Below are 72089 nucleotides of genomic sequence, written 5' to 3' on the forward strand. Positions count from 1 at the left end.
TGTAAATCAACTATTTTTCTTTTCTCACTTGAAGCTCCTAAGAGTGGCAAGAAGTGAAGATAGGTGACAAGACAGGGAAATGATATTCTTTTTAATAAATACAAAAAGGACCAGTCTTAAACAGGAACCAGGAAGCAACTAACAAAACAGTTAAGCTTCCCTCCATTTAAATACTAAGTTACAAGGTTTGAGTGACCTGAAAGAAGCTAGCTATCTAAAACTGCCCTCTCCTGTGAAATGGAAAAAACAAAACAAAACAAAACAAAATTTAGCAATTCTCTGTGAATGTGTACAGATGGTAAGATAAGAAGCTTATCTGGGAAAAGGAAACCCTAAAGCCTACCTATTGTCCAGGTAGGCCCAGAGACTTGTCCATATTTTAGAATGCTAAAATATGGCCCATCTTGGGCACCCAGAACCAGTACATAATTTCAGTATCTCCCAGCTCAGAAGGAATAGAGGCAGCAGGTAACAACTGCCATTTAAAGGTTGTTTTTTCTTTTTTAATTGTGTCTTTCCTGGGGCTTGAACTCAGGGCCTAGGCACTGTTCCTGAGCTTTTGTGCTCAAAGTTAGTGCTCTACCCCTTGAGCCACAGCTCCACTCCTGGCTTTTTTGGTAGTTAGTTGGAGAGAAGAGTCTCATGGACTTTCTTGCCTTAGCTGGTTTTGAACCACAATCCTAACATCTCAGCCTCCTGAGTAGCTAGGATTACAGATGTGATCCATCAGCACCCAGCCATTTAAAGTTTGTTTGTTTTTTAACTGCAGGAAATGTTTTGCTCTCTTTTTCCTCTTTTAACCTGTTATAACAAAATAAATTATTGCTAAAACTTTTACCTTGTGAGAACCTCCTTTTTGTGAGACACCCCAAAATGACTTTCAGGTGTGGATCTCAAGGACCTGTGATTTCCTATGGAATCTGGGCATCTGCAAGAAGCCTTTATCCATTCTCTGTGACATGGGTGGAAAGTGGAGAGAAATACATACACACCTTTGATAATCATGAGGAGAAGTCAATTTCATGAAGAACCACTTGAAACAAAATGATAAATGCAGGAGCCATCTTGCCTGACACTTTTCTTTGCAATCTCTCATCAAATGATTCTTTAGCTAAAGTGTAACTCATTAAGAAAGTTTATATTACATTTCCCAAAGTGCATCCTGTATGACAATTCATCCATGAATGCTATTTTGTTAAATTAAAGAAAATAAAAGCTGGGTGGCTCACACTTGTAATCCTAACTCACAAGGATATTTATAGTTTAAAGCTAGCCCAGGCAGGAAAATCCCTGAGACTCTTATGTCCAATTAATTAGAGAAAAATCTGTAAGTGGCACTGTGGCTCAAGTGGTAGAGTGCTAGCTGTGAGCTAAAGGGGACCAGGGATAAGGCCCAGGCCCAGAATTTAAGCTCCAGGTCTGGCAAAAATAAATAAATAAATTACTTTAAAAAGCCATGTGGTGAAATAAGTATCTGAAATGCTGAGTTAAATGAAGGTAAAAATTTTCTCTGCTGCACTACTTCTCAGACTTTGTAGTAGACTTTAGGTTTTTTTTTAAGCTATTAAAGCTATGCTAAGGTTTGAGCAGAGTCTTGAGAGGCTCCTAAGAATTCAATTTGATTAAAGATTTGGTCTGCTGGGTGGTGTTTGGTACAGAGTAACAGTGTTGGGGGCACAGGTGGAGTCTAGGTCTTTAGGTCCCTGGAAGCAGTTCTCACAAGAGTTGCTACAAAAGGCTGGTGCTGATGGCTCATGCCTAGCTGATGGTCATCCTAGCTGTTCAGAGTGCTGAGATATGAGTATTGTGGTTTGAAACTAGCCTGGGAAGACAAATCAGAGACTCTTCTCTCCAATTAACCAGCAAAAAGCTGGAAGTGGAGCTGTGGTTCAAGTGGAAGAGCATTAACTTTGAGTGAGAAAGGGTCAGTGCCCAGGTCCTGAGTTCAAAACCAAGTACCAGCACATACACACACACACACACACACACACATACACACACACAAGTTGTTACAAAAGATTGAGTTTGGTCCCCTCAGTTCTCTTTGATTGCTAGCTCAAGATGTAACCGCTTGCCCTGGCACATTCACACCATTGGCAGGTCCACACCAGTACTAAGCTGATATAGGCACTATGCCTGTGGATCACCAGAAAAGATAAGCTAAATAAAGTTTTCCTTTTTATGAAGAGGCCACTGAAGTGGATAGATAGATTAGACATCTGAAATCATACATATGAGTTGTACCAATGCAGTTACCCTCCCTCATGCTATCTGGCCATCTGCCTTTCAAATCCACGCTCAAAGCTCTCTAGTGTAATCAGGTGCAATCTGTGGATGATGTCACAGAAGTCAGTTTCATGAATAAATTGCTTAAAATTGCACTGCAAAGTCTCTAGATCAAGACCTTTTCAATATCATGCAAATATATTAGATGCAACTGTCAAGTAACTAAATGTAGTTCTGTCTTCCAATGAATATATTTGCTAGTTAATTGGAGGTAAGAACATATGGGCTTTCATATGTTTTATAGGCTGGCTTTAAAACTTGATCCTCAGATCTCAGCCTCCTTAGTAGCGAGGATTACAGGTGTGAGCCACTGCTGTCTGGCTAATTAACACATTCTTTCTTCCTTAAAGGCTCCTTCCTGAAAGGCTGCCAACTTGTTTATTATTTTGTTGTGATTCAGAAATTGGGAAACCAGCAAATCTCAATTTAGATCTCACTAATATCACTTACTACTATGGTGCTGTTGGACAAACCACTAAGCTTCTCTGAACCTCAGTTTATCCTTCATTAGAATAAAGCTAACAAACCCTAACTGACAGGTTGTTTGGGCAAAATATTAAGTTAAATATAACATAGTATGTGATTCCAGGAAGGCACTCTGTCACTTTGCTGGGGCACAAACATCTCCCAAATCATTCCTAGTTTTTTTTTCCATTGCTTGTTTGTTGTGTTTGTTATGATTTTTTCCATGAAGTGCGTGCTCTCTATGCTCACTAATTTATTTATCAGAAACAATTATGAAATGATTTTCTCCATATGTAGAACTTAAAAATGTTGATATTGTAGAAGTAGCAAGTAGAATGGTGACTACCAAGGCCTTGGGTGATTGCAATGGGAGAAAAAATTGTTAGATAGGGATAAAAAGTGGTGGGTGTAACACATGGTGGATAACGTAGTATTTTGTGACATTTCTTGTTCTCACAGTGCTATGGGCTCCTGCTCAAATGTTATTTTTTCCCATAATGCCCTGAGTGCCCTCTCAATCAATGAAAGAACCAGGAGGGAACATGCACAAGCATCAAACAATCAGTACAAAATCAAGGGAAAGAGATGTGGAGGGAGTCCTGTACTATGAAAACTTCCCTCATAAAGACTCCATTGGACTCTCTTTTGGGCTCCTCTCTAAATGAAGAGTTTCTGCTACTTTCTTTCTCAGCTTTTCTTTCATTTTCAAATAAACTTACTCTGTTTACCTAAACAATTTCCTGCCTTTGAATTCTTTAATGGGCAGAGCAAAGAATCTGTTCCCTTAGATGGTATCAGGGAGATTGTTTAGATGTTGGTCAGAGAACCAAATTTTGACTACATAGGAAAAATAAATTCAAGAATTCCATTTCATAACATGATGACTATAGACTAGTCTTAAAAAGTTGCTAAGAGTAGAAATTAAATATTCTTGCCATCAAAATTAGTATGTAGGACAATAAATATGTTAATTAGCTCACTTTAGTCATTCCCATGTTGTATTTAATTTCAAAATTTGTACATTTGTACACAATAAATATATATAATTTTTACTTATCATTTAAAAATACAAAGAAGTAAAACCCATTTTCAGAAGATCAGTATTTGCTAGTGACTGGGGTTTCTTTTTGGTATCAGTACTGGGGCTTGAACTCAGGACCTCACCCCCTTGCTTGGCTTTTTCACTCAATGCTGGTGCTCTACCACTTGAGCCACAACTCCACTTCAAGCTTTTGGAAGTAGGCCAGCTTTGAACTGTGATCACCTGAGTAGCTATGATTATAGAACTGAGCTGCTGGTGACTCTTAAGTGATATAAACCAGACTCTCAAAGACAAGCATGAAATATTTTTTTCTCAGGATAAAAAGGACATGAAAACAAAAGAGAGACTATTAGAGGTGCAGAAAGAGGAAGGATGAAAAGGAATTGAAATATATATTAGATAGGGTGAATATTATCAAACTGTAGTATATGCATTACAGAAATGTCACAGTGAAATCTATTGATTGCACTTTAGACAATTAATAGAAACTAAAATATCTTTTTTTTTTGTCGGTTGTGGGGCCTGAACTCTGGGCCTGGGCACTGCCTATGAGCTCTTCAGCTCTACCACTTGAACCACAGTGCCACTTCCGGCTTTTTCTGCTAATGTGGTGGTGAGGAATGGAACCCAAGAGCCTCATGCATGCAAGGCAAACATTCTACCACTGAGTCACCTTCCAAGCCCATAAACTAAAAATCTTAAGCCCTAATTTTTAAAAATAAACCAGTCTGGGTCCAGAGCATCTGCTTTTAACTAGCAAACTGAGCAACCTCTGTTATAGAAGCCTTTGATGAATATATCTTCCCTCTAGGTCTTAGCACCCACTTCCTAAAAAAGTAGACTATATTTCACATGGCATGTTCCCAAGGTATGTTAGATCTTGTGAGAAATTAATATATGAATTAACTTAAACAACTAGAACACATACACACACACACACACACACACACACCGAAGTAGATACAAGACAGGTCCTATGGCCAGAATCCATTCTCTGTCTTGGGCCTCTTTGCTCTTCTCTCTTTCAAAGCCAGCAAGTTGAAAATTAATTTGTATTAAACGAAGTAAACTAAAACTATCCACATGAAAATATAGCCACAAAGTTTATAGCATCACTGAACTATAAATCAATCCTTAATGTTATCCTCTCTGTTGTCTCCTTCCCCTCACCTATAAATGAGATAATCTAAGTAGTGCCTGGCACATAGGAAATGCCAAGTAAGTTATTATCATCAACACTACCACCATCATCATCATCATGAATAGAATCCTATCATCATTATGTTCTAGGTCAACTCCATTATACAAAGAAAGAAACTGAGATAGAGAGAGAAAGAAACTATCCAAGACTATACAGACAATGGTGAACTCCAAATAACTTAAAGTAATGGTCATTGTAGTCACTCAAATCTAACACATACAAGTCTGCTGTCCAAGTATCTTTTCCTGGAATGCACTGGAAATTTTGAAATTCCAATATGATTGTGCAATTCAGTAATACATTTTCATTCTGAGTTTTTAAAAAATTATTAATCAAAGAAGACAGAGCTACTGAAATCAAATGTTTATTTTTAGGAACACTAAAAAGGACTAGCGGCCTTTTGAAATATTTGCAACTGAGCACTGTTAGGCTTAGAAGAAATCATCTCATTTTTAACCATTGGATCTCTGGCTAAGAGCTGAGACAACTTCCATCTCCCCACCCAAAGCTAGCTAATAACTGTGGATACAATGATCTCAACCTTGGCACAGCTCAGAAGAAATCCAATGTTAAGTCCAATGTTAAGGTCCTTACAAATGGTCCAAGACAGACGCTCTCATTTTTCAAATGGTGTCAACAGCCTGGAAAGGGAAAGGGGTAGGACTAAGATCATGAAAAGCAGAGCTAGGATTTGGACCTAGGACTTCTCAATAGAAACAGTACATTTCCTAAACTAGCAGGTATAAAGAATCAGGAAAATAAAGTGACTATGAAATGTTCCAGAATAAACTACTGACAAATATTCACCATTAATAGAAATGTCAAGGAGGCCAAAGCCAAAATGGAACTCAGACTAGTGGTATAAAGATTTCAAAATAAGACAAGGAGTAGGTAATGGAAGGATCAGCATCAACAGAGATTTGCAGACAAAATCTTGGCACTGTACAAGAAAGAAAAAATTTACAGAAAAAAGAACAGGTATCAGTTAAGTGCTTCACCATATGCTAGGATCTACCCTATGTAGCTTTACTTGATTTATCAATCCTGGAATTGGTACCGTATTTACCAAAGCTCAGAGGAGTTAAATAACTTGCCAAAGTTGATAGCATGGTATGGGAGAAGCTAGGGTTAAGTAGCCCCTGTCATTCCACTACAAATCCTACACCCTATTCATAACAACATAGCCATATGATAAGAATATAGTAATAATGACAGTAATAATATAGTAATATCAGTATGCAAATAATAAACATGTAAATTACAATATATAATGTGGCAAATAGTAATGATAGTGATTACTATTACTATTAGACAGTAATAGTAATAATGTGATAGTGATTAATATTTTTAAATTGTAATAATATAACAAATAGTAATTAATATTACTATTAATATGATACTATTATTATCACATTATTATCACATTATCATTATTACTATTTGGGCAATAAGCAAGAACTTAGCATCTTGGCCTTGGAGCCAGGCAATCTGAATAACACTTTGACCTATTCAGGCTTTACTTTCTTCATCTGTAATATAGGTCTGGGAAATTGTACTGAATTGAGGAAACAATTCTAATGCCCTCAGTGATCAAATATCACTAATAAATATGTCTATGGTATTTACAGTATGCCAGACAATTTTCTAAGAATTTCACTAATGTTAACATCTTTAAAACTTCAAATAGCTCTATGATGTACATGGTATTATTAACTTTATTTTGCACTAATTCATGAACTGAAGCACAGAACAGTAAGTGTACCCCAAATCACATAGCTAATAACTTGAACCATGCAGTTTGGCTCCAAATGCGTCCTTCATCATCATTCAATTCCACCTCTCAGGCACTTGAGAAAATGTATGAAGACACCAGAGAGTGATAGGTACTGTGCCAAAATGCTGTGCGCTGGTGGATCACAACAATAATCCTACCTACTCAGGAGGCTGAGATCTGAAGATTACAGGTAAAAGCTAGCCTGGGCAGGAAAGTGTAGGAGACTCTTATCTGCAATTAACCACCAAAAAGGTGGAAGTGGAAAAATGGCTCATGTGGCAGAATACTAGTCTTGAGTGAAAAAGCCAAGTGAGAGCTTGAGGTCCTGAGTTCAAGTCCAAGAACCAGTTTTTAAAAAAGCAAACTATGTCCTATTTAAAGGCTTTTAAATTCCAAGATTTTTAAAGAAAATACTGAGCTTGCCAAACAAAACACATCCATGGACCTAATTTCACTCTAAAAAACACAAGTGTGCAAAGCCAGCATTAAGTGTCTTATAGCCTTGATATTCTGTGATTCTGTGAGAATCTAACTCACACACATGACTCTTGTGTCTTCTTTTAAAACAGAGTATAAAGTCAGGCAGATTTGGCATTTTAAACACAATTTCCTCCCCAGCTCCTCCCAAGCACTTGAGAGTTCCATTGCTCATTGGAGAAGGGGGAAAACAGGAGTGCAGTGTTTCAATTACTGGAAAAGGAGACAGGAAACGTTCATTTAGACCCAGAGGAATTTTACCTCCTTTTTTTAAAGTTACGGTTCTGCTGGGATTGAATGAAAGAAAACAAGTATGACTTCTATTTTCCCAAGGAATCTGCCCTTGCTAAACTGATATCAATAAATTCACTGGTGTCCCTACTGTGTCTTGAGTGTGGGAAGATCAGACGAACGTTCCATAAAAGCTCCATATCTTTTGTTCTGGTAGATGTAAAGGAAAACATGGATTAAACAAAACAAAAGCAAAATTCAGTGTGCTTGCAAAAGCACAGTTTGCTTTAATGACCTCAGTGAAAAGACTTCAAAAGCAATGTCAGCTAAATTTTTACCAGACTAGAAGAACTGTTCCATAAAAATAAAAAAGCAAGTAAAAATTTCAAACTACTTCATGAAGCTAGTATTACTTAAAACTGATAAGGTTTTATGGACCAATATCCCTGATCAACAGACATACTAAAATCCTCAATAAAATACTTGCAAGCCAAATACAAGAACTTATTAAAAAGATCATGTGTCATGATCAAGTTGACTTGGTTTTGTTACAGAAATTCAAGGATGATTAAACGTATGCAACTCAATAAACAATGAAGCACATAAATAAAATCAAAGAGAAAATTATGCAACAATATTAATAGAAGCAGTAAAAGTTGTTGACAAAATTCAGCATCCCTTCATAAAAGACCTGGAGAAACTAGAAATGAAAAGATCACACTCCAACATAGTAAAGGCAATATATGAAAACCTATAATCAACGTTATTTTAAATGGTGAAAACCTTAAAACAATTCTTTTATAGTCATGATGAGATGTGTGTGGCCACTCTTCCTCTGTGTGTGTGTGTGTGTGTGTGTGTGTGAGAGAGAGAGAGAGAGAGAGAGAGAGAGGAGAGAGAGAGGAGAGAGAGAGGAGAGAGAGAGAGAAAGAGAGAGAGAGAGAGAAAGGAAGAGAGAGAAAGAGAGAGAGAGAGAGTGTTCTAGGGCTTGAACTCAGGGCCTAGATACTGTCCCTTAGATTTTTCGCTCAAGGCTAACATTCTACCACTCCACTTGAGCTACTGCTCCATTTCTGGTTTTTTAGGTGGTTAATTGGAGGTAAGAGTCTCACAGACTTTCTTGCTTGGGCTGGATTCAAACTTTGACCCTCAGATATTAGCCTCCTGAGTAGCTAGGATTATAAGCATGAGCTACCAGTGTCAAGCTCACCAATCTTTTTACCATTCTTTTTTTTAATTTTATTTGTGAAGATACTGTACAGAGGGGTTACAGTTACATGGGCAGGATAATGCGTACATTTCTTACCAAGCATTGCAGCCTCCTCCTTTTGTTTACCCTTATCCAGCGTAGTGATTGAAATCTTTTCCAGAGCATTAAGACAAGGAAATCAAAACTTGCACACAGGAAAAAAAATAAGTCAATTGATCCCAGTTTGAAGATGATAAGATCCTATATTTAAAAGAGTCTAAAACTCTTGAATGTTATAGAAACTTCTAGCTAAATAGTAAGATATAAAAACTACATACAAAAATCAGTATTTTTTCTATACGAACAAAAATGTATGGCAATAAAGAAATTAGGAAAACCATCCAATTTACAAAAGTCTCAAAAATAACCAAGTATAAATCTAACCAAAGAGAAAGACCTGTACAGTAAAAAAAAAAAAAACACTGAAAAAATTTGAAGAAGACACTAGAAGATGGAAAGACCCTCCCCCCTCAAGTGCCTAGATAAGGAGAACTAATGTTGTTAACAAGACCATACTACTGAAAACAATTAGATTCAATATAATCTGCCACTAAAGTACCAATGGCATTCACAGAACTTTGTCTCTGAGACAGTAGATCAGGTGAGGTTAGCTAACTTCTTCACAGACCACTTTTTTGTGCCAGTCCTGGGGCTTGCACTCAGGACCTGGGCACTGTCCCTGAGCTGCTTTTACTCAATGCTAGCGCTCTACCACTTGAGCCACAGCTCCACTTCTGGCTTTCTCTGTACTGAGGAATTGAACCCAGGGCTTCATGCCAGCTAAGCAAGCACTCTACCACTAAGCCACATTCCTAGCTCCACAGACCAATTCTCATGTAAAATAAGAATGGCTCAGAGGATAGAACCGGTTCTTAAGACTTTCTTTCACATATTTCCGTGAAGAAATAGTTTCCCTCTTCAACATGTGTGTGTCCAGTTTTCCCAGCATAATTTGTTAGAGTCTTTCTTTTCTCCACCTTGCATTTTTGGCTTCTTTTCAAGAATCAGTTGGCTGTTTTTGCATGGTTTATTTCAGTAGCCTTTGTTCTATTCCAGTGGTCTCTGTGTTTGTTTTCATATTAAAATTGTGCCGTCTGCCAGGGGCTGGTCACACTTGTAATCCTAGCTACTCAGGAGGCTGAGATCTGAGCATCTCAGTTTGAAGCTAGCCCAGGTAGAAAAAAAAATCTGTGAGACTCATTTCCATTTAACCACCAAAAAGCCCAAAGTGGATTTGTGGCTCAATTGGTAGAGTGCCAGTGTTGAGAAAAAAAAAAACTGAGACAGTGCCCAAGTCCTGAGTTCAAGCCCCTGTAACAACATAAAAAATGCTATTTTGTTACTATGGCACTGTAGTATGGCACAATGCAGGCATTGTGATAACTTCAGCATTGCTCTTTGTGCTCAGGATTATTTTGGCTATATGGGGGTCATCTGTATGAATTTTTTTATTTTTATTTTTACAGTTCTGGGGCATTGCTCAAGTGCCAGAGCATCTGCCTAGGTAGTGTAAGACCCTGGGCTCAAACCCCAGTACTGCCAAAAATTAATACTAATAAGATGCCATATACAGAAAACAGTACATAGCATACAAGAAGCATCGTGTGAAATATTATTTGTCCTTTTACTGATAATTAGAATACAGACTAGAGTGAAAAAGCATGCTTGCCTATCATTGGTTGGGGCCTGATTCAGTCACTTATCTGGGCCTATCTGTAAAATACAGAAACACTAAATGCTCTATGAGGTTGTTTCAAGTACTCTTTCTTGCTCCAGTGATTCTGTCTCTCTTCTACTTTGAAACTGGGGTAGAAGTAAAATAACTGGAGAAAGGCATGCCTTGTTAGAAACTCTATCCTACCAAGGGCTGCATTGATGAAACCTGGCCACTAGAGGGAGGTCAAAACACACAAAGTACTATTATAATGGTCGCAGTGAAGGAATTGGCCCAGGAGGCAGCGTTGCCAGAAAAGGTCTAATAGGAGACTGCTGTTATAGATTGGTGGGGGCTGTCCCCGAATCAGTGCCCCTGGATTTCAGTGTACCTGGAAAGGAATGATATTGGGCAGAGGTATAGATAAAGGCTTTTCCTCCCTAATGGGGTTTGAAGGTGAGTGGGGAGAGGAAAGTAAATAACACTAAGACATACAGGTAGGTACTCAAAAGATCACTAGTTCCTAGACTGGGTTAAGTGACTACAGAACCTTCTGGAAAGGAACCTGAGCCAGTGAGGCTAATGTGAGTTCATGTGGCAAAGAAAGGATAAATGTTAGATGGGCTTTATAATCCTAAGTGAGGAGGCTGAAATCTGAGGATTACTGTTTGAAGTCATCCCAGACAGGAAACTCCAGAAGTGGAGCTGTGACTCAATAGAGTGCCAGCCTTGAGCAAACTAACTAAATAAATAAAAAAAAATAAAAGCTAAAGAACAGCTCCAAGGCTCTGAGTTCAAGCCCCAGTACTGGCACAAAAAAGGTAAATGTTGCCAGACAGAGAGTGGCTTACACCTGTAATCCTAGCTACACAAGAGGCTGATATATGTATGTGCATTGCGCTTTGAAGCCAGCCAAGGAAGGAAAATCTATGAGACTTATTTTCAATAAACTACCAAGAATTTTGGAAGTGGTGCTGTGGCTCAAGTGGTAGAGCGCTAGCCTTGAGCAAAAGCAGCTCAGGGACAGTACTCAGGCTCTGAGTTCAAGCCCTAGGACTGGCACATTAAAAAGTTAAATCTTATTGAAATGAATTCCAAGACATGGAAACATGTTTTTTTCTGTTACAAAAAGGATAAATCTTTAAAGCCTTTAGTAAGAGCAGTGAAAGTTACAAGTATCTGGTTTTAGAGTACAAAATCTAGTTTTCCTTTTCCTAGCCTAGCAGGCCTCGTTCCTGCTACCAGCATCTCTGACACCAAAATGAGGCAATTCCCATAAAAATATTCTATATCCTGATGATTGCTAGCTTATGTGAAATATACAATCTTAGTGTTACTGGATTTGCTGGGTTTGTCCGCTCATGTTGGCTGGAACTCTCTCCTTATGACCTTCTTCTTCCCTACCAAATTGAATTCAAAAATACCCAGGGAGAAGAGATTTCTATTGGCTATCCTCTCTCAGATATGGTGTTTTTTCTTGTCTTGTGTTTATCTCAGAACTATTTCTAACTGCATATAAATCTCAAGAAAGAAGACTTTGAAGAAATCTTACTGGGCCTGTTTCCTTCTGTTGAAATAAAGAGGGTCTATAATGGTGTTAAAACCTTTTCTGGAATGTTAAAGACTGCTAGTTAATCTTCTCCTGAGAAACACCGAGAAAGGAAGATCTCATGAGAAAGTTGTATGGGTCTTTTACTGCTGGAGATAGTGAGTAGGGATAGGCTCAGGCAGCAAAGCAGACACTGTTCTTTTGGGCCTGTTTCCCAGGCTACATCTGGTTTTCCCAGGAGCTCATCCTCTGCATAACAATCTACTGTGATAACATGTACTGGACTGTGCTTTGATCATCTAGGAGGACTTTATTCAAGTTAATTAAAAATTTGTATGTGTGCTGGTACTGGGCCTTGAACTCAGTGCCTAGGCTCTGTCCTTACATTTTTAGCTTAAGAATGGCACTCTACAATTGAGCCACATCTCTGCTTCTAGCTTTTTGCTGGTTAATTGGAAATTAGAGTCTCATGGACATTTCTGCCCAGGCTGGATTTGAATCTCAGTCGTCAAAATCTCAGCCTCCTGAATAACTAAGCTTACAGGCATGAGCCACTGACACAAGGCTAAACTATTTTTCAGGGTAACGATATTTTAGCGTGGACATAAGCTTGAGCATCAGATAGCTTTCTGTTTGAACCTAAGCTGTCCCTTAGTTTTTTTTACTCAAGGCTTCCACTCTACCATTTGAAGCCACACCTCCACTTTGGGCCCTTTGCTGATTAATTGAAGATATAGTCTCACAAGCATTTCCACTCATGCTAGCTTTGAACCATGATCCTCAGATCTCAGTGTCCTGAGTAGCTAGAATTATAGGTGTGAGCCACTGGCACCTGGCCAGGCTGTATTTTTAAAACTTGAGACATATCTCTGTGTAGGCTCCAGGGACCTATAAAATGGTCCTTTCTAACTGCTTTCTCTGAAAGGAGCCTCTTTCCATGGTCCCCATATCTCAATCTGCTTACTTCTCTCCTATTCTTTGACCTATTCTGACTTGGTAATCTAGCTCAGAAGTCCTAAGACTTCTAATTAAAAAATCAGAGTCATCCTAAGACTCCTGTCCTAACACCCAGTCCAGATTTACATTTTTCTTTGTCCTGAAGTGACTTAAAAGAGAGGACACTATGCTCTTTAGGCAGGCCAGAGGCTTGTCTCTTGCTCTCCTAATCAGAGTCATTGGTTAGTCCTTTAATGTAGCTGCAGCTGAACACACTGTAGCAGACCACAGATCTCCCTGGCCAAGCTTCTCTTGCCAAAACGTGCATCTAAGTATAGTGAAGTGACAACACTAGCAAGGATTAAAGACAAAATAGAGCACAGGAATGAACACCTGGATAAATTTCATGCCATTAACTTGAGTTCGTTCTGCTGCCATGATGAACCCCAAGAAGACAATATCAGGCTCCTGTCCATTCTGAGTTCCTATTTTACAGGGCAAGATTTTAAAAAATTATTTTTCCTTTCTGATTATTGTAACCTATTTGTGTGCCCTCCAACATGATATGTTTGATATATGATTAGATGATGTTGTGATTTGGTATAATAGTATAAGATAGGATATATATTATGATAGGATATTATATATAATATAGGATATGATATGATATGATGCCCATGTGTAATAACAGCAGAACTCCATTTATATAAAGTTTACTCTGGATTGTGTGCTTTACAAACAAGTAACTTGTGTTATCCTGACACTAACCTTATGAGTTAGAAGCTATCAGTTTACAGACAAGGAAACTTAGACATAGAGAGGTTATGTGGCTTGGACAGGGTCACACACATAGCAAGTGGTAAAGCTGGGACTGGGAACCAAGCAGTGGGTTTCTTTTAGACATGATCTTACTCCTCTACCTCATACAGTCTCTCACTGTTGGCCTCATATCAAGTGAAGGAAGCTTCATAAACTATGTACCATGATAAACAAATTTTCTGCACCTATAAGCAAAAGCTTTGCCAAGCAGATGTACCCTAAACACAGAAATAACATGTTTGAGAAAAAAATACACAGTGGACTTAAATGTGTGTGTCTACTAGATGCATTTGCACAGGCTTAATTTACCAGAAGGTAGGCACACACTATGTTACTAGCTAATTCATACTGTTGCAAGTACTATCACATGTAATATCACGTTATATTATTCCCCTGAGTTCCAACAGATGACTTTTGTTCCAAATTAGTTACAGTTTGTATGGCATGCTCTATCTTGTCTAACTAAACACCTACGATGGGCGCTGGTGGCCCATGCCTGTAATCCTAGCTACTTAGGAAGCTGAGATCCAAGGACTGTGGTTTGAAGCCAGCCTAAAATTTTTCAAAATGTATAAAACTCTTACCTCCAGTAGAGCATCAGCTTTGAGCAAAACATATCAAATGGACAGCACTCAGTACCTGAGTTCAAGCCTCAGTGGTTAGGTTTATAGGTGTGAGCCATTGGTAGCCTGCTAACATTGTTTTCATTTTTTGTTTGTTGATTGGTTGGTTCTGGTCTTGGGGCTTGAACTCAGGGTTTACACACAGTCCCTGAGCTTGTTTGCTCAAGGCAAACACTACCACTTGAGCCACAGCTCCACTTCTGGCCTTTTGGGGTAGTTTATTAGAAATAAGAGCCTTCTGGACTTTCCTGCAGCCTTAATCCTCAGATTTTATAGTAGCTAGAATTACAGGCACCTGGCCACTGGTACCAGGCTTAATATTGAATTTTTATTATCCACACCTCGTACTAAATCTTAATATAAGCCATTTGTAACAGGCTTGAATTCTCCCAGTTTGTATACAAAATCCTCTCGCATTCAAAAATGTTCTTTTTAAATAGCCTCCTGTACATCTAATCTCCTACTTACTATTTTTTTCTTTCACATATACAAATTTATTGCTGTTTACATTTTTTAAAGTGTGCCTTTACACATTTTTTTCTTGTTTTAACATGAGTCTGGGAATCTACATTCCACTAGGAATACTGAAGATAACAAACTTCCAAATAACCTTGAATAGAGTACAAGAAGAACACAGTGAAATCTTTGTGCTTGAACCTTGCAATTACAGTTTCAGAATTACAAGCATATATTTTTCTTTCTTTCTAGTTTAAACAATCTAAAAATATTTTCTAATATCAAGAATAAGGACTTTCTGTCTCCATAAAGTAGCAACATTAGAACTTAACAAGAACATTAATCCACACAACAGCAGGGCTGGAGGCAGGGATCAGAAAGACCTTGTATCTTTATGTTCTGCCTGCAGAATCTGGTGGTTTGGAGTTGGTTTTTATTTTTTATTCTAATATAATTTTAGTGTAATTATTAAGGTGGTGTATAGAGGGGTTACAACTTTATAAATCAGGTAATGAGTACAATTCTTTTTTTTTTGGACAATGGCACCCCTTCCTTTTCCCTGTTCCCCACACCTGTCGCTGCCCACAAGTTGCACAGTTCATTTTCCATATAGTGTATATACTGAATGCAATGATTGCATTTGTTCACCTTTCCCCCTTCCCTTTCTGCACCTCTGTTTGTCCCACTCCCTAAAAAGACAACATAAAAAGCAAAAGCAAACAACACCATCTCTACCACCTGGTGATTTGATCTTTATCCCAGAAGAAAGAGAAGTTTGAGGCTTAGCAGGGAAAGCAAAGGAACGGACTTTAGTACGTTGGGATCTCAGAGGGTTCAGCTAGTCTAACAGATGAAATTTACAGTGGAGAATTGCTTGGACCAAAAGACTACATGTTCTTTAATCCACAAAAGAAAATGGTGGCAAAGCTAAGCCAACATTTTCTGTACCTTGAGGTGGAAAGGATCAGACAAAACTCATCCCTGCAAGCTACTCACTCATGCCTATTCATCTTTTTTTTTTTCATGTTGCGACAGTACTGGGGCTTGAATTCTAGGTTTCAACTCGCTTGACTTTTTCACTCAAGACTGGTATTCTACCACTTAAGCAATACCTCAACTAATGGCTTTTTGCTGATAACTTGGAGATAGTTCCATGGACTTTTCTGCCCAGGCTGGCTTCAAACCATGATCCTCCAATTTCATTCTTCTGAGTAGCTAAGATTACAGGAGTGAGCCACCAGCATCTGGCTGCTATTTGCTTTTAACTGGCCTTCAGGTGCCTGGTGTTTTGATAATAGTTTTATCTTTTTTCTGTGCTGGTCTTCAGCTTAAACTCAGGGGATGAGTTTTGTCCCTGAACTTTTTTACTCAAGGCTAACACTCTACCACTTGAGGCAGAACCACACTTCCCACTTTTTGATAGTAATTGTAGATAAGTCTTTATATGGACTTCCCTGCTCCTGTTGGCTTTGAATTACAATCCTCAGATCTCAGTCTCCTGAGTAGCAAAGATTGCAGGTATGAGCCACTGGTGCCGGGCAGTTTTATCTTTTAATAGTGAAAGGAAAGAGCTTCTGAAGAAAAAAAATGCAGCAGGAAAAGATAGCTTGTTCATTTTACTTACACCTTCCAAATATCCTGGAGAGAGCCCCAAGTGTGATACCTCAGAACAGCAATGTTTGGATTAGGTCTTCTTTCTCTCTCCTCTCAAAGAATGAGTCCATGGACAAAGAAGAAAGAGTAACAAGATTCAAAGATTCACTGAAGAAAAAGAAAAAGCAGAGCTCCTGCTAGATGAGAGGTGTCCCAAGGGAGTGCCCCCCACCCCATCCCACTCAGAGTGTGTTGTGTAGGAGTTAATAAGGAAAGAATTACATGATTCTCAATATCATAGGACAGCCTGCAGGCCTTATCAGTCCTCACACCCAATCAGAGGCACCACATATTCTACCCATCATTTCTCTCTGATGTTCATTCTGGTACACAGTTCTAGGACTCAATAACCCATTGTTCATGTGCAAGTCTTCTAGGGACAATGGATACCCAGGGGCAACTGGTCAAGGATATAGATATGGGATATCTAGGAGCCTGAATGTGTGATTGATCAAAGCTATGATGATATTATATGTAGAGGCCTGCCATGTGTAGAATGTCTATGAGAGGGTATCCTAGGCCTGGTTGCCTACTCATGCTCTTTTTTTCTGCTCTCAAATTTGCAGCTTAAAAATGTTTTAATTCTTGCAAATAGTAGCATTTGCCTTTTTGATATACAGTCCTATATGAGTTCCAATACATATGTTTACTTATTTTTAATTTTTGGTGTTATCAGGGGCTTGAACTCAAGGCCTCATGCTTACCTAATTTGTTTACTTGGCTGGCACTCTACCACTTGAGCCATGCCTATAAAACTGATTTTTGCTGGTTGATTTGGAGATGGAGCCTAGAAAACTTTTATGACTGGGAGGGCCTCAAACTGCAACAGATCTCTACCTCCTGAATAACTACAATTACAAGTGTGAGTCACTGGTACCCTTCTAAACACATTTATTTATGTAACCACCACCCCAATTAGGATATAGAACATCATATAGGATATCATCCTCTTAAAACTCTCTCATGCTGCCTCATAGGAGCAACATTCTACCCACCCTTAGCCCCTACTTTTCTCTTTTCACAATTGTCAAACTAATCATTAGTAATAATAGCAACTGTAATACTAGCAACTTGGAAGCCTAAGATCTGATGATCTAAGTTCAAAGCCAGCCTGGGCATCAAAGTCTGTGAGACTCTTATCTCAAATTAACTGGTAAAAAGCCAGAAGTAGAGGCATGGTTCAAGTGGTAGAGGACCAACAGTGAATTAAAGAGCTGAGCACAAGGTATGAGGTTCAAACTCTAATACCACCTCCTTCCAAAAAAATGGAGCCATACAGTATGTAATATATTATGTATAATATGTAAAATAATACATGAGTTATAAATGTAAATGTAGTGTGTATATAATATTTTACATGTTGAAATAATATGTTTAAAAGTCTCACATAAAATCAATAAGACAGGCTGGGAACCTGTGGCTTGTGCCTTTAATCCTACCTACTCAGGAGGCTGAGATCTAAAGATCACAATTTGAAGCCAGCTTGGCAGGAAAATCCATGAGACTCATCTCCAATTAACCACTAGAAAATTGAAGTGGAGCTGTGGCTCAAAGTGGCCAAGTAGTACCCTTGAGCATCAAGAGCTCCAGGCCCTGAGTTTAAGCCCCATGACCAACAAAAAGAAGAAGAAAAGAAAATAAACAAGAAATACAAGTGAAAATTTAGGGCAAAGAATCCTTATACACTGTTAGTAGTAATGTAAATTAGTAACCAAACCACTATGAACATCAGTCTAGAGGTTTGTCAAACTGAAAATAGAACTTCCTGCATGATCCTGTTCATACTACTGCTGACCCAAAGGAATGGAAAACATCTTATAAAACAGACACCTGTACAGCCTGTTTACAGCAGCATTAATCACAATGGCTAAACTATGGAATCAGCATAAGTGCCTATCATGCTAAATGGATAAATAAAATGTGGCATATAGACACTATGGAGTGTTATTCAATCATAATGGAGAAAGAAATTACATTGTTTGCAAAAAATGTGTGAAACTACAGATCATCATATTAAGTGAAATAAGCCAGACTCTGAAAGACAAATAGCATATTTTTTCTCATATGCAAAATCTAGATCTGAAACAAAGAAAAAAAGTTGACATCAGTATAAAATGTGGAATATTTAGGAGGGAACAATGGGAAGTAAGAGGAGAAAGAGGGGGATAATGGAGGATGAATATGATCCCAGTACAATGTATGCACAAATAAAAATGTCATATGGACAGTTAAAAAATTTTAATTAACAAAAAATTATACTATTGTATTATTGACTGTCCAAATTAGCAAAATAGACATAGTTTCAGCCATATTAACTAAGGATAGGAAGACAGACTTACTCAGAAATGAAAGTACAGATGTGCTATCAATTCTACAAAAATTAAAAAGAGCATTATTTATAATAATATAAATTATAAAGTATATTATTAAGGATTAGTATAAACAGTTTTATGCAATACATTGGTTTAACCTAGATGAAATAGACAAATTTCTATAAACCTAAAATCTACCAAGACTGAATTATGGAGAAATAAAAAGACTAAAATGAACATTGAGATGGATTAGATATGGTTTGAGTGTGAGTATAGAGAGGTACACATGTTGGGAGTTTGGTACCTAGTGCATCAGGATAGAGGTGATTGAATCTTTAAGATGTGGAGCTTAATGTGAAGTGCTTAGCTCATGAGAAGCACTGCCTTTAGAAGAAAGAACTAGTAATGAGATTTAGTTCATTCTTTTTTGTTGTTGGTGCTTGGGGGCTTGCACTCAGGGGCACTGTCCCAGAGCTCTTTTACTCAAGGATAACACCCTATCATTTTGAGCCAGAGTGCCACTTCCAGTTTTCTGGTGGTTAACTGGCATTAAGAGTCTCATGGACTTTTCTGACTGGCTGGTTTTGAAACACAATCCTTATATCTCATCCTCCTGAGTAGCTAGGATTACACGCATAAGCCACAAGTCCCTGGCTTGTCAAGTGCTCTAGGTGTGAGCCACTTGCTACACTGTGACCTACCCAAGGGTCCCTTTACCAGCAGCCAAACCAATGGAACCAAATGGTACATATAGAGAGTGAGAGAAGATGGCAGAACAAGAACAGGGAACAAACTAAGCTCCCTCCAAAGTAGCAGAGTTTTAAAGTCCCATCATGATTTCTACATCTAGAGACGCACACCAAGTAAGTTATAATTATACAGATAAATACCAAATGGTACATGTATATGTATATGTATATATGTATATATTTACATATATACACTGGTATATCATCAAGTTATAACAAAATATTTATGCAACTTGTAAGTTTATGGAGTTCTTCATGTAGCATTATTTCTGCTATGATGTTTTCTAAGTGAATAAAATGCTTCTAAGATTAATAAAAAAGGAGTAAAAGCCACCAATTAGAAAGGAAAGAGTAAGTTGTTTCTGTTTACAGATGGCATAGTCTTACATTTTTAAAACACTAAAGTTAGTCAAAGTAGATCAAAGACCTAAATGGGTCAAATACTATAAAACTCTTGCAAAGGAACCTTCAAGAGACTGGATTTGGAAATAATCCTTCTGGATATAACATCAAAAGCATAGGGGTTTCATCAAGTGTATTTCATCAACTATATCTATCAAATAACACAGGCAAGGAAATAAAAGACAAGCCAGAAAATGTGAGCAAATATTTCCAGATCATATATCTGATAAAGATTAATATTTAGAAAATATGTAGAATTCTTATAATTTAATTACTGGAATGGGAAATTTTAATTTAAAAATAAGCAAAGTGGGGGCTGGGAAGATGGCTCAGTGGTAGAGCACTTGCCTTACATGCCTGAGGCCCTGGGTTCGATTCCTCAGCACCACATAAGCAGGAAAAAAAAGCCGAAAGTGGAGCTGTGGCTCAAGTGGAAAAGTGCTAGCCTTGAGCTGAAGAGCTGAGGGACAGCGCCCAGGCCCAGAGTTCAGGCCCCACTACTGGACCCCCCCCCCAAAAAAAAATAAGCAAAGTGGCCAGGTGTGGTGGTTCATGCCTATAATCCCAGCTACACGAAAGTTAAAGATTAGAAGGATCACAGTTTGACGCCAGCCCAATTGAAAATTTACTGAGACTGTATCTCAGTAAACAAGGTTGACATGATGGTATATTCCTGTTATTCTAGCTATGTGGGAAAGGTAGGTAAGATGATTATGGTCTGAAACTGGCTTTGGGCAAAAAAGTAGAGACATGCAAAAAAATAAACTAAAGCAAAAAGACTAAAGGTTTGACTTGAATGATAGAGACCTCACTAGCAAGCATGAGGTCCTGAGTCCAAACTCCAGTATTGCCAAAAAATAAAAATAAAAGGCGCAAAAGACCTGGTGTGGTGTTGCATGCTTGTAATCCCAATATTCTGGAGGCAAAGGGAGAAGGACTGTGGGTTTGAAACCAGTCTGTGCTTCACAGTGAGTTCTCAGCCAGCTTGTGCTACTTAGTCTCAATAAAAAAAATAGAGGAAATGACTTGAATAGACATTTCTCCAAGAAGACACACAAATGAATATGGAAAGATACTCAATGGCACCAGTCACTAGAGAAATGCCAAATCAAACATGCAATAAGATACCACTCCAAACCCATTAGGATGCTAATTATTTTTTATGCTGACTGTGGGGCTTGAACTCAGGACCTAGGTGCTGTCCCTGAGCTTTTGTGCTCAAGGCTTGTGCTCTACCACTTGAGCCAAATCTCTCCTTCTGTTTTTTTTAATTTCCTGGAGATTAGAATCTCATGGACTTTCCTATCCAGGCTGGCTTCAAACCATGATCCTCAGATCTCAGCCTCCTGAGTAGCTAGGAATACAGATATGCGTCACCAGCACTTGGCAGTATATTAATTATTTTTACAATGTAAGCTAACATTTGTTGGTGAGAATGTAAAGAAATGAAAACCCCGATGGGTTGCTGGTAAGAATGTAAAATGGTGAAGACACTGTAGAGAACAGTTTGGCAGACCCTCAAATAATTAAGCAAAGGCTATAAGAGGAGAGAGCCAAGTTGGAGAAATAGACTCTGGGGACAGGTGAAAGGGTTGTGCTTTCAAGAAGAATGAAAAAAATTGAATCTGATGGAAATAGATTATACATAACTACAAAAATAAAACAATGAATCCTGTTGAAATTATTTGGGGACAGGAGGAATAGGGCAGGGAGATTGATAGAGGAGCTGATATTGATCAGAATATATTACATGTGTGGAAAGGTAATGTAAGCTAATTTTTTTAAAGTTAAGCAAAGAATTACTATACATAAGCATCATTATGTAACCCAGCAATTCCACTGTGTATGGGATACACCTAAATTCTAGGTGAATTCCTGAAAGAATTGAAAGCAGAGATTCAATCAGATTAGTATATGCATAATGTTCATGGCAGCACTATATGGGGTAAACAAAAGTATATAAAACCCAAATGTCCATTACCAGAGTAACAATAGATAACCAAAAAGTGATAAATATATGTAGCAGGATACTATTCAGCCTCAAAATGATTGATCTTCTGATACATGCTGTAACAGAGAAAAACCTTGAATAAATTATAGCAAATGAAATAAACCAGACAGAAAAGTCTAAACATAACATGATTCAAGTCCTGTGGGGGTACCTAGAATAGAAAAAAAAATCATAAAGTCAGGAAGTATAAGGCAGGTTGCCAAGGGCTTTTTTGATTGATTTGTAGTTTCTGATTGCAATGTTCATGAAAATATTTTGGAAATATATAGTGGTGATAGTTGCATAACATTGGGAATGTACTAGATGTCATTAAAATCACACACCACTTAAAATGTGTAAAATGATACATTTTATGTTCTGTATACTGCTTCTAAAAACATTTCATGCACACCCAGAAAATGTGTGAACTTTTCCATAAGGAAAGATTTTTTATTTCTTAAAAACTAAAAGATGCTAAGCTCAGTTAAAGTGCCATCAAATACCACTGGAGATGTCCAGCAGGAGGCTGGCTGTGTAGGTAGGTCTCAAAATATTGGGCTGGGCTAGATACATGGAGGAATCTTGGACAAATAGAGGGTATTTGAAACCATGTGTTTGACTGATTCAGAGAAAGAAAGCAGAATTAGGAAGAAAAGACTTATGATTTTCTTTACAGAATTAGAAAAACCATCCTAAAAATGCACAAGCACAAACAAACCCTTTATAGCAAAAACAATATTGAGCAGCAATAAGAAAGATAGAGGCATTCAAATACTTCATTTTGAAGGCGTCCTTCAGAACCATAATAATCAGAACAATATGGTCATAGTATGCAAACACACACATAAACCAATGGAACAGGACAGAGAACCCTCAATTAACTTGCACATCTGTAGCCAACTGATTATCAACAAAAGTACCAAAGATATACATTAGGAACAAAGGTGGAATTTGATCAGTGCAATCAATATGTATGTATGGAAATATTTGCACTGAAGTCCATTAACATGTGCAGTTAACACATGTTAAAAAGAAAAGCAAAAGGAGTAGAAGCAACAAGGGAGAGACAGAGATCAGATAGGAAAGAGAAGTCCACTTTTATTAACCTTTGCCCCTTTTGTTCAGTACTGGAGTTTGAACTGAGGGCCTTGCAATTATAAGCCAGAAGCCTTACCACTGGAGCTATGTCCCCAGCTACTTAATTTTTTTGAATAGTCTTATATTTATGTCCAGGGAAGACTTGGACTATGATCCTCCTATTTATGCTTCCTGCACAGCTGGGATGACAAACCATGCCTGGTTTTTGTTGATTGAGGTGGGGTCTTTTGAAATCTTTGTTCAGGCTGGCCTCAAGCCTGAAGACCCTCCTGATCTTTGCCTCCCAAGTAGCAAAGGAAGCTCATTTTCCTTTTAAAGTTTTTTCCTGAAGGGATAATAACCTTCCTGTTTTAGTGGAGAATTTGATTCTAGAGACCTTTTATCTTGACCCATCCATTCACCTAGGGGAAGAAGGTCAATGCTCATATGCATAAAATAAAAGAGATGTTTCTTTCTGAAAGGAACTGAAGGGGGTATTAGTGGTAGGCACTGTATTTGTGAAAGAAGGCAAAGCAAAGAAGTGGCACACAAGTACCCAAGAGCAATATCTCCCATTTAGCCTGTCATCACAAGAAGCAGTCCGATTTTTGTCCTGGGATTTTTTTTCTCTACAATATTTGTGAAAGAAACATGAAATATGTTTTCTTCCCTGATAAGCTTCTGAACTAGTGCTGAAACCAAAAACACCCTCTCTCTCTACTGGATACCTTCCTCGACCAACGATTCCCCACCCAAAGTCAGATGGGGGTTAAATTCTTTCTGTATGTGACTACCAGTTTCTGGGAAGTTCTGTTTCATTACCTTCCTTTCTCTTTCAAATAAACTTGCTCTATCTACTCTAAAATAGACAGCCTTGGCACCTGTGGCTCATGCCTGTAATCTTAGCTAGTCAGGAGGCTGAAATCTGAGGATCAAGGTTCAAAGCCAGCCCAAGCAGGAAAGTTTATGAGGTTCTTATCACTAACCATTAAAAAAAACAGAAGGGAAGATGTGACTCATGTGGAAGATCACCAGCCCTTGAGCAAAATAACTCAGGGACAGCACCCAGTTGAAGCCCCAGAACTCGCACAATCTATAGATAGGTAGGAAGGTAGGTAGGTAGATAGATATTCCCCGTGGTGTATTAAATTTGTCCTAGGAAGCTAGTACACCTCTTTTTTCTCATTTAAAAAATAGCAAGATATTACCTATCTTCTTATGTTGTGGCAGAGTAATGTAAATAAAAGAATAGAAATTGTTTTTAGTGATGGTTCATATATCTGTGGAGTGAGTTTTAAAAAAAGACACCAAGAGCTAGTGGTTCATGACTGTAATCATAGCTACTCAGGAGGCTGAGACTTGAGGATCACAGTTTGAAGCCAACCCAGGTGGGAAAGTCTTTAAGACTCAATTGACCAGCAAAAAGCCAGAAGTGGAGGTGGGGCTTAAGCAGTAGAGGACCAGCCTTGAGTGGAAAAGCCAAGTGAAAGTACAAGGCTCTGAGTTTAAGCCCCAGTACACACTCTTCCTCTCTCTCTGTCTCTGTCTCTCTCTGTCTCTCTGTCTCTATCTCTCTGTCTCTCTGTCTCTCTCTCTCACACACACACACACATACAAATAATACAAAGTAAAAATTTGACAAAACAAATAACCATATGAACATATTGCTAGATCACTTCCAAAGGTGGTGAAGGCCTGAGTAGTAATGACACATTAAGACTTGATTTCTACTAGCTCCAGTGTAAAGAAACCTCATGTTATCTTACTGTATGCGGGGGCAAGTAATGCTTCCTCTTTATCTCTCTCTCTTTGACACATATATTTGCTATTCCTTCGTAAATATTCAGTTATCAACAAATTTTAAAGTTTATAAAGCTTCACCAAAATTCCAACTAAAATTTCAATTAAATTTTATTCAATTTATGCACTAATGGCAAGAATTCACTTCTTAATATTGTCTCCCCATTCAAGAGGACAAAATAGTTCTTCATTTATTCAGATCATTATGGAGGTTGTAAAGCTAATCCATAAATATCTTAGATATATTTAATTTCTAAGTATTAATTCCTACCTGCCCAGAATGTTTTGTTACTGTTTTAAGTGGCCTTTTACACAGCTTATTTTTTATTAACATTGTTAAGATAGTGAAATGTTATTGATTTTTGTAAAGTGATCTTTTATTTCATAATCTGACCCTCTTATTTTAATCATTTGCTTTGTTTTGGTATATCCTAACTGCACATAATGAAACCTTGCATTTTCTCATGTTCATGCCCATTTTACTCTAGATTGAGTTTGGCAGAAACTATGTGAAATGTTTTGGGTAATAGCAGGCTTGGGATTAATCCCAGTCTTAAATGGAATTTCACTTACAGTTTCTCTATTAAGTCTATGTTCACTATGTTTTTTTTCTTAACAAATCTTTCACCAAGTTAACAAAATTTCCATTTATTTCAAATTTGACAATAAATTTTGTTCTAATTATCAATAGGACTTGAATTTTTGTGCTTTTTAAAACATCAGTTTGATATGTTGAATATTCATATGAGTACAAAGCATCTTGATCAATATCACCCCTTCTATTCTCCCCAATTTCTCCAAACCCCACTGTTACTCAACTTACTTGGCTCCATTTTCAGGTAGATGATGGATAGATAGACAGACAGATAGATAATATATATTGATTATAATAACTGTATTCTCCTACCCTTCTTTTATTTGTCTACCCCACCACTCCCCTTGACTTCACAACTCCTTCCCCACACCCCCACTTCAGGAACCAGATTTGTGGTATTTATTTTGTTAAAATGCAGGTTAGTTGTTCACAATAGTTATACCATTGATATTGTCCCCTGCATATACCATACTTTTGTTAATACATTTCTATATAATGCATATAACCATGTATATGATTACATATACATTTATAAATTAGTTCTACCTTCTACATATGTAAAACTTGAAACAACAAACATTTTCCCTGCATCAATAGGATAACCAGGTTACAAATCTCCTTTCGTGAATAAATTCACTGAATACAAACACATATGATAAATCTCATATGGGTCCAGACCACAATGTTAGTTTTTTGCCTTCCCCCAACAGTGCCACATGCCAACTTTTGTTTTGCTTTGGTTTGGTTTTGTTTCAGTCAAGTGCTGTCCCTAAGCTTTTATGTTCATGGATAACACTCTACAACTTGAGCCACAGCTCCACTTCATGCTGTGTGTGTGTGTGTGTGTGTGTGTGTGTGTGTGTGTGTGTGTGTGTGTGTGTGTGTGTGTGTGCGCGCGCGCGCGCTTAATTCAACATAAGAGTCTCACAGACTTTCCTGCCCAGTTTGGCTTCAAACTTTGGTACTCAGATCTCAGCCTCCTGAATAGGTAGAATTATAGGTGTGAGCCGCTGGTGCCTGACCCAACTTTGATTTCAAATGTATTTTCACATATATTCCCTATCAGAAGAAATACCTTTCCTTAACTTACCCAACCACTCCAAAGAATCCAACTAACTTTTGAATTTTCCCCTCTTATCTTCAGATATTAATGGCCTCTTCTAAGAAATGAATTTCAGAGCTATGCCTTTTAATACTTTTCACTGCAGTCTGAGCCTAAACACCTAAGGCAAATAGCTGGCCTCCTGCTTGCCTGCCTTCTTTTATTCTGTCCTACCCCTACAAGATCTTGCCCTTGGCAGTCCAGATTGGGTCATGTTGGTCTACCACATGTTCCATCCATCTTTTTCTCTTCTCTTTTTTGGTTACTATATATTAATTGTACAAGCGGGAGGAGGTTCACAATGGTATTTCCATATATGATCAAATTGCCTGGTCTATTACTTTTTCTTACCCTCTCCAGACAATTTTTAGTTTCATTGTTCTTTTCTCTCTCTTCCTCCCCCTCCCCACACATTTTGGTAGTCATGAGGTTTGAACTCAGGGCCTAAAATTTTTGTTATTGTATATTAATTGTATAAAGGGGGAATCTCCTATTTCATTGTAATATTTTCATGCATGATCAAATTGATCTATTGTTTTTTTCTTTTGGTGCTGGTCCTGGGGCTTGAACTCAGGGATTGGGTGCTGTGCATGAGTTTTTTTGCTCAAGGCTAGCATTCTACCATTTACACCACAGCTACATTTTCAGCATTTTTAGTGATTAATTGGAGATAAGAAATCTCATGGACTTTTCTGCTCAAGCTGGCTTCAAACTTTGATCCTTAGATCTCAGCCTCCTGAGTAGCTAGGACTATAGATGTGAGCTACCGGCATACAGCTATCTATTCCTTTTTTAAAACCCTCCCTCAAAAATTTTTTAATTCTTTTCATTGTTCTATTTTTATCTCTTTTTAGTAGTTGTGGGATTTGAATTCAAGGCCTTGAATTTGCTTGGCAGATACACTATCACTTGAGACATGTCCACAGTCTTTATTGCTTTATTACTTTTAAGATAGGGTCTTGAGTTTATGCCTGAGCTGATCTGAACCCTATTTCTCTTATTTATGCTTTCCATGTAGCTAAAATGACAGGTATGTATCACTATGTCCAGCTTTTTATTAGCTGAAATGGGGTCACGTGAACTTTCTATCTTGGCTGGCCTAGAACTGTGATTCTCCTGGTCTGGGTCTCCTGAATAACTGGCACCATGACCATTATTTTATTTTCATACATTTGAATAATATTTACTCACCCTTTATCCCTCTCCTTTCACCCTTTGTCCTCCCACTGGTTGTACCCCCAAATAGTATACCTAGTTTTATACTCCTATCACCCTTTTTTAGATCTAAATTCCATGTATGAAAGAAAATATTCTTTTTTAGTCTAGCTTATTTCATTTTACATGCTGTTTTCCAGATCCATTCATTTTCTTACACGTGGCATTACTTCATTCTTTTTTATGGCTGAATAATACCCCATTGTGTATGCACGCTGCATTTTCTTTATCCATTCTGAAGCTGATAGACAATTACTATGATTCCATACTTGGTATATTGTGAACAGTGCTGCCATAAACATGGTGTGCTGGTATCTCTATTGTATACTGACTAACACTCTCCTTGATGTATGCCCAGGAATGACATAGCAGAATCATAGGTCAGTTCTACTTTTTGTTTTTGAGGACATTCCATACTGATTTACATAATGGCTCAACTAATTTACATAGTATCTGAACTAATTTATATTCCCACCAATAGTATATAAGTCCCCCCTTTTATGTCAACATTTATTTTTTGCTTTTTGATGACTGCCAATCTGACTGGGGTGAGATACAATTTCAGTGTCAATTTTTTTATGGCTAAGGGTTCTGGGCCTTGAACATAGGGCCTGGGCAGTGTCCCTGAGCTTTTGTGATCAAAGCTAACATTCTACCACTTGAGCCGTAGCTCCATTTTCAGCTCTTTTGGTGGTTAATTAGAGATAGAGTCTCACAGACTTTCCTGCCTGGGCTAGCCTTGAACTATAATCGATTAGATCTCAGCCTCCTAACTAGCTAGGATTACAGGCATCAGCCAGCAGCATCTAGTATTTGTACTTCTTTTGAGAACTGTCTTTTCAATGTATTTGTACATTTATTAATTAAATTATTTATTCTTTTGGTGTTTGATTTTTAAGCTCCTTATATATTCTGGATATTAATACTTTATCTGACAAATAGCTGGCACAGATTTTCTCTGTAATGAAGGTTGTCTATTGATTCTGGTAATTGTTTTCTTTGCTGTGCAGAAGCTTTTTAGTTTAATGAAAACCAATTTGTCTATTCTTGTTCTTGTTTCCTGAAAAATCAGGGTCCTATTCAGAAAGATGTTACCTGCAACTATCTCTAAGCATCTTCACTATATTTCTGCCATCAACCCAGACTCCATTTTTTTCTGGCTTGTGAAATCCTAACTGCCTCTTGTCCCTTTGCTCACAGACAAATCTCTACTATTTGTTCGCATTGTAAACCTGCTCATTCTCATCTCTATGTTTGCTTTCCTGACATTCTCCTTAAAATTATTTTTTGCTTATTAAAATGCTACCCATCCTTCAATCCTTGGCCTACAGGGAATATGCCTCTGTCATTTTTCTGAATACTCTTATCACAGTCTCCACACTCCACTGCCTCACTTGATGTGCTTGGAATTGCTTGTCCAAATTCTACCTTCCTTGATGGACTAGGGGCATTACAAGTATGAACCTTGAGGCTTATTCACCATTATATTCTCAGTATGTAGCAGTATTCCTGGTCTATAAGAGTAACCTTATATATATTCACTGAAATCAGGAGGTATAAATATTTTGAGGTCTGTGTGTATACAAAGGCCATCCATCCTGGACTTCAGCTCACCATATGCTTTTGGTAAAGACAATTTGTTAATAGCATATCTCAACTAGCACTAAACATCTCCCTGGTTTATGGGCTCCCTTTCTATCTGCAGCCTGCAGCACATGGAGCCCAGTTCTGGCACATGGCCAGGGCTCAATTTATAGTTCTAAGAAATAACTTGTAGACAATATAATCTTAAACTGATTTTGTTGTTGGAATGCTTATTTTGTAAAATCATTTTATTTGAATTTGAACAAATCAGAAAAAAATTCTTTGTTTTGTCAGAGTACACATCTAGATTTTTGGAGGGTAAAGATTTCATATCTGTACTCCATGAGCCAGAGTATCTACACAGTCCATACCATCCTATCTTGTTCTTGAATAACTACTCATTTTCAAGGCCAAAATCTACCATTGCACACTCAATTTCATCAATTTTAATAGAGTAATTGTTATTTCCTTTGTGCCAAAGACTATAGTAAATATTAGTGATTCTCATTCTTATTTACAAATCCATAAGTGCCATTATACCCCTGCCTTACAGATGAATAAAGAAGTTACATGACTGGTAAATAGTACATGTGCAATCCAAATTCAAACTCCGGTGTATCTGATTCCTAAGGCACATACTCCCAAACAGTGTGTCAATTGGCTTTCAAACTAACCAAAATCCACAGTAAGAAATTCACTTGAAGGTGAGCCTGCAATCCCAGGTACTGGGAGTGAGAGATAAGAGGATTGTGGTTCTGAGTCAGCCCAGGTAAAAAGTTACTGAGATTCTATCTCAAAACATGCTAATTGTAGTGGTACATTCCTGTAATCTCAGCTGTGCAGTAAGCAGAGATAGGAGGATCACAGTCTGAGACTGGCCTCTGGCAAAAAATGTACACAATCATATCTGAAAAAATAATGAAAGCAAAAAGAGCCATGGGTATGGCTCAAGTGGTAAGGAGCATGCTTAATAAGCATTCTAAGTGCCATTCATACACTAATACTGCAAAAATTGACTTTACATCATAAATACCTCATACTGTCACACACACACATATAGATACAAAAAGTATAAAAGAATTTCACAAAATAATACTTATGAAATATGCTATTGTTTCTTCTTCTCTTTAACACACCATTATCTATACCCCATATTGATTGCACAAGCCATTAATTGATTATGACTCCCAGGCTGAATAACACTATGCTGAAGCCTCAAGTCCCTTCCTAACTTTCACCCCCCCACACACTACCACCACTTTAGACCAGGAAACCATCATCAACACCCAAATTATGGAAAAGGTCCCCTCATTGGGCTTCTTACTTCTGTCTTTGCTCCTATATCATGTCTTATCAGAATAACATCCAAACTCTTCATGTTGTCTACTAAACCCTGAATAATCTAGACATGGCTTTACCTTTCTGCTGTGATATCATTCTTCTTATCTGTGAACACCCCAGTTCTTACCTAATGAAGAGTTTTATTCTTCTTTGTTCAATTTCCCCATCATTGCACCTTCACCTTCAGACCACAGCACCAATGCCATGTCTTCAGCAAAGAATTGCCTACTCTTAAATAGCCTCCAACCTCATCCAAATTTCTCTTTCAGCATCCAATCATACTTTTCACAGGGGATTTATCACTATCAAAATGAAACTATTAAATGTTGTACATATTTTCTGACCAATCAATCCACTGTTTTAGCCCTGGCTCCTACTCGTATCTAGAACATAGCGTTTGTTCTATAATATATTTGATAATGAATGCTCCCTAGTATCTCTTTTCTGCCCTTAGGACTTAGTACAGATAATGTATCTGCCTTTTCTGACTCCTCCCGGGCCCAGCTTGGTCATGCCCACCCTTGTGGCACAATTTAAGCTTGTTTATTAGGTCTTTTTTTTCAGTTGCCATTATCAAGTGGGATAAGAATAATAAGGTGCCATTATTCTCTCCACATCACACCCTGCTACTTCTTTCTATCTGTAAAACCCTGCTGAGTAGCCAGAGAAGGGACTCTGGTAGCAATGGAAACTTCCTTCATCCAGCCAGTCATCATTTTGGTGGCTCTAGGAGCTTTGGAACAATTGATTGAATTCAATGGTCCTACTCATGAGCAATAAGAAACTCACTTCAAATGAAATTAAGACCAGAGTACAAGTGCTTGGTGCTAATGTCTCACACCTGTAATGCTGGCTGTTCAGGCGAGTGAGATCTGAGTATTTGAGCCCAAAGCCAACCCAAGAAAGAAAGTCTGTGAGACTCTTATCTTCAATTAGCCACCAAAAAGTGGAACTGTGGCTCAAGTAGTAGAGCACCAGCCTTGAGTGAAAAAGCTGAGAGAGAGCACCTTGGCCCTGAGCTCAAGCCTTAGCACACAATACAATAATTTGAGTTCCCAGTGACATCTTTTTCCAGAGTGTGATCGCTCTCAAGGCTTCTCTTTGCACAATCCTTCCAAGAGGAAAAGAAAGGTAAACATTCCCGTTCCTGTATGAAGGCCAGGAATGGCCATCAGAGAGATTCATGAGGAGTCTACAGCCAGTCAGTGGCTGGAATCCAGCTAGCTGTTTTTGGAATTTAGGCTAGCTGTGTATAAATCTCAAGGCTTTAAGAAAATGAAGCTTGTTCTTGCATAACAATGAAATCCGTTATTTTTTACAATACAAAAATTAAAACTAATCAGGGATGTTTGTTTTTTGTTTTTTGTGCTTGAAGACAAAGAACAGAGTGGGGTGCCTATGGCTCATGCCTAGAATCCTAGTTATCCAGGAGTCTGAGATCTGTGGATCTTGGTTCAAAGCCAGCCCAGGCAGGAAAGCCCATGAGACTCCAATTCACTGCCAGAAAACCAGAAGTGGCTCTGTGGCTTAAGTGGTAGAATATTAGCCTTAAACACAAAAGAGGCTCAGGGACAGTGCCAAGGCCCTGAGTACAAGCCTCACAACCAACCAAAAAAAAAATAGTAGCTAGCATTCTAATTTTAGGTCTATTTTAAATCTCTGCTCAGTACCAATTAATCTTTTGTGTGTTTGTTGTCTTTCCACCATTATCTGTAACATATAGGTTTCCTGAATGCATCAACCTTTACATTTTCTATCTTATTTAATGTCGTATACACAAAGCTAAAGAAGTTTGTGTCACCTAATATGCACCCAATCAATACTTATTGAATGAGTGACATGAGTGTCATGAATCGGGGATATGGCAGAGAAGAATTATTTTGTATCTGTGCCAGTATAGGAATTGAACTCAGAGCCTGTGCTCACACTTGCCTTTTCCACTCAAAGCTGGTGCTCTACACCTCCACTTCTACCCTTTCATTGTTTAAATGACGCAAAGAGTCTCATGGACTTTTCTGCCCAGGCTAGCTTTGAACCATGATCCACTAGACCTCAACCTCATGAGTAGCTGGGTTTGCAGGCATGAGCTACCAGTGCCTTGCAGCAGAAAGAGAAGATTTGTACATTAAGGGGTGGGTGTTGACTGCATATGGTTTTTGTTTTATTTTGTATTTGAGACAAGGTCTTACTATGTAGCTCAAGTTACACTGAAAATCATAGTCCTGCTTCAGCCTCCTAAATGGGATTGCAAGCATAGGCCACTACATTGGACTTGAATAGATGATTTTTAAAATTTTTTAACAATGTGTTGTCTTTTTATTATCTTTAAGTAGCTGTACAAATAAGTTGACATTTAACAAAGCAGTTTATAAATACAATATATTATGGCCATTGTTCCTTTCAACATACTCATCGATCCCTCTCCTACACACCCCTTACCACACTCTTTTAAATTTTGAAGGATATGCAATGATTTCTTGACTGTATTGTCCTCCTATTTTCCTATTCATTTGTCTATACCTTTTCCCATGACCCCACCCCACCACTTTTGAGGATATTTTTAACATTAGTCCATTTTTTAAATGTATCCTGAAAGGAACATGGTTTGCCATGACTATTTTCCCTTTTTCTCATATTTAAAAATTTTTAAATTGGGAGCTGGGAAGGTGGCTCAGCAGTAGAGCACTCGCCTTGCATGCTGAGGCCCTGGGTTCGATTCCTCAGCACCACATAAGCAAAAAAGAAAAACGCCGGAAGTGGCGCTGTGGCTCAAGTGGTAGAGCGCTAGCCTTGAGCTGAAGAGCTGAGGGACAGCGTCCAGGCCCAGAGTTCAGGCCCCACGACCAGACCCCCCACACAAAAAAATTAAAATTGTTATTATAAAAATTGTAGAAAGACCCATGTAATTGTAACCCTTCTGTACAGTATGTTCACAATAAAAAATTTAAAAAATTGTAGAGAGGAGTTACAGTTGTATAAGTCAGATAAAAAGTACATTTCTTTTTAGACTATATCACCCCTTCCTTTGCTTTCTCCCAGTTGTTGCCTCCCATCCCCACCCAGAAGTTGTTCATTTTCAGCATAGTGTCTAGTGAGTATCTGCTGTATTTGTTCACCCTTTATCCCACCATTTCTGTGATCCCTTTCATTCCCAAAGAAAGATAAACAAAGAAAATAAAACAAAAACTACAACAAAGAAAAACCTTGTTTCCATTTCCTGGAGTTCATTTCAATAAATATTATTTTGTATGATCAGATGCATATAAGCATTATGCCTTTGTGTTCCTCTCCTTAGAATATCCTCCTTTGGTCTCACTGTGTGTGAATATGTAGGATACTGTATTTTTTGTTTACTTTTTTAAAATATTTTTTTACTTAATTTTGTATTCATGTGAACAGGCTTAATGTTAGCATTGGCAAAATCTTAGAGCCATCAATCCTCCAACTTAAAAATTCATTAAAATAAATAAAATTATAGCAAGACAGTGACCAGAATAATATTACCATGGTAATTACATTAAGAAGAAAAGCTTCCATCAACATTTTAAAGATATAACAGAAACAATGCTTGATTTCTAAATACCACACTTAATTTCATAATATTCCACATTTCATTTATACATGACTCCAAAGAAAGAAACATTCAGATATCCAGGAAAAGAATAATGGATAAAAGCATATATGATGAATTGCTAATTCACTGTTTAAAAGTGATGTCCTTTAACATTTGCTATTGGGTAATTTTAACAAATGAATAATTGTATTTGACAGATAATACATGTAATTCTTTCCAGAGAACCATATAATTTTTAGTAAAATGTTTAAACTGTTTACTTTGCATCTTGTCATATTTTATGAGACAATTTTCATTTCTTTTTTACAACTTTTTTATTATTATCACAAAGGTGATGTACAGAGGGGTTACAGTTACATAAATTGGGTAAAGAGTACACTTCTTTTTGGATAATATCACCCTTTTCCTCACTCTCTCTCCCAGGTTTTCCTTCCCATCCCCACCCACATGTTGTATAGTTCATTATCAACATAGTGTCTAGTAAGTACCACTGCTGCATTTGTTCACCCTTTCTTCTTCCATTTTGTGTTCCCCTTACCTTCCTAAAGACAGATACATGAACAAACAATACAAAAAGAAAAAAGACAATAAGTGGAACCTTTTATTTCCATTTCTTGGAGTTTATTTCAATAAATATTATTTTATATAATCAGATACACATATGCATTTTGCCTTTCTGTTCCTCTCCTAAGAACATCATCCTATGGTCTCACTGTGTGTGAATGCCTAGAGTCCTATATAATTTATTATGTCCTAGTGAATTTTACCAACTAGATGATTTTTAAAGTTTTTGTAGCTCTAAACTCAAAGTTTATCTGAGCTTATCTGAGCTTAACACATGCAATGTTGTCATGTGGAGCCTGATACAAAGATGTGCTAGGAATGTTAGTATCACTTAGGAACTTAGAGATAAAAATTCTCACCTCCCACTCAAACCTTCCAAATCAGAAGCTCACATGAAGGGGCCCATCACTTTTTTTTTATTTTTGTGCCAGTCCTGGGGCATGAATTCAAGGCCTGGTTGTTGCTCTACTACTGGAGCCATAACTCCACTTCTGACTTTTTGATGGTTAGTTGGAGATAATATTCTCAAAGACTCCTGCCTGGGCTGGCTCAAACATCAATCCTCAGATCTCAGCCTCCTAAGTAGCTAAGATTATAGGCATGAGACATGGCTACAGACAGCAATTTGCTTTAATAAGCCCTTCAGTCAATTCCAATGGCAGGGCAAGTTTTAGACCTACTAGTCTAGAAAAAGAAGATTTTGGTTCCTCTTGCTAATGCAGCACACAACAACAGCTTGGGTACATTCAGTCCTTCTCTCAAAGCTTCAACTTCCACCTATCTGCCAAAACCATCTCCCAACTCTTTGTCACAAAACATTAAAACAGTGTAAAGAAAACCTTAAGGACTTTTCCCTAAACTAGACTTCTCAAATCTAATTTTGTTTTTTATACAAACTCTCCTAAACTCAAAATTCTTCAGTACCTTATTTTCCTCTATTGTTCTATCACAAAACTATATTGATTCATTTGGATGGAATATCCCGCATTTTTCTTCCTTTTCATCTCTTGAGTCCACCTCTCATCTTGCTCCCCTCCCCAGGCTGAGTCTTCACAGCCTCATATCAAATGGACTAGTTTCCAGTAAAAAACTGGAAGTGGAGATGTGGCTCAACTGGTAGTGTATCCGCTTTGAGAGAAAAAGCTAAGGGAGAGTGTGATGATTCTGAGTTCAAGCCTCAGTACTATCACAAAAAAAAGAAAGAAAAGAAGAGAGAAGAAAGAAAGAAATACACAGAAACAAAGAAAATAGGAAGAAAAAGAGAGAAAGAAAAAAAGAAGGAAAAATAAAGACGAAAGAGAAAGAAGCAAAGAAAGAAAGAAAGAAAAAGGAAGAAAGGAAGGGAAGAAGAGAAAATAGAGAAATCTTATCCTCTGCCATGTGGGTAATAGGTATTGCTCCTTCTTTTCTTTTTCTTTTAAATTTTTATTGTGAAGGTGATGTATGGAGGGGTTATAGTTACATAAGTCAGGTATTATATACATTTCTTTTTGGACAGTGTCACCTCTTCCTTCGTTTAGGTAGCCATTGGTCAAGGAGGATAAAAACCTGTTATCAGTGTTATATAGGTACAATAAAGAGAAAGATTAGAGGACTGAAATAAGAGACTCCATGTATCTAATTTTATTAAGTGTCAGTGTGGTTTAAGAGCCCTAAGGCATTGGGCTAGGCAGTACTAAGCATCAGCTTGGCTGTGTGACATGGCAGGTTCCTTCTAGCTTCCTTGACAAGTCCAAGAAACCAGTCAAATGTGGCACAGCTGGTTCTGACAAGCTGGGGCATGACCTCAAAAGAGGTCTTTGGAAAGACTCTGTTTTCCCAGTCAACAACCTCCAAGGAAAGCAGGACTTAGTCTAGATGGTAACAGATGAGGATACTCTAGCTGCCCATAGGCTCAGCTGCACATAAAGGCAAGCTCCTCTCTCAGAGTCAAACACATTAGGGAAACTGAGGATAATCAGGATGGTTTTACTCAGGGACCAGGAAAAGATGCTACTAGGCACTGGTGACTGAAACTTTCAATCCTAACTACTCAAAAGGCTGAGATCTGAGGATCATAGTTTGAAGCCAGCCCAGGCAGAAAAGTCTCTGACTCTTCTCTCCAATTAATCAACAAAAAGCTCGAAGTGGAACTGTGGCTCAAGTGGTAGAGTATCAGCCTTAAGCAAAAGCCTTAAGCCACGTGAGAGTTTGAAGCCCTGAGTTTAAGCCCTAGTACCAGCACACACACACACACACACACACACACACACACACACACACACACACACACACACACACACTGACAAGGATGAGATGGGAGCAGAATCCTGGAACTAAAAGGATATCTTCCTCTCCTCTATGGTTCAGACAGGAAATACATTTCAAAAGGGAAGGTACAAGGTCACACTAGAAGATGAGCATTGGTCAAAGTGAGGTTTAGAGATCATGCTTTCCAGCTTAGTCAGTTTTATTTACTAAATTTATGACACATATCATTGATATCAAGATGCATATTAGTCTCTGGCTTGTCTCCTTAAAATATGATGTAGTTTGAAGGAAACTTTTTTTATGAGTACAGGCTAAGTATTTATTATTTTATCCCTTTAAAACCAGGCAGACAGAGTCAAGAGGGGTTTTCAGACATTTGACAGGCTTAGTTTCCTGCTTATTTACATTCTCTGTTAGAGTGAAAAGTGTATGTACAGTATCTGTTTCTCTAGTGAGTATTTGAAGGGCTCAGCCATTTTCCTGGCCATTTTAGGTGTTAGACATGAGCTTTTTCTTCTCCTGTTTTTAATTGTGAAAATACTGTACAGAGGGGTTACAATTACATGGGCAAAATAATGAGTACATTTCTTGTCAAGCATTGTAGCCTCCTCCTTTGTTTCCCCTTCCTATCCCTTCCCATCCTCCCCCTTCCCCCCTTACCTAATCCTCCTCCCCCACCCCCCACCAAAGTTGTAAAGTTCGTTTTTCCACATAATGACTTGTACATCTCATTGTTGCAATGGATCCACCTGTATCCCTAGTTAAACGATTTGTTTTTTCCCTTCCCCTCCACAAATTATACCAACCTCAAATACAGTGAAAGCAGGGGTTATACCATGGGGGAGGGACATACAAAGCAACAAAGAAATAATTTGATAAATGTGTTAGAAACAATCGCCTGAAAGAAAAAAAACTATTTGAACACACATCTTAGGGATCATTTACCTTTTCTGCTTGACTCAGAAATGCTCAACCTCCCTAGCCATAAAAGAAATGCAAATCAAAACAACACTGAGATACCACCTCACCCCTACTTAGAATGGCTAAAATCAAGAACTCTAACAACAACAGATGCTGGAGGGGATGTGGACAGAAGGGAACCTTACTGCATTGTTGGTGGGAATGTAAACTTGTTCAACCACTTTGGAAAGCAGTATGGAGGTTCCTTAAAAGACTCCACATAGAGCTCCCCTATGACCCAGCAATCCCACTTTTGGGCATTTACCCAAATGTTCACAAACAGGACCACACTAAAGCTACCAGCACAACAATGTTTATTGCAGCATTATTTACCATAGGTAAGATATGGAACCAACCCAGATGCCCCTCAGTAGATGAATGGATCAAGAAAATGTGGCATATATACACAATGGAATTCTATGCCTCCATCAGAAAGAATGACATTGCCCCATTTGTTAGGAAATGGAAAAAGTTGGAAAAAATTATATTAAGTGAAGTAAGCCAAAAGAAACATAGGTCCCATGGTTTCCCTTATTTGCAATATCTAGTATATCTATGAGTCAAGCGGAAAAGGTCAGATAATGTGATGTCAGGAAAATGAACCCTTAGATATGTATTTTAATGTTTTTTTTCTTTCATGCATGTGTTTCTAATGCATTTATAAGATTATCTCTTTGTTGCTTTGTATGTCCCTCCCCCACAGTATAACCCCTGCTTTCACTATATTTGATGTCAGTATAACTTGAGGAGGAGATGGGGAAAAACCAGTTGTTTAAAGATACAGGTGGACCTGTTGCAACAATGAGAAGTACAAGATGTCATGTCCAAAATGAGCTTTACAACGTCGGTGGGGGGGAGGGGGGGAAGGGGGGGGAGGAGAAGGATTGGGATTGGGGGGGGGGGGGGAGGCTGGGAGGGATGTGAAGGGTAAACCAAAGGAGGAGGCTGCAATGCTTGGTAAGAAATGTACGCATTATCCTGCCCATGTAATTGTAACCCCTCTGTACAGTATCTTCACAAAAAAAAAAAAGAATGAATGACACTGCCCATTTGTTAGGAAATGGAAAGACTTGGAAAAAATTATATTAAGTGAAGTAAGCCAGGCCCAAAGAAACTTAGATCCCATGGTTTCCCTTATTTGCAATAACTAGTATATGAAGGAAACTTTTTTTACTTAGTCATAGCCTCTGCATTTTTTTAAACAATGTGAAATTCAATCCACAGTTTGAGAGTGACAGCAATGCAATATACAAAACACTGATAGTATTAATGTATCTCTCTCTCCCTCTCCCTTTACAGTGGCTATGGCAATCAAATAAATTGATGTTTATCAAGAGATCTATCCCACACAAGCTTAGCCTTTTATTTTTGGAAAATGAGTAACAAATGTCTATTGAGAATATAATCTGTGACAAGCATTGTTTTGAATTCTTTATAGTAATGACTTCACTCATTACAATAATCCTTTTAGTGTAATTGGGTAGTTGCTGTTGTTAACAGCACAATTGCTTTGTGTGTGTGTGTGTGTGTGTGTGTGTGTGTGTGTGTGTGTGTGTGTGTGTGTGTCTGAACTGGGGCTTGAACTCAGGGCCTCAAGTTCTCTCTTGGCTTTTTCACTCAAGGTTGGAACTTGGTCATTTGAGTTACACCTCCACTTCTAGCCTTTTGCTGGTTAATTGGAGAAACAAGTCTCTCAGATTTGTCATCTGGGCTGACTTTGAACCATGATCTTAAGATCTCAACATCATGAATAACTAGGATTACAAGCCCCTGGATGTTTCAGCCCACCTTTAAGTCATATACTACTATTATCATCCAATCCCAACTTTATGTAGAAAAATCTCAAGCACAGTAATATGACTTGCTCAAATCCACATTCCCAGTAAACAGCCAAGTCAGAGTTTGTGCCTAATAAGGGTAGGTCCAGAATTTGCACATGCAAGTGTCAATCTGTAAGGGCAACAATGACATAATTCTTCACATTAGTACTGAATCCACATAGCCCCAAATGGATCAAAGAACAGATGAAGGAAAGAAAAAGGAAGCTGATAGATCCTTATATATCATGCTGCACCAGAATCAACTCCAAATGGCTCAAAGACCTTGAAGTCAAAGTAGACACCTTGAAAACATTACAGGAAGGAATAGGAGAAGCTCTAGGGCTCCTTGGCACAGGCTGAAATTTTCTTAAGACCCAGAAACACAACAAATGGGATTGCATGAAACTGCAGAGCCTCTTCATAGCAAAAGATATAGCTAGCAAGATCAGTAGAAAGCCCACAGACTGGGAGAAGATCTTCACTAGCCATACAACAGAAAAGGCCCTCATATCTGAAATGTACTTAGAACTCAAAAAATTAAATCCTCTAACAACAAATCCTCAAAGAAACAACCACTCCATTAATAAGTAGGCTAACGACTTAAAGAGAAATTTCTCTGAAGAGGAAATAAAAATGGCCAATAGACACATGAAGAAATGTTCAAGTTCTCTAGCCATAAAAGAAATTCAAATCAAAACAATATTGAGATTCCACCTCACCCCAGTTAGAATTACTATAATCAAGAGATCTAATAAGAACAGATGCTGGAGGGGATGTGTCCAAAAGGGAATCCTACTGCATTGTTGGTGGGAGTGTAAACTTGTTCAACCACTTTGGAAAGCAGTATGGAGGTTCCTCAAAAGACTCCACATAGAGCTCCCTTATGACCCAGCAATCCCACTTTTGGGCATTTACCCAAATGATCACAAACAAGGCTATACTTAAAGCTACCAGCACAACTATATTTATTGCAGCATTATTTACCATAGCTAAGCTATGAAACCAACCCAGATGTCCCTCAGTAGATGAATGGATCAAGAAAATGTGGTATATTTATACAATGGAATTCTATGCCTTCATCAGAAAGAATGACCACCCCATTTGTTAGGAAATGGAAAGACTTGGAAAAAATTGTATTAAGTGAAGTAAGCCAAGCTCAAAGAAACATATGTTCTGTGGTTTCCCTTATTTGCAATAATATTATAAGTCTAGGACAAACAGAACAGGTCAAAGCTATGTACATATGTCCATATAAGATGATGTTAAGTGAAATGAAACTCAAGATAGGGACAGAAGTGGGGTTTTTTCTTTCTTGTTATTTTTTAAACGTATTTAAAATGTACTATGTGATTTTTTTTTGTTTCTCTTGTATGTTCTTCCCCCAAGATATAACTCCTGTTTTCACTGTATTTGATGTAGGTGTCCTTCATTTTGTATATACATTTTTCTAATTTGGGGAGGGGAAGGGAAATAACAAAATGCTGAAATGAGGATCCAGGTTGATCCATTGTAACAACAAGATGTACAAGACACTATGTTGAAAGCGAACTTTACAACTTGAGGGGGAGAGGAGTTGGGGAGGTGGGGAGGGAAGGGATGGTAGGGGGGAAAACAAAGGAGGAGGTAACAATGCTTGATAGGAAATGTACTCATTACCTTACTCCTGTAACTGTAACCCCTCTGTACAGTCTTTTTACAATAAAAAACAGATAAAAAAGAAAAGAAATAAAAAGGCAGCTGAATTACAGTATGTCTACTTTTACATGAAGCAGCAAGCTTTGCATTTTCCAAAGTTGGTCTTTTGTATTGAATCTGTGCTGGAGCTAAAAACAACACTGAGAAGAGTGCTAATGGTTCATACCTATAATCCCAGCTACACAGGTGGCTGAGATCTGAGGCTCCCAGTTTGAAGCCAGCCAGAGTAGAAAAGTCTCTGAGATTCTCATCTCCAAATAATCAGCAAAAAGCCAGAAGTAGAAACGTGGCTCTAGTGGTAGAGTAACAGTCTTGAGTGGAAAAAGCCAAAAAAGAGCATGAGGCTCTAAGTTCAAGATTCATGACCAGCATACATACAAATAAAGACAGCATCAAACTGAACTATCCTAAAGTGATGCCAGTCCTGGCCTAGGTTGTTCATTGGAAGGAATAGTCATCCCAGCTGACGTTTATTGAGCATTTCCTATGTGCCAGGCACAAAAAATAACCATTTTCCATGCATTTGTTCATTTATTCCTTCCCCACAACCCTGTAAGGAAGGTCTTTAGCTTCACATTGTATAAGAAGACACTGAAATACAAATGAGAGAGGTAGTTTGTCACCTCCATCAGGCTCCTTTCAGAGCAGCTAGAACACTAGCTACATTATAAAGCTCTTATGAAGGAAGTGTTTTAATATAACACAGCCTTCAGGCATTTGTCATTTTGGGGAATGGATTATCTGAGAGCAAATAGTAGTGGAATTTCCTTGAGTGGAAGTCTGTATTGGCCTCAACAGTATACTCAGTTAAGGGTCTGAAATGGAGGAAAAGGTAAAATTGAGGTCTATCCATGACAACTGTGCATTTGTGTCCTGGTCCTTGTCCTCTATATTGTCAATGGACCATATTGTCTCTGGCAGCAGACCTTTTTGCTGTCCCCACAAAACTGGATAAGCGTGATATTCTGAGCTAGGCTGAACACTCCCCCTGCCTAAGTCTATAGCATGATTCCTTGTTCCCTCTTTCTGATTGCCCATGAACTTGTGATCCCCTCTCACTTCTTCAGTCACAAACATCACATCTTATTGTGGCCTTGATGTTCCTGTAGGAAGCAAGAGCAGTGAAGAGAAGAGCTTATTTAGACACAAATGTAATTAAAGATGAGCCAGAGAGGTCTCTAGAAGAACATCTGTCTCTATCTTTATTTTTAGCTATATATATATATATATATATATAATATATATATATATATAATATATATATATATATATATTATAGTCATTGTTGATTTGACAGGATAATGAAATTGTGTTTACAGTGAGACAATTTTTTTCTTTTGCCAGTCATCGGGCTTGAACTCAGCATGGGCACTGTCCCTGAACTTTTTTCACTCAAGGCTAGCACTCTACCACTTGAGGCACAGTGCCACTTGCAGCTCTTTCTGTTTATATGGTACTGGAGAATCAAACCCAGGGCTTCATGCATGCTAAGCAAGCACTCTACTACTAAGCCACATTCTCAGCCCCAACCAAAACTATTTTCCCTATAGAAGCCAGAACATTGATATCCAGGGGAGGCCCTTTAGAACAATAATCAAAGCATCAACAATGAATATAACACTCAAGCCACGAATTTATAATTCTCAGAACTATTTATCCTCCAGGTACTGACACCATCCTATGTTTCACACCTATTCATCACAATCACTCAGCAAGCAGCTGCCTGTGGTTTTCCACAGCCAGCAAAACACAGTTTTCTGTGTACAAAATTCAATACATTTAAAGAACATTCAAAGGCTCTGGCCCCATTGCTTTATTACATATTTCATTCCCACATGCTACATGTATCATTGTGAGGAGAGACAGCTTTGGGCTAGTCTTAGATTGTTCAGCAGAGTTAGTGACAGGATGGAGGGGATGAAAGGTGGAAAACGAATCATATTTGAAAGGGAAAATCAGCACGAGCCACGACATGCCCTCAATTAGTAGTCTGAGATTGAGAAGAAGGTAAAAATTGGGAGTATTTTCAAGTATATTCAGTACAAGGCATTATTGAAAGTAAGAAGAACACTGACCAGAGGTAGAGGCTACATTGTAGCATCTTGTGAGAAAGCAGGTCCCTATCTGCTGCCTGACATTTCATTAGGGCTCACTGTCTACTGTTGCAATTGCAATGTTCTTTAAATGATATCACTCCAGACTCAAAACTGCTTTGTAAAGCAGCTATTGTCGACTGGACTCCCACTTTCACAAGGGGACTCTGAATCTCTAAATGAAGATACAGCTTGTTGAAGGCCATAACGATAATAAGTGAACACAACTGAGGTTCAACTCCAAACAATAGGACTTCAGAGCTTATGTTTTGTTGTTGTTTTTTTAATATGTGCTGGTACTGCGGTTTGAAGACATGGCCTCATGGTCTCACTTACCTTTTTCTTCTCAAGGCTAATATTCTACCACTTGACCTATAGCTTCACTCCTGGCATTTTGGTAGTTAAATTGGAGATAGCAGTCTCACAAACTTCCCTGTCTGGACTAGCCTCAAACCACCATCCTCTTGAGCAGCTAGGATTACACACATGAGCCCCTAGCACCCATGCAGAGCTTATTGTCCTGACCCACTTTCACTCCCCATGCCAACTCTGGGCCTCAGTTTTTCAAGTATAAAATGGAGCCAAACTTCTTCCCAGCTCTGAAATGTTGCCACACCATGTAAACCGTGAAATGAGTATCTGAGGAAGCAGACTTGGAAACTGTGATCAACGGTCTATCTTCTTGAGCAGGGTTGAATGGAAGCAAAGGAAGGAGCTAGCCTGGTAGAAGATTAATGTTTTGGACTTTTCCCATCTTAAAAGCTTGGATCTATTTAATACAGTATAAGCATATTTGTGCCTAGGGTCCTTTACAACTGCCCCTCCTTCCTCAACAGATCCCCCTCAGTGAGCCATATGACCACAGCTACCCAATTGTCCTCAAGACAAAAGCCAACTCTATCTAGGTGGCTAATTCCCCTGCTGATCCTGCCAAGCTGAGCATGCAGGAGTTTGTTTCTTCCCTCCCCTTGAGGCGAAAAGGCAGCAGCAAGGTGCAATCATCTACATCCCACTTTCCAGAGGGAAGTCTTTTTATCTTTTTCTTTTTGGGTAAATTTTCAGATTAGGTCTCATGTTGCTGCCCAGTATTTTTATCTTAGATGATGATCCTCCTGTGCATGCTTCCTACACAGCTTGGACCAAAGACATGCACCATAGGACTGACTTGTTCATTGAGATTAGGTCTCAAAAACTTTTTGCCTGGACTGCCTCCAACAGTGATCCTCTCAATGTCTGCTTGCCAAATTACAGAGATTACAGGTGTAAGCCCCTGCTTCTAACTTGAAAGAAAATCTTTTCGAAGGAAATCTGAGATCAGATGGAGTTGTTTCACTTCCACATTATAGTCACTAGCATTTCTGAGCACACATACATTTTATTGATAAGTACTGGACACTGATGGCTCATGCCTATAATCCTAGCTACTCAGGAGGCTGACATCTGAGGATCATGGTTCAAAGCCATCCTGGGCAGGAAAGGCCGTGAGACTCTTATCTCCATGAAACCACTCAGAAAACCAGAAGTGGCAATGTGGCTCAAGTGGTAGAGTGCTAGCCTTGAGCTGAAGAGCTGAGGGACAGCGCCCAGGCCCAGAGTTCAAGCCCCACAACTGACCTCCCCCCCCAAAGTAAACATTTTATTGATTAATCAAGACACTGAGATCCCAGAAAGGGAATGGCAATTCCTGAAGAGGATGTAGATCCAGGACTATTATGAATACAGACTTCTGCTCTAACTATTAAGTGGACAGAGAGACAGACATTACCATTATTGATTCCCCTTCAGCAAGATGCTGGGAAGCTATAGACTGACTTCATCTGCTGGTACCCATCACAGAATTAGCCATGAGGGGATGTCGAGTGAGAACATCCACACGGGCCTGTGGTGAAAGCAGGACAAGGCAGATAAGGGAACTCGAAAACCTGAGCCAGATGCTCAGATCTCAGCTTCCTGAGTAGCTAGGACTACAGACATGAGCCACCAATACCCAGCATTAAGACCTGAAACTTTTAACTGAACCATCCTTCTGTTGTACCAAATGATATGCATTCAATAAAAATGAAAAAGGGAAACAATAGAACCAATTATTAGATAGATAGTTGAGAGATAAGAGATCCAACTGTTGGCCATCCTCTGTGATTTTAGTCAAGTGGAGGCTGGGTCCCATTGTTACTTAATTTGTCCTCTAATATAGGTTTAGTTTGTGTTTATCTTCAATAGTTGCCAGTAGTGGGGCTTGAAATCAGGGCCTGGATGCTGTCGCTGAGTTTTGTTGCTCAAAGCTGGTACTCTACCATTTGAACTGCACTTCCATTTCTGTCTTTTTGGTGGTTAAGTGGACATAAGGGTCTCACAGTCCTCCTTGCCCCAGCTGAGTTTCAAGTGTGAGCCTCAGATCTCAACCTCCTGAATTGCTAGGATTATAGTCACAGTTTCTAACTGTGGTCCAGTTAAAAAAACTCAGGGATTAAGTTATGTAGGAAAAATTAACATCTTTATTTTTATTAGTCTCTGATTGAAATTTACCATTTCTTTCCATGATGAATGTTGGTTTCAAATCATAGTAAGAATAGCATAACAGAAGTTTGTGTCCATTCAAGTTATAGTAAAGAGGTAGAATTCCAGCCTGAGCAAGCAACCCAAATGAAAAACTGAGGTCTTGAGTTCAAATCCTGGTGCCAGCACTAAAAAAAAGAAAGAAAAGAAAAGAAATGGTGGTAAAGATTTCAAGACATTATTCAAGCTCATCATTACTTTAGGGCTGTGTTAATTATAAGATGCCCTTCTATATCTTACTATTTAATGCATTAATGGGGATACATACACATCATTATATCATAGTAGTTTCATTAGGATAAAATATATACCATACACTTCACATGTTTGAAATGTAAAATTTAATGAGGTTCAGAGATATACAATTATCATCATTGCTAAATTTAGAAATTTTTCATTGCCATAAAAATCCACATCTGGGGGCATGGTTCAAGTAGTAAACATCTGTCTTACAAGTATGAGGCCTTGAATTAAAACTCTAGAAATACACACATTAAAAAGTTCATTTGGCCAAGCACAGGTGGCTCATGCCTGTAATCCTAGCTACTCAGGAGGCTGAAATGTGAGGATCATGGTTCAGAGCCAGCCTGGAAAGGAATGTCCGTGAACCTCTTATCTTCAATAAAACACCAGAAAACCGAAGTGGTGCTGTGGCTCAAGTGGTAGAGCACTAGCGGTAGAGCACTATCCTTGTTTACAGAGAGGCTCATGGATAGCCCTTACACCCTGGGTTTAAGTCCCAGGACCAGCAAAAGAAAAGTTTGTTCCAGCCAGACATGGTAGTTTATTCCTACAATCCTAGCTATTTTGGAGGCAGAGATTGGGAGGCTTAAAATTGGAGGCCAGCCTAAGCAAAAAGTTGTAGCACCTACTTGACATCTCAGCTATGTGGAAGGTGGCAAAAATATTAAACCATACCTGAAGAAAAATACGGAAGCACTAAGGCATAGAGGCATGACTCAAGGTAGAGCTCTTACCTCACAAGCTTGAGGCACTGAGTTCAAACCCTACTACCATCAAAAAAAAAACAAAAGAAAGGAGGAAACAAAAAGAAGCAAAAAGTAATCTTGTACTCACTGTTGAAATCCTTCAGCCAAAGGCCACCAGCCCTGTACCTGCAATTAAACAAATTGAGTTTATTACTTGTTACAGAAAGACAATATATACATTGGGGATCTATAGGATGCTTCAGTAAGATATATCACACACACACACACACACACACACACACACATATATACATATATATGATAGCAGTAGAGATGTGGCTCAAGTGGTAGAGCACCAATCTTGAGTCAAAAAAGCCCATCTGAGAGCACAAGGCCCAGAGTTCAAGCCTCAGTGCCAGCACTAAAAAAGAAAAAAACACATACCATATTATCAGAGTTCCCTGTTATTCACAATTTCACTATCCATGGTTATATTATATGTAATTTGGAAATACTAAATGTAGAATTTCAACAAGGAACAATTGATGAGTTTTAAAAAGCTTTCATTATAGTATATTGTTATAGTTGTTCCATTCATTAGTATTTATTATACCTAAATTAAACTTTCTTGTGTGTGTATATATAGGAAAAACTCTGTGTGTGTGTGGGGGGGGGGTTAATGGTATATCTGTGTTTTCAAGTATCCATTGGAGGTCCTGGAATTACATTCTTCCTGTATAAAATTTGGGCTCTGAATGGGAGATTTGGAGGAGGGTATAAAGAAATAGAAGTTTGTTTTAGATTATACGCTGTCAGAATTTGAAAGCATTCTATGATTGTACATCTTAGTAAATCTTATAAAGAGAGGACACTATACTGAGGATAAAGGAAGTGCCTGTTAAGAAAGTGTATGAAGCTGGGCGCTGGTGGCTCACAACTGTAATCCTAGCTACTTAGGAGGCTGAAATCTGAGGATTATGGTTCAAAGCCAGCCTGGTCACAAAAGTCCATGAGACTCTTATCTCTAATTAACCACCAGAAAACCAGAAGTGGCAGTGAGGCTGTAAGTGATAGAGCGCTAGCCTTGAGTGGAAAAAGCTAGGGACAGCACCCAGGCCCAGAGTTCAAGCCCTAGGATCAACAACAACAACAACAACAAAAAAGGAAAGAAAAAAGGAAGTATATGAAGCCAGGCACCAGAGACTGAAATCTTGAGAACCAAGGCACAAAGCTATCCCAGGCAGAAAATTAATTGAAACTTCATCTCCAAAATAGCCAACAAAAAGCCAGGCTGGAAGTATGTCACAAGTGGTAGAGTGCCAGCTGACCAGATATGAAATAAATAAATAGATTCAATAAAAGTATGCTAGAGGTAGTGAATTTGATCAAAGTACACTGTACAAATGTATGGAAATATCACAATGAAACACCTTTGTACAATTCGTTTATGCTCAAAGAAGAAGTAGCAATCACTTATTATGGCCAAGGGAGGGCGTTCAGTAAATGTGGGTAGCACAGTGAACATAATTTTGTCTGCTTAGATAAAATTCCAAAATGATCTTGCTTTGTCTTTTTTTCTCATTATCTTAGACTACTCTTGTCTGAAGTTAGCATTATAGAAGTTAGCTGGGCTTCTGAATGTTAGTGACTTTTTATTTACTTTTTAATTCTCTTTTTGGCACAAACACAGATGAAGTTAAGTCATAAGGCACAAGTCCATGATATCTAGACTTTCACTATTGCTGAGATTTTGTTAAGATCTGTAGTGTTGTCTGTCATTAAGCCAGGTTTAACCCTTTGTTCTGATCTGAGTTTTTACAACAGGTCACCCAACAATAGCTACTAGTATTATTTCAGACTATACAAATATGCTAGCTACCTGTAACATGGGCAACTATCAAAAATAAATTGACTATGAATCCTTGTACAGATCTTGAAGCCTAAAGTCTAGATAATGTAACCTGGACAAAGAAAGCATGTCCAAAACTTCAGCTGTGTCTGTTTCAGTGATGCAGATGATGTTTTCTTCTAGACTCATCATATACTGTTCTATTGGTCCTGTAGAACTTACATAGATACAAAAAGAAATGTTTTCATCATCTTATATGGTCATATGTACATAGCTATTAAGCTATTGTGATCCTCTTCTAGGACTATCCTAGACATATACTAATTATTACAAATGAGGGAAATCATGGGGTCTATGTTTCTTTGGGTCTGGCTTAATTCACTTAATATAATTTTTTTCCCAGTCTTGATAATTAGGTTTTAAGTCTTGACACTTGATGAAATGATAAAGGGTATATGCTATGCAAACTTTAAGTAATTCTTTGTCTTCTGATTCCCATAGAAGACCAAATATTTAAAAATGTGGAATAGCCAGGCATTGTTGACTCATGCCTTTAATCCTATCTACTAATAAGGATAGAGGTTCAGGCCAGCCCAGCCAAAGTTTGTAGGATTCAATCTCAGTAGCTGGGCATTGTGGTTCATGCCTGTCATTCCAACTATCATGGACCTTTGGCTGATGCTACAGTTTAGTTAGTGTCAACAGAGTTGCAATAAACATGAGTATGCAGGTAATTTTCCATGTATCCTGATTTATTCTCCTTTAGATATATAGATACCTAAATGTGATATGACAGGACCATAAGATTGGTTGATTTTTTCCGATTTTTGAGGAACTACCATACTGATATCCAAAGTGGCTGCTGTTTAGATTTCCTACAGCAATGTAGAGTAGTTCCTTTTTGAATCCATGCATTCTTTTTTATATTTTTTTATTGTAAAGATACTGTACAGAGAGTTTACAGTCACATGAGTCACTGACTACCTTTCCTATCAAGCATTGTTACCCCCTCCTTTGTTTTTCCCCTACCATCCTTTCCCTTTCCACCTCCCCATCTCTTCACCTCCTCCCTTCCTCCCTTCCCTCAATCCCCAAGTTGTAAAGTTCATTTTCTTTTTGACCATATAAGATGATGCTAAACTGGGCGCCAGTGGCTCACGCTTGTAATACTAGCTACTCAGGAGGCTGAGATCTGAGGATCGCGGTTCAAAGCTAGCCCTGGCAGGAAACTCCGTGAGACTCTTATCTCCAATAAACTACTAGAAAGCCAGAAGTGGCGGCGCTGTGGCTCAAGTGGTGGCGCTGTGGCTCAAGTGGTAGAGAGCTTGCCTTGAGTTGAAGAACGCAGGGACAGAGCCCAGGCCCAGAGTTCAAGCCCCACGAAGATGATGCTAAGCAAAATGAACTGCAATATACAAAACAAGAGGTTTTTCTTTATTGTTGTTTTAACTGTACTGTGTTTTTGTTTTAAATGTTCTGTGTGAAGTTATTTCTTTTTTCTTGTGTTTTTCTTCTATTTTTTCCCCTATGGTTTATCTTGTTGTCATTGTATTTTATTTTGGTTCCCTGTGATAACAACAAAATGGTGAGACAAAGGATAAAAGCTGAATCAATGCAACACCAATACTCACAAGAACATATGTTGGAAATGAACTTTACAACTGGGGTGAGGGGCATTCAGGGGAGAGGGAAAGTGGGAGAAGAACAAAGGGGTAACAATGTTTGATAAGAAATATACTCATTACCTTATTATATAACTATAACCCCAATTGACATCATCTTGGAAAAACAAACTTAAAAAAATAAATAAAACCTAAAAATCCCCCCCCCAAAAAGAAATGTTTTCTAGAGTATAACCTCCCATTTAATAGCTAAGAGGAAATAAAGGGCTGTACAATTATTCATGACAACACTAATTATAAATTCAAACTAGATTATTGGTTTTCTAGAATAGAACTAATTTTATAACATTGGCTAAAGTCAGAGACAAGTTTTGAATCACCTTTTCTAGTTTTGGAATTCCCATTGTGAGAAATGTAGATCATAGCTTATACATGCAAAGAGAATCATTTATCCTATCTCTCCAAGAAGTTTGACTAAAGTAATCTGTGTTTGTTTCAATTTTGAGGTTTCTGGGTATTATTTTTAAGAAAAAAAACTTTACTGGATGTTTGGGGTTTTCAATATCTAGCAATCTCAAATAACTATGGCTGATATACAGGATAATTTCATATGTGGGATATACTGATATACTGGGAAAAAAGCAATGAAGTTTGAATACATGCTAGAGCATGATGCAGCTTTACAACATTTTGTTAAGTGAAAGAATCCAGACTTAAAAGGCCACACATTATTTTATTTCATCTATTCCAATTGTGCAGAATAGACAAATACATCAAGTGCTGGTGGTTCATGCTTGCAATTTTAGCTACTCAGGTGGTTTAGGATCTGAGGATTGAGGTTCAAGAACAGCCCGGGCAGGAAAGACTGTATCATTGTAAGACCTATTCATAAACACACACACACACACATATATATATTTATATACGTAATTGATCAAGATGCATTGTACTCATAAATAGACCTGCTGAATTGGAACTCTTTGTACAATTTACTTAACAATAAATTTTTAAAAGAAAATGCAATAAAATTATAAATAAATATGAACAATTCCTACAAAGTCTGAAGTGTCTCTAAAGAGGATGAATTGTAACTATTATAATGATAGTGTCAACTCCTGAATATTAGGCCTTGTTAAGTGGTAGAAGAGGACCACAATGGGTGAAAACTAGGATGAAGGTAAGAAAAAACATTTTAATATCAAGGTGGAATGCTGAACAAGATTAGTCTAGGGGCCAGTGGTTCACGCCTGTAATCCTAGCTACTCAGGAGGCTAAGATCTGAGGACAGTAATTTGAAGTCTGCCTGAGCAGGAAAATCTGATAGTTTCCTATCGCCAATTAAGTAGAAATGGAGAAGTGAAGAAGCCAAGCAAGAGTACAAGTCGCTGAGTTCAAGCGTGTGTGCGCGCACATGCGCGCGCGCACACACCCACACACCCCACATGCATTCACATGCACACACACATACACACATACAAAACAGCAAGATTACCACAAGAGTTAGTAAGCAGGAAAGAAAGATGAAGAATCATCTTGTACAGAAGCTGTCTGACATTGGAATACAATCAGCTGATTCTGAAAAACCAATCAACTTCAGCCTAACATTTACAAATGAAATGGATGTCCAACAGGCAGTAGGAATGTATGATACCTTTTGAAATGGAAACTTGAATCTAAAGATAAACACTTTGGAGTTTTACAAGTATACCAATTTAACATAAAAATGTTTTAGTCTGAATTTTTCTTGATGGGAAGTTTTTGTGTGTCTGTGTAGGTCCTTGGGTTTGACCTCAGCGCCCGAGTCTGAGCTATAATGCCCAAGGCTAGCACTCTACCACTTAAGTCACAGCTCCAGTTTTGACTTTTTTGTGATTAATTGGCTATAAGAATCTCTTGGGTTTTCCTGCTTTGGCTGGCTTTCAACGTCAAACCTCAGATCAGCCTCGTAAATAGCGAAGATTATAGGCGTGAGCCACTAGCATCTGATTGATTACTCATCCAATCTTTTTCCTTTTAATAGATTTATTAAATTTTTCTTAAGTTAGAATAGTTTTTTAATTTCTGGATTTTTCCCTTTTATCTAAAATATTGACATACAGATACTATCTTACTATTCCTTATTTTATTTATATAATTGCTATTTTTCCTTCCTCTGTCTATATTGGGATAGGCTGCTGATTTGAGATTTCTCTTCTCCGATAATATCAACACATACCTACAAATTTCCAAGAACTACTTTAGTTGCATCTCAAATTTTTTCTTTGTGATTTGACTTTTGAGCTACTAGTTATTTAGGAGTGTATTTTAAAAATTCTGTCAGATATCTTCTTCTGTTTATTTCTAATTTAATTCCATAGTAGCAAGAGAACATAAAGTACATAATTTCAATACTGAATCCAATGAGACATGTTTTATGTCCTAGCATATGGTCTATTCTGGAGAATGTTGAAAGTACCCTTAAAAGTGCCTTTGAAAAGAATATATATTTAGAATGAAGATGACATAAAGCATCACTGAAGGGGTGGGGAACAGGGAGAGCAATGAAAGAGCAATGATGAAATGCACTACATACACATGTAAAATACCATGGTGGATCCCCTTTATACAAATAATATACATTAAACATTGAAAATGGGGCTGAGAAGGTGGCTCAGTGGTAGAGTGCTTGCCTTGCATGCATGAGGCCCTGGGTTCAATTCCTCAGCACACATAGGCAGAAAAAGCCAGAAGTGGTGCTGTGGCTCAAATGGTAGAGCACTAGCCTTGAGCTGAAGAGCTGAGGGACAGTGTCCAGACCCACAGTTCAGGCCCCATGACTGACAAAAAAAAAATTGAAAATGAGGCAGGCACTAGGGGCTTATTCCTGTAATCCTAGCTACTCAGAAGGCTAAGATTGTCAGCTTGGGCAGAAAAATCCATGAGACCCTTATATCCAATTAGCCAGCCAGAGTTCAGAAATGGCGGTGTGGCTCAAGTGGTAGAGCACTAGCCTTAAGCAAAAACATCAAGCAAGAGTGAAACACACTGAGTTCAAGCCCCAGTACTGGCACCATAAAATAAGAAAAGAAAATGGTTGATAGGATATTAACAGATTCTATTGGAAGGCCAATGGTGAATGTAAATATGGTTGAAGTACATTATATACATCTATAAAAATAGAACTATGGAACTTGTTGAAATTGTTTTAAACTGTTTTTACTGACTACTACTAAGAGCAAAGTCACTTTTGACTTGCTCCATTGAACCAAGCAATCATTGCTTTTAGCACTTTCCTTAATGGTTCGTAATACATTATGGTTTTTTTGAAAGGGTTCATTCAAGTGAGACTGAAATGTGTCCAAATATTCTCTTTAAATAAATGGTTTTGCTCCATAAAAAAGAAGAAATTGTTTTAACAAGGTGTGAGAGAAAATGGAGTGATTGAGTTTGATAAGGGTACATTTTAAGTGTGTAGGGAATATCACATAAACTTCCATGTAAAACTAATATATGCTAGTAAAAATGTTTAAAAAGAATGCATATTCTGATGTTATTAAATGTTTTATGGATTATTCATTCTAAGTAATTTATAGCTTTTGTTTCTTCTGTATCTTTAAAATATTCTCTTCTACCATCTTTAACTTTTCTTTTTGTTTCATTTTGTTTTTATTGGAGGGAGAGAGGGTTTACTAAGTAACCAAGGCTGGCTTTGGACTTATCATTCTCCTGTTTCTAACACCATTCCTAGCCTCTATCATTCTTATTATAAATTGAACATTTCAAGGCTAACGATTTTTTACCTAATGTCTATTTTATCTCATATTAACAAAGCCAGTCATGCTCTCACATAATTGTTATTTCCATGGCATATTATTTTCCATCTTTTAACGTTCAACCTATTTGTATCTTTGAATCATAAATGTGTCTCCTATGGAGAGTAGAAGATTTAGTCATGTCAGATGATCATTTTTTTAATTAGATTGCTTAATTCATTCACATTTAATATTACTATTGATATGGCTGAAGTATTTTTGTCTTTTTTGTTTTAAATATGTTTCATGACTATTTTCTTCTCTTCCTCCTTTACTATGTTCTTTTATCATAAATAGGTACTTTTTAGTGTGCAATACTATTTCTTCAATGATTCACTTTAACTATATTTCTGGAATTATTTTCTGAGTTATTGTGCCAGGACTTTCAACATACATTACAACTCATCACATTGCTTTAAAAAACACACAAAATTATTTCTAGAAAACTACAGAAATTTTACTGATCCATGTCTCCCTTCTCCTGTTCTTATGCTATTACTTCTATGGATATCATAAGCATTTTCTAAAGTGAATAATATATTTTTATAATTGTTCTTTTGTATAGTCATATTTTAATGGTTATAGCATATGGTAAGGCCAAATAATGGTTTTATCATTGCATGACTTTTTCAAATAGGTACACAATATACTTGACTTACATTTTTAAATGAATGAAAAGAACAAAGAAGACACAAATACATTCACAGATTTTTTTTTTATCAAATTAGCTTTCTGATTTATCTTTACTTCTTGTGGATAGCAGATTGTTCTTTGCTATCACTTTCTTATTCAAATATAGCTGAAATCCTACTTTCTGTTATGTTGCTATTATAAACTAAATTACTTTTGATTCTGTTACTGAATTTTAGGGTCTCACACTTTCTCAATGGCTCATTCAGCTGGCACTCTACCTCTTGAGTTATGCCTTTAGCATAACTCAGTTATTTTAGAGATGAATATCATGGACTTTTCTACCTGGGCTCACCTTGAAATTCATCCTTTGGATCTCTGCCATCTGAGCAGCTAAGCTTGCAATTGTGAGCCACAGGCACCCAAATATATTATCTTCTGTATGTTATAGATCCCCAAGTGAAATTTATTCTTATTTTTATGCAATTGCTTTCCTATTCAGATGTGAATGCAATATTGAAAACTTCCTATGTTAAAGGTGGTTTCAAATATTTCAGTATGTATATATGCATATATATACAAATATATGTATATAATATATGCAGGAATATGTAGTATATCATATTTTATCAATTAACTATAATAATTGTATGATCTTGTAGTAATATAATTATGGTATGTCATAGATTATACTATATTATTATGTCACATATTATATATTACATATGGTATAATTATGTATCATTTTTATATAATATAATATGTTATCACAGTGTGTTATATATCATATATTATAATTACATATTAATAATATGTACATTGTCATATATCATTGCATATTACTAAATATAAATATTTACATATTATAAATAATTACTTATAAATATGTTATATAACACTATTATTTATATTAATATTTTATAGATAACATGCAATAATAGTATGTATAATAATATATACTATCAGTAATAACATGTAATCCATAAAATAATTTGTATAAAATATAAATGCACAGATAGAAATATAGATAATATAAAATATCTATATAAATACCTATATATTAATTACCTGTATAATTATATATAATCTATATATAAATTTATATTCAAATAATTATAGAAAATATAAAATACATAAAATAAACAAGGTGGCATAGCAATATTAATATTTGATCAAGAAGATTTCATGGTAAAATTAGAAAAATTAAGGAAGGACACTTCATATTAATAAAGGTAACTCTCCATCAGGAAGACACAATAATTCCTAACATCTATGCACCAAATGGTGAAGCACTTAACTTTGTCAAACAAACACTAGTGGACTGTAAACCATACACAAATCCAAACAATAATAGTTGGAGATTCCCACACACCATTGTCACCTAATGGATAGATCATCCAGTCAAAAAACTCAGCAAAGAGTGGCTGGGAAGGTGGCTCAGTGGTAGAGCGCTTGAATTGCATGCATGAGGCCCTGGGTTCGATTCCTCAGCACCACATAAGCAAAAAGGAAAAAACCAGAAGTGGCGTTGTGGCTCAAGTGGTAGAGCACTAGCTTTGAGCTGAATAGCTGAGGCACAGCGCCCAGGCCCAGAGTTCAGGCCCCACGACCAGACCCCCCCCAAAAAAAAAACTCAGCAAAGAGAACAAAGAAATGTACTCTTTACTTGAACCCTCTGTACATCACCCTCATAACAATAAAAGTTTTTTAAAATAACTCAGCCAAGAAACCTGATTTAATTGATCAATTACAATGATCAACAATGACCAACCAGACAGATATCTACCCCCAAGTTATTATGTCAACTTTCAGAAGAACAAAGTTTCTCAAACTGACCTAGCATTAAGCCTGGCCATAGAGGTGTAAAAGAACATAATGTGCTAATACTTTTTGTCTGAGCTACTTTGAAAGCAACCATTAAGCTAGTGACCCTTGTTTATACACTGTATGTAGATACAACTCACTCACTAAAGTTGTTGGGGCTGGGCACCAGTGTCTGCACAATACACATTCTTCTCAGCAGCCCATGGAACAATCTCCAAAATAGACCATATCCTAGGTCATACAAGTCTCAGCAAATTTAAAAGGACTGAAAGGTATCTTGTCCAATCATAATGGGATAAAATTAGAGCTTATCAACAAAATAAAAACACAGAAAATACTCAAACTCTTCGAGACTAAACAACACATTGTTAAATAATCAGTGGGTCATCAAGGAGATAAGAAGACAAACTGAAACGTTCCTAGAATCCAATGTAAATAAACACATAACATTTTGAAAACTTTGGGACACAGCTAAGGCAATGCTAAAAGGAAAGTTTATAGCTATCAGCGCCTACATAAACAAATTACAAAAATCTCAAATTAATACTCTGATACACTCGAAGCTCTTAGAGAAACAAGAACAAGGCAAACTCCAAACAAGCAGACAGAAAGAAATTATAAATATTACATCAGAAATGAACTAGGGACTAGCTGATGCCAGTGGCTCATGCCTGCAATCCTAGCTACTCAGGAGGCTGAGATCTGAGGATCACTATTTGAAGCCAGCCTGAAAGTCCATGAGACTCTTATGTCTAATTAACCACCAGAAAATCAAAAGTGCTGCTGTGGCTCAAATGGTGAAGCACTCTCCCTGAGCTGTAAGGGCTCAGGGATAGTGCCCAGGTCCAGAGTTCAAGCCTCACTATTGGCATTATGCCCACCTTTTGTCCTCAGGTCCACTCAGACCTGAGCTCCTCCCAGCCCTAGAGTTTCCACCATAAACCTGGCCACTCCCTCTCTCTGTTCAGAGCCACCTGAGCACGCACTTACTTGAGCATGCACTTACGTCACTTCAGCCCCCCCTCTCCTGCTACCTGGATGGGGACAGGTGGCATGTGCTCCCTCTCCTGGGAACTATGGCTCCTCTAATAAACCTTATAATAATCTTCCTTGTGCGCCTTCACCCATGACTGACAGAAAAAAAAAAGGAATTAGGAAGTAAAAGAATTGTACAAAGAATTAACAAAACAAAAAAGTTGGTCCTTTCAAAAGAAGGATAAGCCCTTAGAAAACCTTACAAAAGAAGACAAATTGTCCAAATTAATTTTTAAAAGATGATAAAAGGAATATCACAATAGATATGATTGAAATTCAAAATACCAACAAACTGGAAAATCTGGTCACAGTGGATACATATCTAGATAATAACAATGTACAAAAACTGAGCCAAAAGGATATAAACCACTTAAACAGATCTATAACAAGCAATGAATTTGAAATGGCAATAATAGACCTCCCAACAAAGAAAGGCCAGGTTCTGATGGTGTCACAGCTGAATTCTATAAGACCTTTAAAGCAGAACCAACATCAATACTTCTCAAACTCTTCCACAAAATACAAAAGGAGGGATCACTACCAAATTCATTCTATAAAGCCAACATTACACTTACCCCAAAACAAACAGGAACTCAACCAAAAGAGGGGAGAGAGAGAGGGGGTGGGAGAGAGAGACAAGGGAAAGAGGGAGAGAGAGAGAGGGAGGGAGAGAGGGAGAGGGAGGGAGAGAGGGAGAGAGAGGGAGAGAGGGAGAGAAAGAGAGAGGAAGAGAGAGAGAGAGAAACTTTAGACTATTCTCTTCAGTGAACATAGAAACAAAAATCCTTAACAAAGTACTTGCCAACCAAATACAACAACAAATAAAATCAAGCACTATGATCAAGCTGGATTCATCCCAGGGATTCAAGTACAATAAACATAATACAACAGATAAACCAAACCAAAGACAAGATCACATGATCATTTCAATAGATGTAGTAAAAAGCCTTGGACAAAAATCTGTCATCCTTTATGATAAAAGCTCTAGAGAATCTAGGAATAGACAAAACATTGTTCAACATAATAAAGGCTATAGCCAATACCATACTAAACAATGAAAAAACTAAACGGTTTTCTCTTAACTAGGGAACAAGATAAGGATGTCCTTTCTTCACCTTTTTTCAATGTAGTATTGGAATTCCTAGCCAGAGTAATAAGACAAGATAAAGACCTAAAGGTGACCCAAATAGGGAAGGAAGAAATAAAACTATCCCTATTTGCATATAGGACAATATACCATAATCATGTTCATTGCAGCACTATTCACGATAGCCTTGGTATGGAATCAGCCCAGATGCTTCTCAATGGATAAATGGGTCAAGAAAAGGTGGTATCACACACACACACACACACACACACACACACACAACCACACACACACAACCACACACACACACACACAATGGAATTTACTCATTCATTAGAAAGAATGATGTATTGTAGAAATGGAAAGACCTGTGATAATTTATGTTAAATGAAGTAAGTCAGGCCCAGAGAGACAAAAAAATCCTTTATATGTGGAAGCTAGATTTAGCTCACAAACTCAGAAGTAAATACATTGGGTGGTATGCAAGTCTATACAAATGTTATTAACTGAAATATGTATATTCAAGGGAAATCTTAAATCATCAATTCCTTAGAAAGCCAAAATCAAAGTTCAGCAAAATAAAGCACCAGAAAGTGGGTTCTCAAAAGGAGTGGGTGGGGTCAAGGAGAAAAGGGTAAACAAATAGAGAGAAGAGAGGAAAAATGCTGGCAAGACTCTAATGTATATCCTACAAAAATAAGAAGAGTGAGAGAAGGGATGGGGAGGGGAAGAATGGGTGAAAATATTGAAAATGGGTGACATTGATCAAGATATATTGTGTGCGTAAATTGCTTTGTTAAATGGCAACTCCTTTGTGCAACTACTTAAAGATAACAATAACAGTAAAGAACAATAGGAAGAGTTCTCCGGGCTGGGAAGGTGGCTCAGTGGTAGAGCGCTTGCCCTGCATATATGAGGCCCTGGGTTCGATTCCTCAGCACCACATAAGTAGAAAAAGTCAGAAGTGGCACTGTGGCTCAAGTGGTAGAGTGCTAGCCTTGAGCTAAAGAGCTGAGGGACAGCATCCAGGCCCAGAGTTCAGACATGACTGACAAAAAAAAAAATAGGGAGAGTTCTCTAAGGGGGAAAGAAGGTTGATGGAGTTCTAATGGGAATAGAAATAATCAAAACACACTGTGTGAGTTTATTTATACTGTAATTGTCTTTTGTTCTTATGTGAATAAAATAATAAGGAACATTAAAAAAGACAAACCTATATTTAAAGGACCCCAGAGTCTCCATCTCCAAGCTCCTGGAGCTGATAAATAACTTTGGTAAAGTAGCAAGGTATAAAGTCAATCCACAAATAGCAGTAGCTTTTCAGTATGCCAACAATGAGAAGATAAAAGGCCAAATAAGGAAAATAACTGTATTTTACAATTCTCAATAAAAATACCTAGAAATCAACTTAACCAAGGTATTGAAGGACTTCTACAACAAAAACTGTAAAATCTTGAAGAAAGAAATTGAAGACAAAGAAGTGAAAAGACTTATGTTCCTGTATTGGCAGAATTAATAACATGAAAATGGCAATACTGCCTAAGGCAATCTACAAATTCAATGCAATACCCATCAAAATATGTCATTCTTCACTCAGATAGAGAAAACAATCCTAAAATTCACATGGTACCAAAAAAGGCCCTGACTCACAAAAGCAATTCTGGGCAAAGAAAAGTAGAGCTATAGTAATGAAAACAGCTTGCATTGGCACAAAAATAGACCTGAGAACCAGTGGAATAGAAGACCCAGAAATAAAATACAGACCATCTAATATTTAATAAGGGAGCCAGAAATGTAGGATGGAAAAAAAGACAGCCTCTTCAACAAATAGTGTTGGGAAAACTGGATATTCACATTCAAAAAACTGAAACTGGATCCCTACCTGTCACCTTGCACCAGCATCAGTTCAAAATGGATCAAAGATGTCAGTGTAAGGCCTGAAACCTTGAAACTACTACAGGAAAAAATAGAAGAAATGTTAGAACTTCTCAGCACAGACAGAAGATTTCTGAGTTAAGTTCCAGGGGATCAGCAAATCAAAGAGTGAATTAACAAATAGGATTTTGTCAAACTAAAAAGCTTTGGCATGGCAAAGGGCATACTTGTCAAACTAAAAAGACAGCCTACTGTATGGGAGGAGATGCTTGCCAGCTATATATCAGACAGTGACATAATATCCAGAATATACAAAGAGCTCAAGAAACTAAACTCTCAAAGAATCAACAACCCAATTAATAAATGGAAAAATGAGCTAAATAGAAACTTCTTAGAAGAGGAAGTAAAAACGACATGAAGAAATGCTCAACATCTCTGCCTATAAAGAAAATGTAAATCAAAACACTGAGATTCCATCTCACCAAGTTAGAATGGCCATTGTAAAGAACACAAACAACAGCAGATGCTTGTTTCCTCCTATATAGGAGGAAAGAAGCCTTAACACATTGTTGCTGGTAATATAAACTAGTGCAATCACTCTGGAAAAGAGTTTAGAGATTCCTCAAAAGATTAAACATGGAATTATTCTATGGTCCAGTAATCCCATTTTTAGGTATTTTTCCAGAAGATTACAAATCAGAATACAGTAAAGCCACTTGCACAACCATGTTTACTGTTACACTATTCACCATAGTCAAGGTATGAAAACAGCCCAGATGCCCTTTTGTGGATGAATGGATCAAGGAACTGGGGTGTACATACAATGGAATTTTACTCATCCATTAGGAAGAATGATATTACATAATTTGCAGAGAAATGGATGGACCTGAAAAAAATAAAGTGAAGTCAGACCCACTAAGACAAATGATGCATGTTCTTGTCTCATATGTGAAAATTAGACCTAATTTATAGATATACAAATAAATATATACAGGGTCTTATACAAGCGCCTGCAAACATATCACCCAAAGCATAGTATATACAGGGGAGAATTCATACAGTGTAACTCCTTAGAAAAACTAACATATGATCCAACAAAATGAATACCAGGAATCAGTACTTGAGTGTGGAGGAGAGGTCAAGGTGGTAGATAAATTAAAAGAGAAAACAGGGAGAATGCAGTCATAATATTCAATGCACATCTTATGAAATTAAGAAAAATGAGGGGAGGGATGGGTAGGACTGGGAAGTATGAGGAGAATGATCAAGATGCATTGTACTGGAAGTGGTGTGGTGGCTCAAGTGATGGAGCACTAGCCATGAGAAAAGGGAGAGCTCAGGTATAGTTCCCAGGCCCACAGTTCAAACCCCAAGACCAGAAAAAAAAGATGCATTGTATTTATAAACTGACATGTTTAATGGTAACGCTTTGTATAACTACATAGTTAAAAATATATATATAAAAAAAGAAAAAGAAAAAAATAAAATATTTGTGTGCATAATATATCATATTATAATGTATTATTATATAATAGAGATCATATATTATATTGCCTAATATTATTATATTAATAATATAGATAATATGTAAAAGATGGATTATCTACATAATATATGTAATTAAATATTTATATATTATATAGGTTATATAATTAAATAATATAATTATATATTATATTTTATATATAGTTTACACACAAACATATATTTATATACTTGTGGTATCTATAAAATTTATATTGTATATATTAATATATCATCTGCACATAAATTTGTATTTATATAATTATGGTATCCATATTATATACTTTATGTAATTTATATTTATATATTACATATCTATGCTACATGCACTATTATATATTATTATATAAAATATATTTAAATATTATTTTATATCATATAATTATATAATGTATAATACCTTATAATATGATTTTTATTATACATATATTTCATATATGTACTGTATGTCACAAATGTCATAATTTCCTATTATTTTGGCTGGATAATATTCCTCTGTTGATGAATATCTATGTTGATTCTATACCCTGAGTGTCATAAATAGTGCTGCATAAACAAAATCAGGCTTGAGCTCTTCAAAATGTGGCTCAATACCTATCTCTCTTACCAGTGCGCTAGGCAAGGTATCAACAGAAAGAGGCAAATGAATGGCTATAGAGTTCAGAGATGCAAACGAGCCCATGATAGTGCAGAAGATAGTTGAGACAGGGGCATAAGAGACAGGGGCATAAATTGATCTCAATGAATGAAACTGACAGAAGTTGAGTTGAAGAGAAGAGCATGTGTAAAGGTTCTGTGGGAGAGGTGTTATAGAGATAATAGCTGAAACACCTAGTATATCAAGTTGTGGAAACTGGTGCTGTAAAATTAATTGGAGTCTCTGAATGCAAGGATGAAGAATTCATTATTAATTCCATATAAAACAGTGACCTTACAGGACACATAGCATGAGCAGTTCCATACTGCTTTCCAAGTGATATTTTCCCATTACAGGACAGAGGGAAATATCTGTCTCTAAAAACAAAATAGTATTAACATAGGCATATCTTCCCAAATGGAATAAGGGAAATACTCACCAAATAAAGGAAGGAAAAAAATGAAAGAATGAAAGAAAAAAGAGAAAGAAAGAAAGAGAGAGAGAAAGGAAGGAAGACAGGTAGGCAGGAAGGAAGGGAGGGAGGGAGGGAAAGGAAAGGAGAGAAAAGAAGAAAAAGAAAGAAAGAAAGAAAGAATCAGCTCATCATAGCTGAGCAGTACTGCGACCTGAACTCAGAGCAATTGCCCTTGTATTTTTCATTCAAGTCTGGCACTCCTACCACAGCTCCACTTCTGGCTTTTTGGTTATTAATTAGAGATACTAATCTCAGGGGCAGCCAGGCGCCAGTGATTCCTGCCTGTAATCCTAGCTGAGATCTGAAGATCGCGCTTCAAAGTCAGCCCAGGCAGGAAAGGCCATGAAACTCTAAATCTCCAATAAACCACTCAGAAAACCGGAAGTGGCACTGTGGCTCAAGTGATAGAGCACTAACCTTGAGCTGAAAAGCTGAGGGATAGCGCCCAGGCGCAGAGTTCAAGCCCCACAACCAACAAAAAATACACAGACACACACACACACACACACACACACAACGAATCTCACAAATCTCGGGTTGGGAATGTACAGCGGTAGAGTTCTTGCCTAGCATGAATGAAGCCCTGGGTTCAATTCCTCAGTACCACTTGCACAGAAAAGGCAGAAACTGGCACTGTGGCTCAAGTGGTAGAGTGCTAGCCTTGAGCAAAAGGAACTCAGGGATACTGCCAAGCTGAGTTCAAGCACCAGGACTGGCAAAAAAAAAAATACTCAGGAACTTTCTTGCCTGGTTTGACTTTGAACCTTGATCTTCAGATCTCAAGCTCCTGAGTAGTTAGGATTATAGACATAAGCCACTGGCACCTGGCAAGCTGGGTGATTTCTAAAGAGCAATTTAATGACAGAAGCTTAAAGTAGAGCCCAACAGACACCACTGCTAAAGGTCAGACCTAGTGCCACAGAACTGAGATAAAGAGGAGGAGATGGATTCAAAGAGGTATTTAAGTGCTAGAATAAACAGAATCCAGGGACTGATTAAGCATGGAGATGTAATGAGTGAATAAAGCTAATGACAACCATCACTTTAGAAGTCCAGCTGGCTGGTAATGCAGTTAACTCAATTGTTGAATTGTTCTGTCTTCAGGAAATGAGAAAAGGCAATATAGCATCCTCGGTATTAGCAGATTGTTGAGACATTTGGACTATTTTCTGTTGACAAAATTCTCTAGGCAAAATCCCTTTCCTGTTTCTTCATGAATCTAATTTCCAACTGTTACATTCATTGATTTTTTTTTATCTCTTCTGGACATGTTCTAATTTCTGGCACTCTAGAATGTAAGTCATAGGAAGAACAGTGACAGTAGATGGGAGGGTGGTGGGGAACAGGAAAGGGGGAGAGAGGTACACACAGAGAGACAGAGACAAAGACAGGCAGAAAGAGACAGTGAGACATAAAGACAGAGAGACAGAGGGGCAGAGAGGAACAAAGAGAAAGAGAGAAATGGAGAGAGATAGAAGACAGAGAGACAGATAAAAAGGGACACAGAAAGACAGCAACAGAGACAGATGCAAAGAGAAAGAAAGAATGTGAGAGAGAAGAGAGATTTGAAAATGGCCAAGACAGAAGAACATAGTCTGAACCTTTAACTTAACAGCAAAAAAGAGGCCAAGCACATGTGATTATCCCTCTCAGTCAGTCCATATCAGCGTCTGTCCATTTTGACATGGGATCCAAGGACTAAAACAAGAGATTGGAAAGTTGGGAATGTGGCTTGGTGGTAGAGTGCTTGCCTTGCACGCATGAAGACCTGGGTTTAATTCCTCAGTACCACATAAACAGAAAAAGCCAGAAGTGGAGCAGTGCTCAAATGGTAGAGTGTTAGCCTTGAGCAAAAGAAGCTCAGGGACAGTGCCCAGGCCCTAAGTTCAAGCCCTAGGACTGGTGAAAAAGTGGTATGGGAAATTTCCAGGTTAAAATAACCTAACTGCAACTCAGCTTCATATCTTCTTAGAGGCCTTAGAAAATCCTTTCTTTTTAACCATTTTAAGTAGTCTTTTCTGATATTAAAAAAAAATCTCATAACATCTTATTAGGTGGAACCACATGAAATTGCTGATCCTAGGCTAGTTTTGACTGGCACAAACAATCTTTTAGTTCAATGTTATGTTTATTATAGTCACAGGCCTATGTATCTTACTACCAGTATGCATGAACCCTTGAGTGTGCACGAACTCGTGCACACACACACACACTTACATAAAATAGTGACTACTATTACTACTGGATTGGCAATTCCCTAGGAGATCTTGGGGGCTGGGGGCAAAGCGATTGGGTTGTAGTAGATTTTTTGTATAGTTTGCTGACTTCTGCTATATGTTATTGCCACTACAGACTATTTCAGCCTACCCATAGGATGTCATCAAGTGCAGAATTATAAAAGAGATGTGCACAATTGGCTCTTAAGAGCTCCAGCTGCCTCTGGCACCCCATTTCCTATCTATCTATAACATCTACCACATAGAATCTCAGACTTATCATAAGGGCAGTAAAAGGTTGTCAATTTGAAGCTTCAGCTTCCAGTTTGAGCATCAAAGCTGCACAGATAATGCCAGTAATGATGACAACCATTTTGGCACCTTCCTCTTTCAAAATAGTCCTTGTATTCATTTCATATCAGGGAAACAGAACAGGTGCACATATTCTTAACGGATAGATGCTGAAGATGAGAAGCAAAAAAATAAGGGCAATTCCAAAGGTAACATAAATGGGCATGCCAAGACTAGCAAGGAAAGGCTCTGATCTAACTCTCAAGAGGATAGGAAGATACTCATACTGTTGTTGAACTCTACTCACTGGAGGTCAGCTCCATATTCCCTCAGTCATGAGCCAAAAGCTGGGAAGGTTACAGAACATTTCTACTACCTTCCCATGTTATTCTGAATAGTGATCGTCAGAAATACAGACAGCCAAGGCAGGAGCTACACAAAACCATTGTATATCATCTAGCCAAGTCAGGAATATCTTCAAACTTGGTTCTGAGAGAAAGGAAAGGAAAGGAAGAAGGGAGAGGGGTTTGAACTCAGGTCCTACCCTGGTTAGGCAGGTACTCTACTCCTGAGCAACACCTTCATCTCTGGGAATTTTTTTGTGCTTGTCCTGGGGCTTGAACTCAGGGCCTGGGTGCTATCCCTGAGTTTTTGTACTCAAGGCTAACACTCTACTACTTGAGCCACAGCTCTACTTCTGGCTTCTATGCGTTTTAATTGGATAAGGCTCTCAGACTTTCCTGCCCAGGCTGGCTTCAAACTGTGGTCCTCAGATCTGTCTCCCAAATAGCTAGGATTACAGGCATCAGCTGCAATTTTTTTTTGTCAGTTGTGAGGCTTGAACTCAGGGCCTATGTTCTACTCCTGGACTCTTTTGCTCAAGGATAGTGCTCTACCACTTTAAGTCACAGCTCCACTTCCTGTTTTTGAATGATTAATTAGAGATAAAATCTCATAGGGACTTTTCTGCCCTGGGCTGACTTCAAACTGTGATCCTGAGTAGCTAGGATTACAGGCATGAACCACTGGCACCCTGCATCCCTGCAATTTTTAATAAATAGTTTCACATTTAATGCCTATTGCATTATCTTTTGAGGAAAATGAAGATGGCCTGCACTGGAGTACAGGATCAGAGAAAGAGAGGGAAGGAGAGAGAGAGGGAAGGAGGCATTTTTGGCCCCATTTAGCTTGTGAGAAAAAATATACTCAAGGCTGGGGACAGACCTACTTAGGTTCTCAAGGATTTATTACCCTGGCTGCTCCTAGAACAGCCCTACCCCCAAGCCATTATATCAACTTTCAGAAGAGCAAATTTCCTAAAACTAACCTAACATTAATAAGCCTGGCCACAGAGGTGGAAAGAAACACAACCTGCCAATACTTTTTGGCTGAGCTACCTTGAAAACAACTATTACGGTAGAGACCCTTGTTTATACACTGCTTGTAGATACAGCTCACTTATGAAAGTTGTTGGGTCTGGGCACCGGTGCCTTACACCTATTCAAGCTACTTAGGAGCTTGAGATCTGAGGATCATGATTCAAAACCAGCCCTGGCAGGAAAGCACTTGAGAGTCTTATCTCCAACTAACCATCAGAAAACTGAAAGTGGTGCTGTGTCTCAAAGTGGTTATAGCATTGAGCAAAAATATTCAAGGACAGCACCCAAACCCTCATGACCGGCAAACAAAAAATAATGTTGTTGGGGACTCATAAATTCCCATTCTTGGCATATCTCTTTTCCACTTATCTCTTTCTTAGCACTAGGCTTCTGATATCTCCATTACTTGGATAATGGTTTTAATCCTGATTATATAGTTCAGAGCTCATCCTGTTGGTCCAATTCCACTTGGTTATAGGGTTCCTAGATTTACTGGCTGACAATCCTGGCTCTCTTGTGACACCCCCCCCCACACACACATAGACACATCTCCCAAATCCAGTCACCAATAGACACTCATAATGCTCAATTGGAGGAGCAGGTAGGGCCTACAGCCTTATTTCCCCAGATACTGAGGCCTGCGCAAAGATGACCAAGTTGACCTGATTCCCTTCTGCTATAGGGTCTGCAACCACCAAAGATCCAAAATGAGGCTTCCTATTGCCAAGGATGGGAGCTACAATGACAGCTAAAGCTGTCTGCTATTTGAGCGAAGTATGCATAGGCTGGACAGACAAGCTTTTACACATTATTGCCAATCTCCATGACAAGGTGCAGGTTATGTCTTCAATTTACAAATGCTGCTGCTAAGGCTTATGAATCACAATTATTTAAAATCACACCCCTGGTAGGTTGTAATGTCGGGGATGGGACCTGCATCTGTGTGAGTCCAAATTTCATTAGTTAATCTCTTGTAGATCTTCAGAAATTCTTTCTGAATTTGTCTTCCAGAAAGTCTGAAAAGGAATATATAAACATATTGACTATACATGAGGGAGAATCACAATGGTGTAACTCAAACAATTAACTTAATAGTTTAACAAAATGAATAGCAGAAAGCTGAACATGTGTTGCGGGGAAGAGATCAAAGGGAGACAGAAAGATGCATGGAGAAAGGAAGGGTGAGTGCAATCATCATATTCAATGTGCATATGTGAATAAAATGGAACCAAATAACTTGGGGAGATTGGTGGGGTTGGGATAGATGGGGAAGAATGATGGAAGGAATGGCATTGATCATAATATGTTGTAGTCAGAAAACTCATTTGTTTACTTGAAACCTCTCTAAAACTACTTAAAGGTGATTAAACTACACTTAATTTAATTTCTAAAATCTTGTAACCATTCCCTGCAGCCCCAAATAAAGTGTTTTTTCCTGCAAAATAAGAAGAAATTCTGAAAAAGAGCTTCATAATCTAATATTGAAATCAATACAATTCTGAAGTAGTGGGGGTTTGAGTGTGTGTGTGTGTGTGTGTGTGTGTGTGTGTGTGTGTAACTACCGGGGTTTGAGCTCAAGGCCTTGAGCTTGCTTGGCTTATTTGCTTAGCTGGCACTCTACCAATTGAGCCATGTCTCCAGATGGATTTATATTTTTGCCAGTGCTGAGGCTTGACCTCAAGGCCTCACATTTTCTTGGCATGCTTGATCAGAGGTAGCAGTCTACCACTTTAGCCACACTTACAGGACAGTGGTAGCATCTTAAATTTTACTCATTTTTCATAAAAGAATGTCAGTGTTAAAAGAATGCATGAAGATATCAAGGAGTACAATGGTCCCGCAGACTTCAGCTTAAGTAAAGCAGTCCCAGAGAGATTGTGTCCAATTCTGGAATCCTTATTATATGCAGGAAGGATAGAGTGGTGGGTACAAGCCACAGCATATGAGGAAAGGTTGTAAAGAACTTCCTGTTTATAGGCTCCAGAAATTCATATGTTGTCCCCAAAGCCATAGTATTTAGAGAGAGGACCTTTAGAAGGTGATGAAACAATAAGGAATTCATCCTCATGAATGCAATTAGTGTCCTTTTAAAAGTAACCCAGCCTGGTGCCAGTGGCTGACACCTGTAATCCTGGCTACTCAGGATGCTAAAATCTGAGGATAGAGGCTTGAAGCTAGCCTGGACAGGAAAGTTCATGAGACTTTTTTTTTTGGTGGGGGGGGCCGGGTGTGGGGCCTGAACTCTGGGCTTGGGCACTGTCCCTCAGCTCTTCAGCTCAAGGCTAGCACTCTACCACTTGAGCCACAGTGCCACTTCTGGATTTTTTTCCTGCTTATGTGGTGCTGAGGAATCAAACCCAGGGCTCAGGCATGCAAAGCAGGCGCTCTACCACTGAGCCACCTTCCCAGCCTGTTCATGAGAGTCTTATCTGCAGTTAACTACCAAAAAGCCTTAAATAAAGCTGTGGCTCTGGTGGTAGAGCATTAGACATGAGCACAAAAATTCAGGGACAGTACCCAGGCCCTGAGTTCAAGCCCCAGGACTGGCACCAAAAAAATCCAGTAAGGCACTGGTGGGTTATGCCTGTAATCCTAGCTAATTAGGAGGCTGAGATCTCTGGATCCAGATTCAAAGCCAGTCCGGGCAGAAAAATCTGTAAGACTCTATGTCTAATTAACCACTAAAAAGCTGAAAGTGGAGCTATGAAAAAGACAAATAAGTGTGAAATCCCAAGTTCAAGCCGCCTGAATCCAAGGGAGATTGTTGTCTTCCACCAACTGAAGGAAAATGAGAAGGTGGTATCCATGAAGAAGTAGGCCCTCACCATACACCAAATACTCCAGTACTTTGATCATGAACTATCCAGCCTCCAGAACTGGAAGAAATAAAGCTCAGTTGTTTATACATTATTCAGTCAATGGAATTTGGTTAGAGCAGTCTGAACCATCTAAGAGCTAGGCTTTTGAGCCTAGAAAAGAGACAACTCTAGGGAATCAATTTTTATTATGCTTCTTCCATCTCTCTCACTCAGAATAAGCACCAGACTCTCTCTCTCTCTCTCTCTCTCTTCCTCCCTCCTTTCCTTTCTCTTTCTCTGTCTGTCTGTCTGTCTGTCTGTCTCTCTCTGTCTCTCTGTCTCTGTCTCTGCCTCCCTCTCTCTCTTTCTCTCTCTCTCTCTCTGTTCGTATTGGGACCTGAACTCAGGGCCTGAGTGCTCTCCCTTGCCTTTTTTGCTCAACGCTTGTGCTCTACCACTTGAACCACAGCTCTGCTTCTGGCTTTTTGATGGTTAATTGGTGATAAGAATCACATGGACGTTCCTGCCCTAGCTGACTTTAAATGTTAATCTCAGATTTCAGGCTCCTGAATATCTAGGATTATCGGCATGAGCCGCTGGCACCCAGTTTAACAGGTCCCTTTTGCCCTTCCTAGTCCTAACACTGCATCTGTGATCTAACACAGCCTCTCACTGCACTTAAGCAACACTAGACTCCTTGTTATTCCTAGAAAGTGTGATCTGTTCTCATCTCAGCAGTCAGGTCCTCTGGAATGTGACCTACTCTGAGTACTCTCACTATATTTTAAGTTGCAGCCACCATCTCTCTTCCCGTACTCTACTTTTCTCTTTTTTAGCTGTCACCATTTGACTTACGGTATTTTTTGTTTCTAGTTTTCTCCCTTTCAAATAAGCTGAGTGAGGGGCAGGGTTCTACATTTCCTCCTTATTACTGTACCTTAAACACATCATAGACATTCAATATTTGTTGACACAGAGAACACCATTTCTTCCTTCCAATTTAGAAAGGCTGGTAATTGGGTGAAAGGAGAATAGCAGACATTGTTTCTGTGGCTCCCAGAAATTAAGCTATATCAATTTGAGCTTCATATAAAAAGGGACATCTCAGCTGGGCACTGGTGACTCAGGTCTGTAATCCTAGATACTCGAGAGACTGAGAGCTGAGGATCCAGTTCCAAGCCATCCCAGGCAAGAAACTCTGTGAGACTATCTCCAATTAACCAGCAAAAAGATGGAAGGGGAGCTATGGCTCAAGTGGTAGAGCCAAGCCTTGTGTGGAAAAAGTAAAAGGAGAGCTCGAGGCCCTGAGCTCAATCCCTAGTACCAGCACACACACACACACACACACACACACACACACACACACACATACACAAAGGAACATCTCATATATTAAAATTTCTCCAGAACCCTATACCAATTGATAACAAGTACAGAGACAGATTGTGTAGAATGAAGTCAAGCATCAAAAGAGGCAGAGTGAAGAATGAACAACAGCATTAAATTCTGTTCCCCGAATGCCCTGATTGAAACATGATTAAAATGAGGCTTTGATAAATCACCTAAGTGCCCAGGAAGCAGAGCCTTAAAGCCCTAAATTCTAGGCTAGTAGAATCACTTTTTTCCCAATGAAGTGATCTTTTGAGTAGGGTAATCTCTGGAAATATTCATGATTATTTATGTCTGTTGTCTTTCTGTGTATTCCCTCCCCATTACCCTGTTCCATGGAAACAGGCCTTTAACAGACCACTTATTTTTATTTTGTTTTTGTTTTTGAGACAAGCTCCCACTGTGTAGATCACGCTGTCCTTGAACTTGTGATCCTCCTGCCATGGCCTCCCAAGTGCTGGCATTATATTGCCAGGCCTGGAAAATTACTCGTCTTTTTTAAGTGCTGTGGATTGAACCCAGGGCTGTATATAGTCAAGCACTCTGCCACCGAATTCTATCCCCAGTTGTCAGACCTCTCACAAGAAGATTTTGCAGTGCACAAAGCAAAAGTAAGCTGAAAGCCATTCCCTGACTCCTTCAAT

Source organism: Dipodomys ordii, unplaced genomic scaffold, assembly GCF_000151885.1.
Source record: "Dipodomys ordii isolate 6190 unplaced genomic scaffold, Dord_2.0 Scaffold187, whole genome shotgun sequence".
NCBI classification, from domain to species: Eukaryota; Metazoa; Chordata; class Mammalia; order Rodentia; family Heteromyidae; genus Dipodomys; species Dipodomys ordii.